Source organism: Ursus americanus, chromosome 28, assembly GCF_024610735.1.
Source record: "Ursus americanus isolate L20-20 chromosome 28, mUrsAme1.1.p, whole genome shotgun sequence".
NCBI lineage: Eukaryota > Metazoa > Chordata > Mammalia > Carnivora > Ursidae > Ursus > Ursus americanus.
Window position 1 is genome coordinate 33999254 of NC_142154.1, and position 72089 is coordinate 34071342.

Consider the following 72089-nt stretch of genomic DNA (forward strand, 5'->3'; position numbering starts at 1 on the left):
GATTAAAAAATGGCAAAGGATCTGAATAGACTTTTCTCCAAAGTAGATATACAAATAGCAAATAGGCACATGAAAAGGTGCGCAACAGCATTAGCCATCAGAGAAATACAGGTCGAAACCTCAATGAGATACCACTTCACTCCCACAAGGGTGGCTGTAATTAAAAAAAAAAGACATTAGTAAGTGTTGGGGAGGATGTGAAGAAATTGAAATCCTCATATATTGCTAGGGAGAATGTAAAAAATGGTTCGCCCCCTTTCGAAAACAGTTTGGCAGTCTCCCAAAGTTATAAAGTTACCATATGATCCAATAATTCTGCTCCTAGATATAACCCAAGAGAATTTAAAACTTGCACGCACACAAAAATGTGTACATCCATAGCAGAATTATACCTAATGCCAAAGAGTGGGAAAAACCCAAAGTCTATCAAGTGAGAAATGCATAAACAAAATGCAATATATCCGTATAATGGAGTACTATTCAGCCGTAAGTAATGAAGTACAGATACATGCTAGAATACGGATAAACTTTGAAAACACTGTTAAGTAAAAGAAGCCAAGCACAAAAGAAGACATATTGTATGATTATATCTTATGAAGTGTCCAAATAAGCAAATCCGTAGAGACAGAACACAGTCGTCAGAGGCTGGCGGAGAGAGGAATGGAGAGAAGAATGCTAAAGGGTATGGGGTTTTCTTTTGCAGGTGTTGAAATATTCTGGAATTAGATAGTTACGATGGTTGTAAAATTTTATAAATACATTAAGACTATTGAGTTGTACACTTTAAAATAAAATAAATAAATGTTAATGATGACCCCAAAGGCTGGTGAGGTTTCAGAGAAACTCATCCATCGCTAGTGGTTTTAGGCTAGGGTACAGCCACTCTGGAAAACGGTGGGCAGTTCCATACAATACTGAACATGTAACCAGCATACATCACAGCAATTTCACTCCTGGGCATTTACCCCGGGGAAATGAAAACTTAGGTTCGCACAGAAACTGTAAATGAGTGTTTATAGGAACTTGTAATAGCCCAAGCCTGGAAATAACCCAGAAGCTGTTAAGCAGGTGAATGGTTTTTTTTTTTTTTCTAAGATTTTATTTATTTAATTGACAGAGACAGCCAGCGAGAGAGGGAACACAAGCAGGGGGAGTGGGAGAGGAAGAAGCAGGCTCCCAGCGGAGGAGCCTGATGTGGGGCTCGATCCCAGAACGCCGGGATCACGCCCTGAGCCGAAGGCAGACGCTTAACCGCTGTGCCACCCAGGCGGCCCTAAGCAGGTTAAGCAAACTGCGCAGCACTACTCCAGTAAAAACGAAGGGATTGATACACGCAACAAGCTTGCTCAAGCTCTGGAGAATCGAGCTGCGGGAAAAGAAGCCAATCCCCAAAGATGACGTACTGTGTGAATCTACTTATAGAACATTCTTGAAATGACAAAATTATGGATATGGAGAATAAAATGGTGGTTAGCAGAGGTTAGAGAAGGTGTGAAAACAGGAGGGTAGTAGGGGTAGCTATAAAAGGGCAACATGAGGGATCCTTGCAGTATTGTTAATATTCTGTATCTTATACCAACATATTTATCTCACTTGTGATATTGTAGTATAGTTTTAAAGATATTACCATTAGATGAAATGAGTAAAGAATACATTAGATCTCTTTGTATTATTTCTTAAAAACTGCATGTTTACCTATAATTATCAAAAACTTAAAAATTTTAATTAAAAAGTAATAGGTCACAACAATGAGACCACTATACACCTATTAGAATGGTAAAAATCCAGAACACTGACAACACCAAGTGCTGGTGAGGCTGTGGAGGAACAGGAACTCTCATTCATTGCTGGTGGGAATGTAAAATGGTACAGTCACTTTGGAAGACTGTTTAATGGCTTTACAAAACTAAAAATACTCTTACCGTACAGCCCAGCAATTGTGCTCCTTGGTATTTCCCCAAAGGAATTGAAAACTTATGTCCATACAAATACCTGCACATGGATGTTTATAGCAGCTTTATTTATAATTGCCAAAACTTGGAAGCGACCAAAATGTCCTTTATTGGTGAATGGATAAACTGTGGTACATTCAGACAATGCAACATTATTCAGAGCTAAAATTAAATGAGCTATGAAGCCATGAAAAGACACAGAGGAACCTTAAATGTGCATTTATTTTAAGTGACAGAAGACAATCTAAAAAAGCTACCTACTATATGATTCCAACTATACAACATTCTAGAAAAGACAAAACTATGGAGACAGTAAAAAGATCAGTGGTTGCCAAGTTGAGGGGAGGGAGGAATGAGTAGGCAGAGCACAGAGGATTTTGAGGGCAATGAAACTGCTCTTTATGATACTATAATGGTGAAAATCTATCACTACACACTTGTCCAGACCTACAGAATGTATACCACCAAGTGAATCCTAGTGTAAACGATGGGCTTGGAGGTCGTAATAATGCATCAGTGTAAGTTTATCAATTGTAACAAATGTACCACTTTGCTGGGGGAAACTGATAGTGGGGGAGGCCATGCATGTGTGGGTAGATATGGAAACTCTGCACCGTCTCCTTAATTTTGCCTAAAACTTCTCTAAAAAACACAAAGTTTTTTTTTAAAAAAGGATACCATTAGAACACTCAAATAAAAAAGAGGAATTTTGTAAAATCTCAGAGCGGGAAAGGTCAGACACAAAACACAAAGGCACCCAAAGGAAAAAAAATGTATAAATTTGATCAATAAAGGTTTTCAATTTCTACATGGAAAAATAAAAATACAAATAATAAATAAGACAAAAATATTTGTAAAAATATGACACAAAATTCCAACTTCCTTGTTACATTAAAAGGTTGTATGTCGGGGTGCCTGTGTAGTTCAGTCATTAAGCGTCTGCCTTCAGCCCAGGGCCTGATCCCAGGGTCCTGGGATCGAGCCCCGCATCGGGCTCCCTGCTCCGGTGGGAGCCTGCCTCTCCATCTCCCACGCCCCCTGCTTGTGTTCCCTCTCTCGCTGGCTGTATCTCTCTCTGTCAAATAAATAAATAAAATCTTAAAAAAAAAAAAAAAAGGTTGTCTATCTCACTAAGGAAAAGCAACCAGTAGAGAAATAAGTTTCCAGAAATAAAAATATAAATATAAAAAGATGTCCGGCCTCACTCATAGTTAAAGAAATATACATGAAAACAACTAGATAATACTTCTCATCCATCAGATTGGCCAAAATACAAGACTGTGCTAACTTTTGCATGTTCAAAGGTGTGAAAAAAAACTGGCACAATTGAAACTTATGTCTACCCAAAAATCTGCACACAGATGATTGAAGTAGTTTTATTCATAATTGCCAAAACTTGGGAGTAACCAAGATGTCCTTCAACAGGTGAATGTATAAACTATGTTCATCCATACAATGGAATATTACTTAGCACTAAAAGCAATGAGCTGTCAAGGCACAAAAAGACATGGAGGGATCTTAAACGCATATTAAGTGAAGCCAATCTTTAAAGGCTATATTCTACATGATTCTAACTACATGCTAGAAAAGGCAAAAGGATAGAGACAGTAAAAAACTTCAGATTGCCCGGGATTGGAGGTATGGGGGAGGAAGAGGGAGGGATGACTATGTGAAGAACTGGGGATTTTTAGGGCAGTGAAACTATTGTGTAGGCTACTGTAATGGTGGATATGTGTTATTATATATTTGTCAAAACCCATAAAATGTACAACAGAAAGAGTGAAACTTAATGTAAACTATGGAGCTTCAGTTAATAATAATGTATCACTGTGGGTTCATCAGTTGTAAGAAACGTACCACATTAATAGAAGATATAAATAATAGTGGAAACCTTGGTAGGCTAGAGAGAGGTATGTGGGAACTCTGTATTTTCTGATCAATTTCTTTATAAGCTTCCAACTGTTCCAAAAGAATAAAGATCTAATTTTAAAAAATTGGTCACCATTGGAGGATTCTATGAACTAATTATTTTGAAAACTGTTTAAAAAGAGAAAGATTTGATGTCTTTCCAATACACAGTGGACCCCTAGGGAATCAAATCATAGGGCAGAGCAGGTTTCTCATTACAGACATATTCCAGCTAATAGGGAAGGAATGATAATGCCGTTTTGCGACACCTGATCAATAATCTATCAATAAACATGAAAGGCTGCTCTGTAAATACAAAAGGAAACACAACCAGATGATTTACACTATCCTGACCGAAAAAAGAGACAAACCTGAGTCTGATGAAGGCTCTCTAGATCCAACTATCTATTTACAGAAAATACGGAGGATGGGAAAACATATTAAAAGGCATAACGGGGATACAATCAGCAAAATCCATGGGTGAAACAAGGCAGGTCATTAGTAGGTCACTGTTGAGAATGGACATGACGTACACAGATCGATTACATTAATCTGTTTACTTTTTCACATGTTTGAAATCTTCCATGGTAAAATTAATTTTAAAAATAAGCAACATACACACAAAATTAAAAAAAACAAGCAACAGGAAACAGTAAAGAGTGTTATTGTGAAATGAAACCTATGTGGTCTTTTTTATGATACAGCTAATTGTGTAGGAATTATTTTTGATCCCTGTTACTCTCTCAGTCTCCACGTCCATGCAATCCCCAAATACTGTTGATTCTACTTCTTTTTTTTTTTTTAAAGATTTTATTTATTTATTCGACAGAGATAGAAACAGCCAGCGAGAGAGGGAACACAAGCAGGGGGAGTGGGAGAGGAAGAAGCAGGCTTCCAGTGGAGGAGCCTGATGTGGGGCTCGATCCCATAACACTGGGATCACGCCCTGAGCGGAAGGCAGACGCTTAACCGCTGTGCCACCCAGGCGCCCCTGTTGATTCTACTTCTAAACTGGCACTTCTTTCAAACTAGTCCAAGCTAAATTTGGCCTTTGCCTAGTGCATTTCTACTTTTGTCTGCCTCCAAAACTGCAGCCAGAGTGTTTTTTTTTAAAAAAAAAAACAAAAAACACAAATTTGATCTTACCCATCCTTTGCTTAAAATCCACGAATGCTTCTCACCGATCATAGGATAACAGCTGGCATCGTCAATATGTGTACACTTCAAGGCCTTGCAGGATCTATTCCAACCCCGTGTGCCTCACCAGCTCCATCTTGAGATCTTCTGCCTTACCTTTCTGCACTCCAGCTACTTTTTGAACTTGCCATACTCATTCCCAACTCAGAGCATCACACTTGCTGTTCCCTCTGCCCGGAATGCCGCCTTCCCCTACATGCACCCTTATCCTTCAGATTTGACTTTAAATGCTACTTTCTCAGGATAGCTTTCCCATTATTTTTGGTCTAGGTGAGATCACACTTCTCACAGATTCATAACAACTTGTCACAACTGAAATTTAAAAATTATTTGAAGTTATTTATTTAATGTCTACCTTTCCTCCTATAATACAACCTCAAAGAGAGAAGGAACAAGGTCTTACTATATCCCCAAAGCCTAGCCTTTCGTTCTGCACATAGTATAAAAGGCCAATAAAGCTCTACTAAACTATAAATAACTGGTTTGATGAATGAATAAGTAAATGAATTTAAATATAATACTGGTCAAATCATGAAAGAGAATTACATGCACCATAAGCACAATATTACACAGTTAACCTTAATCGTGTTAGTCATACTCCTGACAAAAGATTTGCAAAGCTTCAATGTATATGTATAGAAACAAAAACGGGAAATAAGGGAGAATGACTATATTACAAACCCAAGTTACAGTCACTCACCGATACTCCGAAAGTACTTAACAACAAAGAAACAGGGACAGATCTTCATACACCATCCACCTTTCAAATGAGGCAGACAGATATTCAAATAAAAGTGCTGATTCAAGTTCCAATTTTGCTATTCAGACAGAAAACTCAGATTCTCTAAAGAGTAATAAAGACCACATATACTAAAATTTTACATTTATATTCAATTATTAAAAACAGGCTACGTACAGACTGCACACAGTCTCTTAACTCTTATAAAAGGGGTGAATTTAACTAATCTATTCAAGTAAAATCAAAGTTTAAACATGTTAAAGGTTAGATCTTAATAACTTTTAAAGTTAATTAATGAGAAAAAAACTACAAACTCCTGAACCAAAATTTTATTTTAAATTATTAGGCTTTCGTGCATATGAAAATTTTTTTATAACATATGGCATGTAAAGATGTTAGCACATTAAACAACAATAGGAAATATTTTCATACAACTTGTGAATCACTAATATGTTTATTTCTCTAGTGAAATGAATGCACAGTTCGCTTCAATCAACTTTGTCATGGAACATCAAGTAGGTTTAAAATTTTTATATTATTGTTTAATAACTTCCTAATAAGGTTTTGAGTTTCTAGTCGACTTACACATAATATTTTTTTCAGTGTACTGAGTACTGTAGTAGCTTTTTGTCTCATCTCTGGTGGAACAGATCTAACATCTAAATATTCAGATAATTTAGATCTGGAATTGTACAGCATGTTAATAACAGTTTCACTGTCATCAATTCCGCTACTGCTTCGTCCTAGCGGTAATAGCTGGGATCTATACATCTTTTGTAGTTTATGTTCTGCTGCTTCTGCTAAAGCAAGGCTCCGTTTTAGGTGCTCTCTAGAGGCTCGAATGTCCTCTCTGTATTCTGGCTTGAGGCTCTCAGCAAGCGGTACCTGTTGTACCTGTGAATGAATATCTGAAATTTTTTTCAAAATGTCTTCATTATTCAGAATCTGCGGGTGTTTTTCAAATGTTAGTGCGTCCGGCTTTTCCATTTCATACTCGCCTGAGAGCTGAGGAACATCTTCTAGTTCAGTGACGGTATCCATGTCGGTGCTCCTGCTTGAAGAGGTGATTGGCGGTGGGCCTGAGGTGATATCTGGACTTGGGGGTGTCTCAGTAACGTTTGGCCATGGGTGTGGGGCCTCAGTTTGTGCTAATTCTGGCTCTGGCTCTGGCTCTGGTTCCGGCTCTGGCTCTGGTTCTGGTTCTGGCTCTGGCTCTTTTACAACATAAGGTTCGTCTGTGTGTAAAACAACAGAAACATTATTTGGTTTAATCGACCAGAATGCTGTGGTTTCAGTTGGTTTTTTCTTCTCGACTTCCAGTGTGAAGCCTCCAGTAGGGGAAGCTGTGGTTTCTTCACCGACAGGATTGATTAAAACATCATTTTCAGTCGAAGAGTCTCCATGGGTGATGATCTCCTTTAATCTTGATACCTTCGGTCCTATAGAATGAACATTATTCGGAGACTTTGATTTTTTCTCACGACCTGGCTCCCTAGTAGGAACACTTAGGATTAGGTTCTGTAAAACTTCTACATAATGATTTAAGTTTTGTTCTTCGTCAGGCGTCACGGTTATGCCTTAAAGGAAAAACAGAAATCAAACAATAAGTAAACTTAATATTATATATGACATATTGACAGAATCTACTGCTCTAAATTTACTTCATGTTATCACTTAAAAGTTGAGATCAAGAATCAAGAAATAGGGGCGCCTGGGTGGCGCAGATGTTAAGCGTCTGCCTTCGGCTCAGGGCGTGATCCTGGCGTTCTGGGATCGAGCCCCACATCAGGCTCCTCCACTGTGAGCCTGCTTCTTCCTCTCCCACTCCCCCTGCTGTGTTCCCTCTCTTGCTGGCTGTCTCTATCTCTGTCACATAAATAAATAAAATCTTTAAAAAAAAAAAGAATCAAGAAATAAAGCACCTTCGCCCCAGTCGATTTTCACTTAAATAAAATATATGTATATCTTCAGATTCTTAACAAAACGCATGAACGAGATTTGTGCAAAAGTTGCATATTAACACAATTCTCTGTATTTTTTCACTTTTACTCTCCCGTACGATTCAGTAGGTAGCTTATTAAAACAAAATTCTTGATTATATCCTCCACCACAATGGTGTGCTGGAATTGGCTTATACGGGCTCACCAGAACCAATCATTCAATTTTTAGGAATTTTGTGAACCAAATGTTAAACATAGACATTATTAAAAATTATTTTAATTTGCAATTAAATAAAATGTATTCAAAATAAAGGTAATAAATATTCAAAATCCATCACTTATTATTTTATGTCATTTTACTATTATCTATGGTCTTGAGGTTATTTACATCTAGTGTAGATGTATGGTAGAAATGTTATGTAATAGTGTACTACTCTATATCCCTCTCTATGTCCCTGCTCAGTAACACCAAATGCATAGTCTGAAATCAACTGTGGCGGGAGTATTAATGTCATGTAAAGGGCAAATGCTGTAAATCTGGGCTTACCAGTCTCTCCAAAAAGCCAGCTGTTGAACGTTTACCCATATACCACTGCCTTCAACCTCACAAAGATCTAACTACAGCCTGTGGGTCATATCTGATGTGGAAATGTTAGGGTTCAGAGCAAACGGTCAAGGAAGAATTCTTGAGACATCTTCAGTGCAAAAAGGTGGTATTAAAGCAAGGGGACAGCACCCATGGGCAGAAAGAGCTGCACTGAGATTGTGAGGGGTGGCCGATTATATATTTTCAAGTTGGGAGGGGTTAGGGATAGCATAAGTCTCTAAGGAATTTGGAAGCAAGGTTTCCAGGACCTTGAGGGGGCTAGCTATTGTTAGCAAAAAGTCATTTATTACTGTCTAGGAAAACCTTAGTCATGAGAACCTTCAGATGTAAAACAGTGGGCCATATGCTTGGGAGATGATTGCTAACATATTTATTGGGGGATAGAGAAAAACAAAGTTTCCAAAGGAATTTTTATATGCTAAAGGAGATTTACAGGATCCTGGTGGTTGGGATAATGTTAAGCTAAGATTGCTTTTTGCCCATAGCAAAGTATCAACATTGAGGTAATTGAGTTTCTAGAGGAAGGTCACTCTGCCTATCTCAAGGACTTGTCAATTGGCTGTAAGTTGTAAAGAAATTTAATTTTTTCTTTTGCCTTTGTTTCCCACATTAATATCCACCTAACTGTTCTGTAAATAAAGTTTTATTGGAAGTCAGCCGGTCTTGCCCATTTGTTTATGTATTATCTATGGTTGCTTTTGGTTGCAACAATAGAATTGAGTAGTTACAACAGAGACCACGTGGGGGGCAAAGTTGAATATACTATCTGGCCCTTTACAGAAAAAGCTAGCCAATTCCTGGTCCAAACCATCAACATCTCATTCTTACAACAAAATGGCACTTCTATTTATACTGGCATTTTGCAGCATCTGAGTGGTTGGTGAAGACTCTCATTTCCAACATGGAAAACAAAAAAGATTATTGAATAAGATATTCTGAAATTCTCCTCAACTCCCCTACTCCTAAGATGGTTTTTAATATTAAGTGCTGGAGTTTTGTATTACATGTCATTTTGAAATGATTTTGCCAGTATCAAGGACATAAATTAACTTAATTCAAAAAAGTAAGTCACTTTTTGCCGAACTCTAATGCATAACTCCTACCTAAATCCTCCCTCTGCAGGCAAAATGAAATAACAAACCTTCTGTTCAGCAGATACTTCTATTCAGCACTTTCACAAGCACAAAACGGTAAAAAAAAAAAAAAAGCTCTATATTTACATGTTTTTCCTCTTTTCCTTAACTCATTACAACTTAGAAAGACCAGATGGATATTTAATCAAAATTGAAAGTATATTTCTAAATTTTAAAAATTTCTTAATGAGAACAGTTTAGTGAGGCAAAGTGATAGTGGAAAGATACCAGACTTGTGGGCATATCTAGATTCTAAAAGCAGATTCTGCATTTTATGTTATGCTTACAAAAGCCTCGCATACTTCAAGATCTATATGACAACGATAGGTGAAAAAAGGGAGGTAGATTTTGATATTATCTCTGTAATAATTTTCTTAAAATCACTGATCCCATATCATGCATTTGTCTGTGAATTGTGGATTTTGAAAAACGGACTAGAAGGTGAACATACCTAACTCTTGTGGGTCGTTGCCTATTTTGTGCCAGTCTCAGCCTATCCGTAGTAAGGCTGCAGACTAGAAATGCCTGGTGATGCTCACCTGGGCCCTGGAGTGAGCTGCACACAGACATTTCCCCTTTCCAAATCAGTGTTATGACTGGACTGACCCTTGTGGTTCTTACTATGATTGCAAGACATCCTTCAGCAACAACCATCAGGAAACTTTGAAAAAATAAAGGCTTGTTTCTTATAGGACCTGGAAATTACATAGCACACTTGGGGCCACACGGCGGGAGGTGGAGCGGGATGGAGAGAGAAAAACAGAGAGAGGGAGAGAAGGAGAGCGCAGGAAAGTAAGGGAGCGGGAGATAGTGCCAGAGAGAGTAGTGGGGGAGGGGAATGCAAATGGGCCAGGGGTTCTCCTTTTATTGGGGTCAAATGTGGGGTCTCTAGGGTTCACTCTTTATTGATGAATTTAAAACATAAGAGCATGAATTTGAAGCTCAGGAAGAGGGAAAAACAACTGGCCCAATAGGGCAGTTACCAAAATCAATTAGGATCTCCAAAACAAATGAGCCCCAGTAGGGGGAGGTGGCCTGGCTCTTAATCTAAGCCTGTGGCTGGCAATATGTATATTTAAGATAGCAGTCTTTGAAATGGATGGCTCTACAATCAAAGCTTAAGTCTGGCACTTGTATTACAAAAGAGAAAAAACTACAACAGTCAGAGTTTATACCACCTTGCCTCCGAGGAGAGGAAATGCAACTGAAGTCAGGCCCTTAAAAAGGACTTTACACTTACCTATATATAATATTTTACTCTAAAAACATACAAGCACACATATCCAATCATTCAACATAGTAAACCATTAAAACTCACATTTTAAAAAGGAAAATAACTTATTTATGTATTCTCATAGGCATGTAATGCATTGTCCTGACTCTATAGTTTTCCTGGAGGAAAATATTAAGTAAAATGAATATGTAGCCTAATGCAGTAAAAAAAAATTTTTTTTTTCCTCTGTTCCTGCTTGTACCTCTTTCTAAGCATCACGACCTTAGGCAATTATTCAATCTCTCAACATTTACTTAACTATAAAATTAAGATAGTATATTTGCCCTTTTATCTCATAGAACCAAATAAATTAGATACTTGAAAAATGCTTTAAAAGCCCTATAAAGAAAAATAAATAAATAAAAGCTCTATAAAGATAATTGCTGACATTTCTCATCTTAAAATATAAAGTTAAATCCCTAAAAAAAATAAAAATAAAAATACGCCCTAGATCCTATCTGTAAAAACACTAAAAGATTTTCTGCTAAAGACAGAAATAATATCAGGATACTAATATCTCCATTACTATTTAAAATCATGTTGGAGGTATTAGTCAATGTAATTAGATAATGGGAAATAACAGGAAGCACGAGAATTGGGAAGAAAAAGGTTAAACTATGTTTATGTGTAGATGATATAATTAGACATCGAGACAACACAAAAGAATTCCTTTGAAAAGCTACCGCAAGGAGTGAGAGAATTTAGATAAGTAGCAAGTTATAAAATCAACATACACAAATCAGTATACCAATATAAACCAGTTAAAAGATGAGAAAGAAGATGCTATTTTGATAACAAAGAATGAAAGAAAATACCTAATCATAAATTTAAAAAGACATGTCCAAAATCTAATTATTTTGACAGTAATTATATTAGTCTGAATATAGGCATCCAGAGATCAGGTCCTAATCCCTGGAACCTGTAAATATTACCTTAAAAGAAAAAAAGGTCTTTGCAGGTGTGATTAAATTAAGGATCTTGACAGGAGATTATCCTAGATTATCTGGGTAGACTCTAAATCCAATCACAAATGTCTTTATGAGAGAGAAACAAACAGAGATTTGATACCCAGAAGAAGAGGGGGTAAAATGGAGGAGGAGGCAGAGATTAGAATGAAGTGGCCCTAAGACTTGGAATGCTGGCAGCTACCAGAAGCTAGAAGAGCCAATTAAAATACTGTCTCTTAGAGCTTGCAGGGGGAACACAGCTCTGCCTTACACCTTGATTTTGGCTCAGTGAAGCTGATTTTAGGCTTATGGCCTCTAAAACTGTGGGAGAATAAATTTGTTATTTTTAGATACGAAGTTTATGGTCATTTGTTACAGCAACCACAGAAAACTGATAGAGGAATGTAACAAAATCTTCCAAAAAACATAATGTAAGCTTCAGCAAACGGAAAGATATACCATGTTCTTAGATAAGAAGATTCAATATCATAAAGATGCTTAGATGTCATACTCTCTGTTAATGTATACATTTAATATGCTTCTAACAAAATATCATTACTTGTTTCCTGGAGTTAGAAAAATGGATTATAAGGTTCATCTGGAAGGAAAAATGAGTACAAATTCCAGAAAAATAGAGGCTAGCCACAATAGATATTGAAATATATTATAAAACCTCTATTATAAAAATTGTATAGCATTGCACATGAATGTACAGGTGAATGGAACAGAGCAGAAAATACAGAAACAGACCCAACTGCATATGGAAATTAGCTCTAAATGAGGGAAGTTTCAATTTATAAACTTATTTAGCTAATAAATGAAGAAGCCACCTATAATTATAACATATTTTGCAATGATTATTGATATCAATGATTATTCGTATCACAAAAAATACACAATCAGACATTATGTATTTCCTGATGAAAGAACATAATACCACCTATGAAGCAGTCTTGCAAAAATGGTCAAAACCTGAATCTAACAGGTCTCTCTAGATCTAACTAACAATATACTGAAAATACATGGGACAACAAAGGAAGATATAAACCATAGGGTTATAATCAGCAAAATCTAGACTATGGGAACTATAGGACATATGATCCAGTTTCAACAATTACATTGCAAGGACAAAAATAGAGGTGGAGGAGGAATACATTAAAATGGAATTAAAAGATATATCAGTGAATTACATGTATGAATCTTACTTGAATTCCAATTGAACCAAACAAACTAGAAGAGAGAGAATCAGGGAAGTTTGAACATTGGCCACATATTTGATAATACTAAGGAATTATTATCTTTTTAGGTGTGAAATTCACATTGTTATTGTGTGTATTTATATTTTAGTGCTTCATATTAAAATATTACTGATGAAATTATATGATGTATAGAATTTGCTTCTAAAAAATTCAAGCCTGAGAAATTGGGGAGAGGGACCGGAAAGTGAGGGGGAAAGAAATGTGGGAGGACGTATCAATGTGACAAAATTAATTATAGGTTAGTAGTTGAAGCTGGTTATAGATATATGGAGATTTATTATACCATTCTTTCTACTTGTGTATGTATTTAAGTTTGTCCATAATAAAAGTTTTTATATCTGTTTTGGAAAAATTCCAATTCTGGGTCACTATTCATATGCAAATCTAAAATCTGCAGCCAACAAAGGTTTAAATGCTTTTAAAAAGACACTGCCATTGGATTGTTGCTAAACATTCCATTTTTATTTTTATTTTTTTAAAAGATTTTATTTATTTGAGAGAGAGAGCAAGGGCAGGGGGAAGGGGCATAGGGAGAGGAAGAAGCAGACTCCCCGCTGAGCAGGGAGACCTATGTGGACTCTATCCCAGGACCCCGGGATCATGACCTGAGCCAAAGGCAAACACTTAACCAAATGAGCCACCCAGGTGCCGTAAACATTCCATTTTCAATCATTTAACTTCTCCCTTCTCAAAGTAGTAAAAAGGACATCCAGGTTGTCAAAGTACAGGAAAAGGAGATCCTTACTGCTAGCTGATTCCTAAAAAAAATTGAAGTACTCAATAGTCCTTTATACTGTTACTTAGGCAACATTAAAAAAACCTGTTCTTGGCTGCCGAACAGTACAGCACCCTATCTTCTACCTTGTTTTTCTTCTCTTCTTCATGAACCCTTGGTCTCCATATTGTTCTATTGTTGAATCTGTCCTCTCCCTACCCACTTCCCACCTCCTACTTTTGTACCCTTAAAACATCTACATACTTCATATTGACTTCTCAGTTCCACGAATCAGGACTGCTTTTGCAAAAACAATTTGATCTTTATACAAATGTTTGCAGGCAAGATAGTCAAAGATAGTCAAGCCTCAAACATCCTGACCAATGGCCCTGGCCACTAGGAAAACCTGCTTTCCCCATTCTTCAGAAATTACTAGAAAGATGAACAAAATTCAAATTCTTACAAAGACCAGACTATGCTGCTAGAAGTTGAGTTTTTACACATTGGCTATGTGTAGTTTACACTGGTGTGCTTTATAATCCCCTCTCTATCCTCTTTACCAGTTAGTGATCCAACCAAACATAGCAATGTCTCAGAATGTGGATAAGGTAAGAAGCTCTTCCACCTTTAAAAACCATGATGCTGCTTTCCGGAGTAAGCAGGATGGCTCCCTGCTAAGCAGGCTTAAGGTTTAACAGGAATCACAGATACAGATGTCACAGTTGTGCTTGAGACTGTCTGCACTTCTCTTCTCGAAATAGTACAGGGAGAATTAGTCACCTGACAGGAATAACAGAAAAGCAAACAAAATGGGAAAACAACTGTAGGAACAAAAGTGGCATGAAATCTGAAGGGGAAAATTGGAAGACAGTGATTGAAAAGACCGTAATACTTCCGACTGAGCAATTACTATGTGCCTGGCACTATACTAAGGGCTTTGAACGTGAGGAGTGTTTTTATAAAGAGGAAAATAAGGACACTTAGAAAGAATAAGTAATTTGCCTAAGATTGTATTTGATTTGTAGGTGGTAATAATGGCATTCAAACAGATGCTGCCGTATTTCAAAGCAGGTACACATAACAACTACACAATGTTGTCATAAAAAGATGACACAAGGATGCTGGCAAAATAGAAGCATGGTAATAAAATTGTCCTGGATGAATACAATTCTCTTTTAAAATACATGTAAATATTAAAATACAATCAATCAATATGTAAGTAAAATATACAAAATTTGCTCTACTGTCAACTGGATGAAAATATATCCCTTTCATATATTAAGATGTATTTAGAAATATTTTTTAAAACTGATCCAAAAACTTGCTTTACTCTTTTTATTTTTTTAAAATTTTTATTGAAATTCCAGGTAGTCAACATACAGTGTCACATTAGTTTAGGTGTACAATACAGTGATTCAACACTTCCATACAATACCCAGTGCTCATCATGACAAGTGCTCTCTTTAATCCCCATCACCTATTTCACCCATTCCCCCACCCACCTCCCCTCTCGTAAAGATCGGTTTCTTCTCTAGAGTTTGGAATCTGTTTCTTGTTTGCCTCTCTCTCTTTTGTTTTTCCCTTTGATTTGTTTTTTTGTTTTGTTTCTTAAATTCCACATATGAGTGAAATCATATGGTATTAGTCTTTCTCAGACTGATTTATTTCATTTAGCATAATACTCTCTAGCTCCATCCACATCATTGCAAATGTAAGATTTCATTCTTTTTTATAGATGAGTAATATTCCATTGTATACATATACCACTTCATCTTTATCCATTCATCAGTTGATGGACATATGCACTGTTTCCATAATTTGGCTATTGTAGATAATGCCACTATAAACATTAAGGTGCATGTACTCCTTTGAATTAGTATTTTTATAGTTTTGGGGTAAATACTTAGTAGTGCAGTTGCTGGATCATAGGGTAGTTCTATTTTTAACTTTTTGAGGAACCGCCTCCATACTGTTTTCCACAGTGGTTGCACCAGTTTGCAATCTCACCAACAGTGCGAGAGGATTCCCCTTTCTCCACATCCTTGCCAACAACTATTATTTCTTGTGTTGATTTCAGCCATTCTGACAGGTGTGAAGTGATATCCCATTGTAGTTTTGAATTGCATTTCCTTGATGATGACTGAAGATGAGCATCTTTTCATGTGTCTGTTGGCCATCTGCATGTCTTCTTTCGAAAAATGTCAAACACTGATCCAAATTTGATGTTTTTATTACTACAAAGTATGCATAGGAACTGACAGTCAATGACATATAAAAGAATACACCCACTTCACACAGAAGCAAAAAGTCAGTTAGTTTTGAGTTTATTTTGAGGAAAATAATAAAATCTGATTTAAAGTGAGCAATGCAATATAAAACTTCAATCAACAAACAATACTTTCAAAACACAACTTTCCTTCTCATAGAATGGCCAAATAAAGACAGAAGAAGAGAGTACAAGAAATAAAATAAAAGCCAGTTAACATGAAAAGTTGTTAAAGTTCACTGTTCATAAAAGAAATGCAAGTTAAAGCGATCTTTATTTCATCAGTCAAGCAGGTAAAAAAATATAAAAAACAGTAAAACCTAGGATTGGCATGTGTATAGTTAATTCCTTAGAAAAGAAGTAACTTCCTAGGGCACCTGGGTGACTCAGTCAATTAAGCATCTGACTCTTGATCTCAGCTCAGGTCTCGATCTCAGGGTCATGAGTTCAAGCCCCATGTTGGGCTGTTGCTGGGTAGGGAGCCTACTTAAAAAAAAAAAAAGGTAACTTTTCTTCCTTTATGATCCTCATGTCCTTCATTAGTTTCTCACTAGCACACTGGTCTTTTCTTTATAGAATTTAAGATAATCTTAACTACATATATTTGTTTAATTTTTTTTAACTACTACATATTGTAAGCTCTTTGAAAGCTGGGACCATGTCTGCTTTGTTCTCTATATCCCCTGTTCTACCCAGTGCCTAGAGCAATAGCAGACAGTCAAAAAACATTTGTTAAATGAATGATTGAATGAATGAACCAAATGCTGGCAAGTATGTAAATTAATTGTACCTCCACTATTTTATCTTAAGGAAATAGTCATAGGTAAGAAATTTTTCTATAAAATTCTATAAGCAGGAAGAGACATCCAATTGGAAAAAAGACAGTCTCTTCAATAAATGGTGCTGGGAAAATTGGACAGCTATATACAGAAGAATGAAACCCAACCATTCTCTTACACCATACACAAAGATAAACTCCAAATGGATGAAAGACCTCGATGTGAGACAGGAATCTATCAAAATCCTAGAGGAGAACATAGGCAGTAACCTCTTCGACATCGGCCACAGCAACTTCTTTCAAGACAGGTCCCCAAAGGCAAGGGAAACAAACGCAAAAATGAACTTTTGGGACTTCATCAAGATAAAAAGCTTCTGCACAGCAAAGGAAATGGTCAACAAAACAAAGAGGCAACCCACGGAATGGGAAAAGATACTTGCAAATGACATTACAGATAAAGGGCTGGTATCCACGATCTATAAAGAACTTCTCAAACTCAACACCCAAAAAACAAATAATCAAGTCAAAAAATGGTCAGAAGATATGAACAGACACTTCTCCAAAGAAGACACATGAATGGCTAACAGACACATGAAAAAATGTTCAGCATCATTAGCCATCAGAGAAATTCAAATCAAAACCACATTGAGAGACCACCTTACAACTGTTAGAATGCCAAAAATTAATAAGGTAGGAAATAACAAATGTTTATTTGGAGGTTCCTCAAAAAGTTGAAAATAGAGCTACTCTATGACCTAGCAATTGCGCTACTGGGTATTTACCCCAGATACAGATGTAGTGAAAAAAAGGGCCACATGCACCACAATGTTCATAGCAGCAATGTCCACAATAGCCAAACTGTGAGAAGAGCCAAGATGTCCTTCAACAGATGAATGGATAAAGAAGATGTGGTCCATATATACAATGGAATATTACTCAGCCATCAGAAAGGATTACCTAAGATTTGCATCAACATGGATGGAACTGGAGGAGATAATGCTAAGTGAAATAAGTCAAGCAGAGAAAGACAATTATCATATGGTTTCACTTACATGTGGAACGTAAGGAATAGCATGGAGGACATTAGGAGAAGGAAGGGAAAAATGAAGGGGGAGAATTGGAAGGGAAGATGAACCATGAGAGACTATGGACTCCAGGAAACAAACTGAGGGTTTCAGAGGGGAGGAGGGTGGAGGGATGGATTAGCGTGGTGATGGGTATTAAGGAGGGCACGTATTACAATGAACACTGGGTGTTATATGCAAACAATGAAGCATGGAACACTATATCAAAAACTAATGAAATACTGTATGGTAACTAACATAACATAATTTAAAAAAAGAATGCTGTAGAGGAAAACTAAATGTCATGTTATGTTTACAATAAATCTGCTGGTCTAAAGACTCCTTTGTTTTGGTTTGTTTTGGTTTTGGGTTTGTTTAGTTTTGGGGTATTTTGTTTGGTTTTGTTTCTTAGCTAATAGTATGATAATTATTAATAAGGGAGACAATCTGGGCATTAAAAAAATTTCTCTTATTTTAGGCAAAGGAGGCAGTTTTTATATTTTTCTAAATTTCTAAGTCTGAAATTTATCAACAACATCATAAATATTGTAGTTAAATAGCTCCAACCTTCAGAAAGCCCCTGTGCTTCTTCTAACTGGCCCTTACCTTACTAAAGAGCCTAATACAAATTTAGATCACATAAGTTTAACTAAATTTGTTTAAGATCTGTTAATTTTCTTTTATTAGATTTTATCAATCTCTAAGGTAACATTGTATTAACATAATTTTAAGTAAATTACAATATTAGGGATTAAAAATCCCTAAGGGTTACTACTTTATAACTTATCTTTTACATATTTTAAAGTATACAATTCAATGATACTTAGTATATTCACAGTTATGCAACCATCACCACAATCTAAGTTTGAAACAGTTTCATTATCCCCAAAATAAACCCATAAATACTAAACTACTTTCTGTCTCTATGGATTTGCCTATTCTTAATGTTTTATATAAATGAAATCACACAATATGTGTTCTTTTGTGATTGGCTTCTTTCACTCAGCAGAATGTTTTTAAGACTCATCCATATTGTAGCACATGTCAGTATTTCATTCTTTTTTATGACCAAATAATATTCCATTGTATGGATATACCACATTTTGTTTATGAATTCATCAGTTGCTACACATTTGGCTTGTTTCTATTTTTTAGTGATAATGGGTAATACTGTTATGTTCATGTACAAGTTTTTGTGTGGAAGTATGCTTTCATTTCTCTTGAACACGTCTAGGAGTGGAATTACTAGGTCATATGGTAATATTATGTTTAACCTTTGAGGAAATGCCAAAGCAGTTGCATTCCCATCAATATATGAAGGTTCCAATTTCTCCATATCATCCCAATACTTATTATCCGCCCTTTTGATTATAGCCATCCTTGTGGGTGTTAAGTCATGACACATTGTAGTTTTGACTTGTATTTCTCATAATAGCTAATGATACTGAACATCTTTTCACATGTCTGTTGGCCATCTGTGTATCTTCTTTGGAGAAATCTGTATTCTGATACTTTTCCCATTTTTAAATTGGTTTGTCTTTTTGAGTTGTAAGTATTCTTTATATATTTTGGAGACCAGTCCTTTGTCATATATATGATTGAAAATATTTTCTTCTACTCGTTAGTTATATTTTCATTTTCTTAAGGTTATCATTTGCAGCACAAAAGTTTTTAATTTTAATGTGGTTCAATTTATCTATTTTATTGAGGCTGCTGTGCTTTTGATGTCATATCTAAGAAACTGTTGCCAGATCCAAGGGCACAAAGACTTACACCTACATTTTCATCTAAGAGTTCTATAGTTTTAGGTTTTACCTTTAGATCTATGATCTAGCTTGAATTAACTTTTATATATGGTTTGAGGTAAAGGTCCAAATTCATTCCTTTGCCTGGTGTCCCAGCACCATTTGCTGAAAAGACTATTCTTTTCCCCACTGAATTATCTTGGTATCCTTGTTGAAAATCAATTGACCATTAATGTAAGAGGTCCTTTCTGGACTCTTGACTCAGTTTCATTCATCTATATGTCTATTCTTATGCCAGTACTACACTGTCTTGATTACTGAAGGTATATAGTAAGTTTTGAAATCATAAAGTGTGAGTCCTTGAACTTTGCTCTTTTTCAGGATTGTTATGACAATCTGGGGGCCTTGTAATTCCATACAAATTTTAATCAGCTTGTTAATTTCTGCAAAAAAAGGAAGCTAGGATTGTGATAGAGAGTGTGTTGAATCTGTAGATCAATTTGGGAGTATTGCCATCTGATACGTTTTTTAACAGTCAAGATTATCCATAATATATTTACATAAATAGGATCATAATATATATACTATTACATTTGATCAACATTTAAATTTTTTATTGAAATATGCCTCTTATGCATTTTAAAGTCATTAGGTGTTCTTGGTCTTAAAGCCACAAAACCAAGAATCTAAAAAATTGGATATTTTTCATCTGAAGAGTAAGCAACACAAATAAATTCTTTCTCATTTCATCTCCTATGACTACATGGTACAAATAAAATATTCAGGGCAAGATTATTTTGGACCAGGAAAGTGGAAGGCCTAGTGTGTAAGTTCTTGGCTTCTAACATTGTCTGTGGGGATGTTTTCATCCACTCCATTCTTTTTAAGAACCACAAAGGGCAAAGAAAGAAGTTAAAATAGCCACCAGCAACAATTACCAAACCCATCAACAAGCAAACAAATGTAAATAAAGAGCATAATTCTATATGTTTTAAGCACATTTAAAAGGTCACTTGGCTTTGGCATCAAATTCTCTTTATCCTGTTGTGGTATAGCTATCAGGATCACTTCAGAGAACACCTTAGTGTGAATGGACCATCTTGACACATTTCATTACCTTCTGAAATAATATGGTAGCATATCTGAATCCTGTTGGTGAGTAGCCTCCGGTGGGGCAGGGCTGGTGGGGGGTAGGTTGGCAAAAGAATCATGAGTCTGTCCATAAATATTTTATAGGGAGAAAGTAAGATCTTCTTGTAAGCACTGGTTTGTATTAGTTTTTGTGTAAGGAAACACTTTTGCCTATCTGGGTCTCATAAATAAAATTAAATGTAAACAATATTTTTAAGCATTTGAATAAAATTCACCCCAAGTATTAAGTATTTGAACAGTTGTTCTTACACTTTTGAGTTTCATTATGACTCATATGTTTTTTTAAAAGGATTTTTAAAAAGATTTTATTATTTGACAGAGAGAGAGAGAGAGCACAAGCAGGGGGAGTGGCAGTCAGAGGGAGAGGGAGAAGCAGGCTCCCTGCTGAGCCAGGTAGCCCCATGAGGGGTTCAATTCCAGGACCTGGGATCATGATCTGAGCTAAAGGCAGATGCTTAACCAACTGGGCCAACCAGGTGCCCCGACTCAGACATTTTTAAACAGTCTTATATTACCATTTTCTTTTTTTATGTTCATATGATCATAACTTAACCAGTTGGAGCCACTGTAAGCTATCTCCTGTCCTTTTGAGGGAACCTCTGAATTTTTAAAGGATCCTTGCTTGTTCTCTGGTAGTTACTACTGCCTGCCTCCCTGCCATCTCCTATCCCACTCTCATCCTTACCCCTCCAATCTGTACTTATTTGCCTAAAGATGAAAATCAGCTATCTGTTCAAGGAATCCTAGTTTCTTTTTGTGGAAAACAATATCAGAGACAAAAATCTGAGGGCCAGAAGTACTTATCAAAACTAGCATTACAGAGTGACATTGTTATTAGGCCATCTTAGTCAACAGAACTAAAAAATATATATGTACAGACATTAATTTTTACTGATCTTTTCCAATTGACTTTTAACATTAACTTAAAGCACACCTACCTGAATTTTAAACCCTCATCTCAATTATAATTGCATTCCCTTTTATAATATAATAAGCCATACAACTATTACTTTAGCTGGAAATCTTGATTAAAACTGACATATATACTGGTTCTGTCAATAACAATTTATTAATATTAAAACTTACCATAAAACTACAGACTAATAACAAGGTTGAACATTACAATTGCTTTTGGATAATCTGACTACATTCCATTCCAACTAATAAATGGTCAAATTATCTTGTTTGGGGTTATGTGTAATTTTTAAAACCGTTTTGTTGTTAAATACACCAGAGGCTGATATATTCTCTATTCTAATTGCTTAATTTTCATTTGAGATTGTTAATGTTTTAAGTGACAGTTCTTTCTTGGTAGCAGCATTACAGTACTAGAGTTTAAAAGAAGCCTGTTTTTTTTAGTACACTTTGAGATGGATGAAAAATATAAGCAGTTTGACCTGTCATATTCAAGAATCTTATTTGGTTAACCTACTGATTCATGTAGCTACATGAATAATCTTTCTCTCTATAGAAGTTATTTCAGGAGAAATCCAGTTTTGGAAGTGTAACAAATTTAGGAAATTCCAGTCACTTAAATTTCTATGCAATATTTTATTTTTATTTATTTACTTATTTGTTTTTTATTTTGTTTTTTATTTTTTTTAAAGATTTTATTTATTTATTCAACAGAGATAGAGACAGCCAGTGAGAGAGGGAACACAAGCAGGGGGAGTGGGAGAGGAAGAAGCAGGCTCATAGCGGAGGAGCCTGATGTGGGGCTCAATCCCAGAATGCCAGGATCACGCCCTGAGCCGAAGGCAGACGCCTAACCGCTGTGCCACCCAGGCGCCCCTTGTTTTTTATTTTTTTTAACATTTTATTTACTTATTTGAGAGAGAGAGAAAGTGCGTGAGTGCAAGTGAGTGGTGGGAGGGGCAGAGGAGAGGGAGAGAATCTCAAGCAGACTCTGGGCTCAGCCTGACATGGGACTCGATCTCAAAACCCTAGGATCATGAACTGAGCCAACATCAAGAGTCCATCACTTAACCAACCGAGCCACCCAGGCGCCCCTCTATCAAAGTTTTTAACTAGTTGCATGCATTAAAATATAATACTTGTAAACTAGTCCAGGCTGGTAATATTTTGTCACTTGGTTCAGGCATTGGTTACATAAGGGCATTAACCATAAAAATTCATTAAGCCTCCGATTTGTGAACTTTATTGTATGTATATATTTAAAATGTCATGCTTATCACTTTGTTTTGCATTATAGTTACTGGACATTATGTTATATGTTACTAGACATTAACATAAAGAGAACAAAAAATCATTTTTAAAGAGCTAGTTAATAAAAACTTGATTTTATCAATAGATGTTATTTTCATTTCAGTTAGTAGAATTAAAGACATTCTATAAACTGAGCTATATTTCCCAGTTTCATTATGCCATCAATTTTATTACTTTTGACTAAGACAAAATAATATAAAATTTCTTAAATTTAAGATTATGGATATGACGGTATAGCTCATAAGATTTTTTTCTTCTACCAGATTTAGGAGTGGTTTGGTTCCCCTGTCTCAGCTGAGAAGCTATGGTTTCTGTGGCCAGAGATATTACAAATTTTTAAAAATTAAAAAATGTGATTTTTAGCTCTAGTCAGTCATTTTAAACAACAAATAATGATTTTAACACATGTACATTACATGGCTTATTTTTTTTTTAAAGATTTTATTTATTTATTTATTTGACAGAGATAGAGACAAAGAGCGAGAGAGGGAACACAAGCAGGGGGAGTGGGAGAGGAAGAAGCAGGCTCATAGCGGAGGAGCCTGATGTGGGGCTCGATCCCATAACGCCGGGATCACGCCCTGAGCCGAAGGCAGACACTTAACCGCTATGCCACCCAGGCGCCCCATGGCTTATTTTTTTTAACAAACCACCCCAAGAAAACCTAGTGCTCTATTTTCTATGCAAATATACTGCATACTAATTGAGTTTTATTTTGCTTTATTTTTAAAGGTTTATTTATTTACTTGAGAGAAAGAGAGAGAGTACACAGAGGGAGAGGGAAAGGGAAAAGCAGACTCCCTGCTGAGCAGGGAGCCCCTGTGGGGCTCGATCCCAGGACCTCGGTCTGGATCATGACCTGAGCTGAAGGCAGATGCTTAACCAACTGAGCCACCCAGGTGCCCCATTAATTGAGTTTTAAAAACGATGTTTGGAAGTCTCAAGTTCTTAAAAATGTACTATCAAGCATCAATTAAAATATCTAATTGCCTACATAAAACTTCAATTGGTAACAGGTGTAAAAAGCCAAATAATTTCTTCTACAATGTCTATGTAAAAGAGTGGATATATATAGATGTGTTTTTTGTAAAAATCCAAAAGGCTACACCTTTATTTGTTTCTGGAGAGATTTCCTAATTGGTAAGCTAAAATGGTATTATGCATTAACTGTTTTAACTAAATTTTTTTTCCAGAAAAACCTTACACTCAAAAATGAAAAAAACAAAGAAAAAAGATTCTATGCTCCTAAGAAGTAACAGCATGCCAAAAATTACAACAAAATATAATGATAGTAATAACATGCTAATATTAAAAATCTTATACAGTAACATACCTAGTTTCTTTGAGACTAAAGTTTTAAGAAAAGAAAAACATGTCACCTTAAATCTTGGGCAAAGAATCAATAGTTTCTAAGCTGAATTAAAAAGGAAAACTAAACCGCTCCCATCCTTTCTTTGGTTAAAAAAAAAAAGGAGGGGGGACATAATTTTAAAAAAATATACATGTAATTCATATTTGAGAACTTCTATATGAAATATCTTTACTTTAAAGAATAATAAAATACAGGGGCGCCTGGGTGGCACAGCGGTTAAGCATCTGCCTTCGGCTCAGGGCGTGATCCCGGCGTTATGGGATCGAGCCCCACATCAGGCTCCTCCGCTAGGAGCCTGCTTCTTCCTCTCCCACTCCCCCTGCTTGTGTTCCCTCTCTCGCTGGCTGTCTCTATCTCTGTCAAATAAATAAATAAAATCTTTAAAAAAAAAAAAAGAATAATAAAATACAGGTCTATGTAAAACTAGGTAATTTTAATATTTCTTTGGGGAGTTTATTACTTAATGCTACAATTTAAAATTCCAGAATATTGGTAAAATTTAGGTCTTATAAAAAACTTTACTTTTTAAAAAAGCATTTTTTTATGTGTTTCATTTGTGTGGTGATCATGTTGTTATCACAGAATACAAAACTAGAAAGTAAACAGGGGCTATCCAAATCTAGGCAGAATTTGGATTTTTGCATTAAGCTAATATATCTAAACTTTTGAGACATGTATTGAAAAACATAATAATTATAATGTGAATATGCAGTTTCCCTTGCAATGTGCTATAAACCAAATATCTGGTGTCTTAAAAATTAGTTATTATGAAACCTATACAATAAGATCATAATGACCAATAGAATTTCTCCATTAAAATGTCTTATGTAGAGTTTTTGAGTGCTATAATTCTCTGATAATATTTAATATGAATTGTATTTTATTTTGACATTAACTTGGTTATATCTACTGCCATTTTTAATTATGGACCTATAAGCTAACATTTAAACTAAAAACATGTATTTAGCTAAAGACTTAAAAACATTAAGGTTTGTCATCAAACTGCTTGTAAATTAAAAGGAATGTTGCTAGTAAAGTAATGTATACTGGTTAATTGCCTATAAAATTGAAAATTTAGAGAACTTTAAACAAACTCTCAAAATGTTGAATTTATTTACATTCTCTGTAAGTTATTTAGGTGGAGTATTATGAATCGCTAGTCCGATAAAGAATTCTATCTAAATAATTTGGATGTCTGATGGTCAATTAAGACTTCTTTCTCCTTTCTAATATCTACTACTTTATATACAAACTGGAAAATAATACAAACAAAATCATTGCAAGCCTAATTCCAACATATTTTGACCAAAATTAAAAATAAAAACAGGTCATGTACTTTTCCCCTATTCTTCCTACTAAGCACAGTTAAAAATCCTGGACACCATATATAAAATGTGCATTCTGAAAGCCAGAGAGAAGACAGATCAACTAGGAACTTCAAGATCCGAGGACATGACTTAGCAACGAGTTCCCTGGGTTTTCTTTTTGCCACACATACCCCAGACTAGGGACTGGAGAAGTCAGCAACCCAGAAACACCAATGGACATAGACAAAAAAGTCTCCAAGAAAATACTGCTCCCTATAGCCAAAGACAAGTAAAAGGGTAGCCTAGCAAGACAGAAAACTTTAGGCAATAATCACTCTATTCCAGCCAAACACCACAGAAAACTGTAGCCCTACAGCCACTAGCAAACACTGAGTGGAGAGCCCAGACTTTTACCCTCATCAGGCTTCAGCAATGTGCTCCAACCCCTCTGCCCTTATCCCATAGAAATGTTGCTACCAAGCATGAATTAATACCTTCCCTTCCAGTAGAGAAGGCTGTGTGAGGAGCTGGGACCTGTGGTAACAAGGCAACGGTTGTCTTCCACCACTCAAGAGGCTCAGAGACCTATTTAAATCTGTAACAGAAGATTTAAATAAGATCCAGAGTCTTACAACATAATACCCCAAATGTTCAGGTTCTAATCAAAAGCCACTGGTCACAAGAACCAAGAAAATCTCCATTTGAATGAGAAAAAGCAGACAACAGATACCAACACAAAGATGACACAGATGATAGTATCATCTGACAGGGTTTAAATGCAGCATCACAAAAATGCTTCAACAAGCAATTACGAACATGCTTGACACAACTGAAAAATAGAAAGTCTTGGGGCGCCTGGGTGGCTCAGTAGGCTGAGCATCTGACTCTTGATTTCAGTTCAGGGTCATGATCTCAGGGTCATGGGATCAAGCCCTGCATCAGGCTCTATGCCCAGTGGGGAGGCTGCTTCTCTCCCTCTTTCTCTCCGTCCCTCCCCCTGCTTGCACTCTCTCTCTCTAAAATAAATATTTTAAAAGGAAAAGAAAAATAGAAACTCTCAGCAAAGAATTAGAAAATCTCAGCAAAGAAATAGAATATATACAGACGAACCAAACTGAAATTTTAGAACTGAAAAACACAAAGACTGAAATGAAAAAAACTTAATGGATAGTCTTAACAGCAGAATGGAGGAGAAAGTGGAAAGAATCCGTGAACTCGAAGACAGAACAGCAGCAAATACTCAATGTGAAAAACAGAAAATAGACTGAAAAAGAAATGAACAGAGCCTCAGAGATGTGTGAGACCATAACAAAAAGATCTAACATTCATGTCATCCACGTCTTGGAAGGGAAGAAGAAGGTAAGTCTGGAAAAGTACTCAAAGACATAATAATGGCTCAAAAAAAAATCCCAAGTTTGGCAAAAGACATGAACTTACAGATGCAAAAAGCTAAGTGAACCTCAAACAGAATAAACCAAAAGAAATCCATGCCAAGACATATGGTCAAACTTCTGAAAACTAAAGACAAATAAAAAAATCTTGAATGAAAACAGAAATAACACCTTATCTACAGTGGAAAAAATTTTGAGTGACAATTTGAATTCTCAGGAGAAACCATGGAGGTCAGAAGAAAATGGCATAACATTTGTCAAGTGCTTAAAGAAAAAGAAAAAAAACTGTCAAACTAGAATTCCCTATCAAGGGAAAATATCCCTCAGGAATGAAAGAACAATCAACAGCTCTCAGATGAAGGGAAATTAAGAGAAATTGTTGTCAAAAGACCTACCCTAGGGGAGCCTGGGTGGCTCAGTTGTTAACCGTCTGCCTTCGGCTCAGCGCCTGATCCCAGGGTCCTGGGATCAAGCCCCGTGTTGGGCTCCCTGCTCTGCTGGGAAGCCTGCTTCTTCCTCTCCCACTCCCTCTGCTTGTGTTCCCTCTCTCACTGGCTGTCTCTCTCTCTGTCAAATAAATAAATAAAATCTTTAAAAAAAAAAAAAAGGACCTACCCTATAAGAATGGCTAAATGGAGTTCATTAAACAGAAAGAAACTGATACTAGAAGGAATCCCAGAACACTGGGAAGGAAGAATGAATAAAAAGAAGAGCAAAAGTATGGGTAAATGCAATAAACTTTCCTTCTCTTGAGTTTTTCAAATTATGTTTGAGTTAAAGCAAAATTTATAATACTCTGATGTGGTTCTCAATGTGTGTAAAGGAAATATTTAAGGCAATTATATTGTGAATGGGAGAGGGTAAAGGACATAAAGAGAGGTAAGGTTTCTACATTTCATTCAAACTGGTAAAATATTGATAACAATGGATTGTGATAAGTTACGTGTACATAATGTAATGTGTAGGTTATTCAAAGACATACACTCAAAAACAGCATAAATCAGAGGAAATTCTAAAAAACCCTGCATCTCTCAATATAAGATGGGTGCTATCTGATCATGTGCTTAATATACAACTTATGTCTTAAAAAACAAAGGCTTTAAAGCCCAATATTGTTAATTTTTAAATGTATGGTAGGTTAAAGGTAGTTGTAAAATGTTCCATGTAGTTGCAGGAAACTTGGTAGCTCAGTAAAGAGGAAAAGATAAACTTCTTAACGTTCACATGAAGACAAAGAAGTTCAATGAAATACCTCTGGTCTTTCTGCTTTAAGAAATGCATTTTTACCTTGCCCTTGGCCTTTAACCTTGCTATGGCATCTGGTGATTACACTCAAAATTTAACCAAGAATCATGGATGCTCCTTTTTTTTTTTTTAAAGATTTTATTTATTTATTTGACAGAGAGAGGGATCACAAGCAGGCAGAGCATCAGGCAGAGGGAGAGGGAGAAGCAGGCCCCCTGCTGAGCAAGGAGCCCGATGTGGGACTTGATCCCAGACCCTGGATCATGACCTGAGCTGAAGGCAGACGCTTAACCGACTGAGCCACCCAGGCGCCCCTGGATGCTCCTTTTTTTAAAGATTCGAATATAACTAGGATTTTTATTACCACAAGAATGAAAAACTGAATGGCTTTATTGATAAAGAACTCATGTATATAAAGCTTAACATATACCCAAGCATGGAATCACGTATAGGTGGACCAGACTCTGGTTGAATGTCCTTAATTTGGAGAACAAAATCCTTGTATTTTCCACCCATGTCATTAAGGAGGAACATAAATAGACTTCCCTTATTCTACAGAAGTGATACAAAATAAGAATACCTGAAATCTGTCATCATGTAAGAACTGCCTGCTAACAAACCAACATTTTCAAATTAAAATGAACTTAAATAACTAAGATGAGGTACTTGCAACTCAAATCAAAGTTCTAGTAACTGTGCTTCATTAGTGGGGTACACTCAAAGAATGGTCACAAAGGGAAACATTATATTTGTTATTCATCCAGCAGTTTTCCTATAATTTGTTTTTTTTTAAGATTTTATTTATTTGAGAGAGAGAGAATAGAGCCAGTGAGAGAGACAGAGAGAGAGAGAGACAGCACGATGGGGGTAGGGGCAGAGGGAGAAGCAGACTCCCAACTTAGTAGGGAGCCCAATGTGGGACTTGATCTCAGGACCCCTGGATCATGATCTGAGTGGAAGGCAGATGCTTAACCAACTGAGCCACCCAGGTGCCCCTCCTATAATCTGTTAATTTAAATTTTTGCTGACAGACAAAACAAACAAGTAATTTTGTTCATATTAATTAAGTGTTCCAGGTAAAGAAATATAACTTTAGGGTTGGGGTGGAAGAAATACAGAGTCTGGTAAAAGGGTACACACTTTCAGTTATGAGTAAGGTCTGAGGATCTAATGTATAACATGGTGACTATGGTTGATGATACACACAAAAAGGTAAGTATGTGAGGTGACGTACTAATTAACTCAATGGTAGGAATCCTTTCATAATGTAGACATACATCAAATGATCACCTTCTATACTTTATTTTTTAAAGATTTTATTTATTTATTTGACAGAACGAGAAAGAACAGCAGAGGGAGCAGCAGAGGGAGAGGGAGAAGCAGGTTTCCCACCGAGCAAGGAATCCAACTGGGGGCTTGATCCCAGGGCCCTGGGATCATGACCTGAGCTGAAGGCAGACACTTAACTGACTGAGCCACCCAGGCGCCCCTAAATTATCACACTGTATACTTTAAATATATTACAGTTCTGTCGATTATACCTCAATAAAGCTAGGGGGAAAAAGAAATGTAAGTTTATGGCTTTGTACTTCTTGGTGTTTATGTTCTTGGTTAGTGTATTCCCATAGTAAGTACAGGATTGCCCAATATGATTGTCTCGGCCTATGGAGACATTAGAAAGTCTGACACGCCATAGGCTTGAGAAGAGCTTACATACTGGTGGCTTGTAGAGCTCCCTCCTAGAAGCAAGCTGCCATGGTGAAAAGCTATTTGGGCAAGACTACTAAAAGATGGTAAGTCATGTAGAGAAAGACCTTGGAAGATAAGAGGCCATGTTGGATGTTCTCATCCCACTTGAGCTTCCAGCTGAATACAGCTGAACGAGTGACCTCAAATCCACCATATGAGGCAGAACTGCCCTGCTGAGCCCAGTCAACACATAGACCATGAGAAATAATAAATCTGGGGGGTGGTCTGTATGCTGCAACACATAACCAAAACAGCTTCATTAAATTATATTTTTATTTATTTAAGATTTTATTTTTAAGTAATCTGTACACCCAACATGGGACTCAAACTCACAACCCCAAGATCAAGAGTCACATGTTCCACCAACTGAGCCAGCCATGCATCCCAAATTATATTTTTAAAAAGGGATACAAATTCAGTTCCAGTAAAGAGTTAAAAACCAGGTTATCACAGGAGTGATGTTAAAATTTATTTGGAACCAAAACAAACTCATGACTTTGAACTAGATCTCTTCTAGTTCTGTTTAATAAAATGACCTAAATAACAATGTTACCCCAGCACATAAGTCTGATATGTAATCCCAGATACTTTGATCTCTAATACTGTCTCCTCAGAAGAATGGCCAAACCCCTTCAGAGTAGGGAAGATACAAAGTGGTCTTGGGACAACCAGCTAATATCAGAAAACAAGAAGTCTTTAAAAACACATGAGAGCCTATCAAAAGAACACAAAACACAGCTCAAAAGAACAGAAAGATGACTTTTTTTTCTGATAAAACAATAAAGGACAGGCTAACCCATCTACTGCTATGCCCACAAAGGCAACTCTCCGGACATTCACATATTAGGTAACATGCCCCTCATTATCTAAAACACTTGATGAAGTGTGTCATGGCCTCCCATCTACAGGTCTGAGAGACCCTCCCACTGCTACAGCCTTGGGCCTTGAAAACAGTGTAAAGTGAACTTGCAGCACTGGAAGTGAATTTTCTCTTTTGAGTAAGATGTGATTTACTTGAGATAAAAGGAATCTGCTTTTCTTTTCAATGTATTTGCCAATACATTTCAACAATTATTGCTGTTTGCTGATTTACCACTTCCCTTGCCTTCTGTCGTCTATTAGGACAAAGGTCTTCCTAAGGACAAAGATAATGCCAAAAATGCACATACTGAGAATTTTTTAAACACCAACCTAGAGAAGCAAGAGGTTTTTTTAATCTGAGGTTAAAACAATCCTGTATCATTAACTCTACTTTAGCTGACCGATCCAAAGAGATAACCAGGAAAAAACAATTTATCTATGAGGTATAAAAAAGAGCCCGAAAGCTAATATTTCACATTCTTGTGTTTGTAGCTTCAGGCTCATGAATATTTGGTGACTTAAAATTATAAAAGGCAAATTGCACAATTTATTTTAATAGTATTTAAATATATAACTATTATGTAAACGATACTTTAGAAGTTATAATTTTTTTAAAGCAACAAGAATTCTCATTATGAAGTAAAGCAAGTCATATACCACAAATACATTAAAGAGGTATGATTTTTAAATTTGGAAAACATTTAAAACTAAAAGTATGGAAAAATCAGATATAAGAAAATTAATTGAATGTATATAAATTTAAGTATATAGTAAAAAGGTGTTTATCCAGCACCATCAGGATATGTATGCATGCATAGGAATGCAGACTGCTATACACCCAAGCCTTATTCATGTCAAACTGAACTTAGATTAAACCGGTACTAGCTAAACTTGGGTTGGGCATATTAGAAAGGTACGGACAGTCAGAGGAAGTACTGAGGTTTTCAATTAATGTAACTGCGTAATACAATACCCATGATGTCTGTATAAGATGACCTCAAAAGCGTCTCAGTATTCTAGAAAAAAAAAGTCAAAGCTGCACTTTTCATTATAAAAACCTATGTGCATTTTCTTTGGCATGACACAATTTTTTAAATGATTCTCTCACCAACAAATGTTGGAATAGTGGCCATGTAAAATAAAGAATACAAATCTGATTTAAATCAAACACAAGGATAAGCCTGGTTTCTTTTGGTGTACTTACTCCAAAAAGTAAATAAACAAAATTAAAATAAGCCATGTTAGCCATGTTAACATTGCCCTACATATCCTTTAATCCACTTCTGTAGAAAAGAAATAAATTACATTTTCAAGATATCTTCTATGATCTGTATATATTTCCCTTATGTCTTGTGTCATCTATACATTGAACACAAAACGGCTCTTTTTCCTGAAAAGTATCTTTTCATTTCCTACAAGCCTTAAGAAAGCTCAGGGAAGGGGGCACCTGGGTGGCTCAGCCAGTTAAGAATAGGCCTTCGGCTCAGGTCATGATCTCAGTATCCTGGGATCCCGCCCCGGCATTAGGCTCAGTGGGGAGTCTGCTTCTCTCTCTCTCTCTCTCCCTTTGTATGTGCCCTCTCCCTCCCTCCCTAGTTCTCACTCTCTCTCAAATAATAAATAAAAAAATAAAATCTTTATTAAAAAAAAAAAGAAGAAAGCTTAGGGAAGAGGGCACAAAGAAAAAGAATAGGCCATGAAATGAGGCAGTCAGGCAGGAGCTTGCACTGAATTAGTGAGGATCCAGCAATCCCAGAGTGTACTCTCTGACTATATTAATCTCACTTAAACTAAAGTCTCCATACATGTCAGTCAGTTGTGACTTACTATCTATAGCTACCAAAATGCAATAACTGATGTTAGTAGTAATGACCATCAGACATCAAGAAAAGATATCATCTTCAGGGTGTTTGTTTCTTTACCGCAAAGAAGAAACATTTTACAAAGATCTCTGTTTAAAACAGCTAACAATCATAAGCGCTAGTTATTTAAAGGACTAACTTTGTTATCTAGGACACTTTATCCAGAATTTTTCTATGATTTAGGTTGTGTTGTATTTTCATTTTTTAAACCTAATTTTAAACTAAGACCTTTTAACAATTCTGAAATACAGCTTTTCATCACTGGCATGCTCCTTGGTACTTTTTTCACACCTACCTGTTAACCTTTATTTGGTTAAACCAACCCCAACATTACTAGTGTTACGATGAACTAGTCAGACTAGATGGACAAGCCTCACCGTCAGTCTTGCGCGGAATATCAGATATCGGATACGCCACTTAAATACCTCAACATGACCACATAGTAACAGTCTTAGCAGGCTTGATTTTCAGCTATTGGGGAGGGACAGGAGTAACTCCTAAGTTTCAGCTCTGCTTAAAAAAGGTTGTGACTCCTGCGCACGGGAGGACGCACTGTGGGAGTCCCTAGGCGGTCAGTGAGTGTCCCAGACAGGCACCACAATCCACACGCTCAACATGTTTTACCAAAGGGGTCAAACTTTTTCTGTAAAGAGCCCGAGAGTAAATATTTTAGGCTTCGCAGGCCATTCTATCTCTGCGGCAACTACTTCGCCCTGCCGTTATAATGCGGTAAAGCAGCCATGGACAATTCATAAAGGAACGAACATGGCTGTGTACCAATAAAACTTTATTTATCAACAATGCAATTGGAATTTCATAGTTTTCCACATGTCAGGAGAGATTACATTTTATATTCACCTTTAAAAATGTAAAAAGCATTCTTGGCCAGCCAGCCACACAAAAACAGGCCGCCTTGGCCCGCGGGGCCGCAGTTTGTAGACCCCCCCCCCCCCCTTTATCCCACGTGCACAGACTGGCAAAAGGGGACGAGGTTAACGTCAAGGAATGTGTCCGCCAGAGGGGAGGAGGTCACACCGGCGAGCCCAATGTAGCCTGCGCGGTGCTTCCCGGGTCACGCCTGGACCCGCCACCTGCATCGCGGCCCGCGGCGTGCAGGTCGCGGCGGAGGAAGGCGCGAGTAAGAGAGGGACACACCTCCACAACGGAGGCCCAGGACCCGGGGCAGTGAGGTGCGGGAGGACTGCAGGACCGGGTCTCCGACGGGTCCCGGAACCTGGGACTTCCGCCAGGAGTGTCCCCTGGATCGCTGCCGCCGCAGGTCGGTCACTCACTCGGATCGGCCGGCACGGACGAAGGCCATAGCAACAGCGCAACTAGAAGGACTAAGAACTTCATGGACATCGTCCGCAGCACTCCGCCATGCGACGGGAACGTCCTGGGCCACAAGGCCGGGTACCTCAGCGCCGAAAAGAGAGGGTGTCTACGGCTACCGTCCCCCCTCAGGGCCGTGGGCGCCCTGCAACGGTTGTCCCCTCCGCGCAGGCGCAGCGAGGGGTGGGGGAGGGGAGCGCGAGCGGCCGAGGCCCGCCCCTCCTGGAGCGGCGTGCAGGAGGCGGGGCGACGGCGCTCCACCGCGCCCCGGTGCGCATGCTCACTCGGGGTTCGAAGCTCGGCGCCGCGCGCCTGGCTCCGAGTGTCTTGACGCCCCGGCGACTTCTGGAGCTGTGAAGGCTGGCATGTGGCGGGGCTCTGCGGCTCCGCGAAGGCTGGGCGTGTGACGGTGCCTGAAACACTGCCCCTGCGTGGAAGTTGTCTGATGGAAGACACAGAAGTGTATCCTGGCAGTTACAGCCGCGTGGAAGTGCTGAAGTGGGGGAAGCACTGGGCACTGTGGAGCACAGAGGAGGCCCCCCCCCAACCCAAAAGGGCGAGGACGAGGCTCCCCAGATGGAAGAAAGCTGGACGCTCCCCGAGAACCGAAAATAGTCGGGTCTAATTACAGCGATGGGGGCAAGTGTTGGAGGTGAGGGAGGAGAGCCAGGTAGTGATTAAAGCCACTTGAAGGGGCTTGGGTTTGTTTTGTTTTTTCAAAAGATCTCCCCCCCCCCCTTAAAGACAAACTATGGAGACAAGTTATGGTGAATAGATCTGTGGTTGTCTGGGGTTAGGGAGGGGGGAGAGCGTGGCTATAAAAGGATAGCATGAGGGAGGGATTTGGAGTGCCAGATAGTTGTGGTGGCCTCAGAACCTATACGTGTGTTAAAATTCACAGAACTGTACACCACCAAGAATAAGTTACTATAGGGTAATGTTTAAAAATCTATATGCACCCGTATCTCTGCCTCAGGAAACAAAGGGCGTGGGTTTTATTCTAAGGCAATGGGGGAGATACTGCAAGGTTTAGAGCTGGGAAAGGTGTAATTAGATTTGCATTTCAGAAAGCTCTCCTTGCTGTGTCAAGAACTGGTTGGAGGGGAGGAAGCAAGACTAAGAGGCAGGGAGCCAAGTTAGAAAACTGTTCCAGCGAGACCTGGACTCTTACTGGCAGAGCACATGGGGCCCATGGACGGATTTGAGAGACATTTAGAGTTAGAATCAACAAGACTGCGAAATTGTCTGAATGTGAGGACTGAGGGAGAAAGAGATCATGCTCACGTTTCTGGCTTGAGCACCTTGCATGTGGTGTGAGATGGGGAATACAGGAGTTGGAGGGGATGGAGGAAGAGATGTTTAGTTTCAACATTGTTGAGATGGGCTTGGATGTGAACAGATGGATGTGGGGCCCTAGAAAAAGCTGAGATGAAGAGGGAGGTGTAGGAGGCATCAGCATCTCAAAGTGGGTATGTGTGGGGTTACCTAAGGAGAGCTTTTAGAGGTGAAAGCCTTTGGGCCTGCATCAGATCCCTGGAAAACATGGCAGGCTAGAAAGAGGAGGATGGACCTGCAAAGGAGACAGAAAGTGGGGAGAGAATAAGCAGGAGAGAATGGAAGTTTTATGGAAGAAGAGTTTAAGGCTGTCACATGCTTTTGAGAAGTCAAAGAGGAGAAGAACTTCCATTCAGCAACAGGATCCTTGACAAAAGCAGTTTCAGTGGAGTGGTTTAGGCAGAAGCCAGACTACATGAATTGGGGAATGACTAAAAACCAAGGAAATGGTGACAGCTAGTACAGACAACTTTTTCAAGTTTGGTGCAGGAGTCTTGGGTGTGCTCTACCAGCACTCTAGCAGCCTTCTAGATTCAGATGCTTATAACTATTTGGAAAGCAATTTGGAATATGTGACAAAAGCCTTAACGTAATATAAATACTATGATGTAAGTTATATCATATAAATTCAGTGGGGAATGTGTCCTAAGATAGCTGTAATGGACCATCATCTATAACGTAATTTTAAAAAATAAGAGAATGGTAAAGTTTGTTTCTAAATAAACATTCTAAAATATTGTTAGAATACTGGGCAACTATTAAAATGGTGTTCATAAAGAATATCTAAGTTGGGGAAATCTTTCCATTGTAGTGGATTATATTTGAGGTATTAACTGAGGTCTCACCCTCTCTGGGCTTCCTTGTCCCACTACCTTTCATTCCACCATTGAGGTATCTGTGGTCACCTTAATGCATGTGCTTCAGGGAAGGATGGCTAAAATCTTGAACAGAGAAGTCAAAAGAGGGGCTGAATTTTTTTTTTTCAATTCATGATGCGGTTGAAAGTTAAATCACTTTTATAGGAGCTGCTGCTTAAGTGAGAAGTTTTGTTTTTGTTAATTTGTTTTGTTTGTGTTTGTAATGGACATGCTTGCTTGACTTTGAATATCAAAAGCCAAGGAAACTGGAGGACAGGAGAGTATAAACCATAGACTGGGGGTGGATTCAGGATGATGGATAGTCTGTTTCCCCAACACTGATTACAGTTTACAGACAGAACCCCTTCACAGGTTTTGGTGGTTGCAGAGATCATTTACATCTCCTGAATTGAGTGAGGGGCTGTAAATGAGAGGTTCAAAGATGTCTGTTTGGTAGGCCCAGAGTTGGGGTTGTTTTTTGCTAAGACATACACAAAAATGTATGTTTATATAAATCAGGTAAGACCTAGTAGCTTTCATTTTATGGATCATCTAAATGGACATGTTGAGGGTCACCTGGCTGGCTCAGTCAGAAGAAAGTGTGACTCTTGGTCTCTAAGTCGTAGGTTCAAGAGCCACATTGAGTGTAGAGATTACTTAAATAAACTTAAAAAACAAAACAAAACAAAAATAAATGGACATGGCGAAATAGCCAAGGTATATCCTTACTGTGGAATTGTAGTTACCAAGAGTGACTTTTACCTTTGTGTACTTAATGATCTACGTACTAACATAGAAGAATCTCCAAAAGAGGGTATTGAGTATTTTTTAAAGTGCAGAAAAGCACATATCCATTTATGTAAAATCATAGCACAGTTATATATTTACATGAATACTCCAGAGGTCATTCTGGAAGAAAATACAGCAAGCTGATAGCAGTGCTTGCTTCTAGGAAAATAAGTGAGATTGGGTGGAAAAGAGATTTTGAAGGGAGAATTTTTCTTTTTACTCTAATTTTTTTCTTATCTCTTGAATTTTTGAAACAAGATTTTATTATATACTATGCATTTCTCATGTAATTAAAATAAAAACTTTTTACAAAATCTAGGAGAAACAGTAGGAAAAGTAATATGCATCGTAGGCCTCTTGCTTTCTCCTACTGACTTCACTGAAATATATATATATTTTTAGAGGGGGGAGGGAGGGGGGGAAGGATAGAAGGAGAGGGAGAGGCAGAATCTTAAGTAGACTCTAGGCCCAACATGGAGCCCAGTGTGGGGCTCAGTCTCACTACTCTGAAATTATGACTGAGCCAAAATCCAAAAGTCAGATGCTTAAGTGACTGAGCCTCCCAGGAACCCTTCACTAAAATATTTTTAAAGTGACTAATTCACTACCAAAAAATGTATTTAGCATGTATCTGTGTTTCACTTCTGGACTCTGTAAACTGTTCTGATACTTAATGACACAGTATCATTTAATATTACATGATTTTTTTCTCAGGGATATATTGTATCTTCCCTTTATAGAGGTTCTTATGCTTCACCATTTCACATAGCACCTTGTTGGTGCTCAATAAAGACTTAGGAATATAACAGTTCATCCTCTTCCAACCTAAAGGAAGACATACCAACCTGTCCTTCCTCTGAACCTCCCAGACCTACCAAAATCCACTTGTGTTTCAAGGCCCAAATGTCACATCTGCTAGGAAGCCACCTCTTCCTCATCCCTCCAATTAGAATGTGTTGCATTTTCCCTATCCCATATTTCCACAATGCTATATTACAGCTGTTTTTTCCATTTAATTACTGTGTTTTATCTTTATAAGTTAGTCTTCTGTAGACCAAACTCTTTGAGGTCAGAGAAGCAGATCTAAGTTATCCCTGCATTGCACCCTCCCCAGCCCAGCCAAAGTCTCGCATTCATGGGTTGCTCAATAAATGCATGTTTGAGTTCAAAGGAAATGGAAAGGATGGGATTTTTTCCTGTAGGCTTTTACAGAATCCTAAGAGGAACTGAGTTACTCAGCTGCAGAGACAAATTCCAGCACAAATTTCAATCTCAAGAAACTCCTCAGCTCTTATGTGTCTGTGTTGCCATTATTTAAGCCCAGGTGAAAGGAATGGCACTGGTCTCATCTGCTCTTTTCTCTATATAGCTCTGCAAGTAATTCCAGACAATAAATTCCTAATTGTGGAATTACTGTCAAATGGAATGCATCAATTTCCATACCCATTAATAGTATAATGACTTAAGGGGCTCCTGGGTGGCTTAGTCAGTTAAGTATCCGATTCTTGATTTCAGCTCAGGTCATGATCTCAGGGTCTTGAGATCGAGCCCCACATCGGGTTCTGTGTTGGATGTGGAGCCTGCTTAAGATTCTCTCTCCCTCTGCCCCTCCCTCCTGCCTGCTCATGCATGCTTTCTCTCTCTCTCTCAAAAAAAAAAAAAAAAAAAGCATAATGACTTACTAATACTGGGTATCATCATCTTTGAGGACCAGCCATGTTAACTATAATATCTTGTTCTATTATCTGTTTCCCTTTTTATTTCAGTGAGGCAAAGAGTTCTCCTTGCTCTCCCTCTCTGCCCACACCTAGAACTTCCCCTATACTCCTAGTATGTATCTAAAGCCTATATTTACCTGCTCTGTATTCTTTCTCTTGTTAACCCAATGGATTTGAATTAATAGGCTAAGGATAGCTAGAGTTATATTTGTCTCCCTGAAGAATGAAGCACATTTGGGAAGTCCTGCCCCCATCCCCACTATTCTCCTGGAACCAATGCACAGGGCAGCTCTGACCATAGCCCTTGCTTTACTTAATGCCAACGCAATTTTCAGATCTCAGATCTCAAATGTAATTTCCTAACAGCACTTGGCACATGCCTGGCAAAATAGTTGAAATTTGTTATTTACTAAATGAGTGAATCCACCCATCTCCCTACCCATCCATCCACTCCCATTCTAAAACTCATCATAGCCCTTACTAGCACAAGAGCACCAGCGGCTTTGTCCAAGAAGGACCTCAGCCACCTGGGGGCAGCAGAGCCTCGCCAATGGCTGGGACAGACCTTGCAATTACTTCTGAGCAGCTCTCCAGCTGGGAGTCTGGGAACTAGGTTCTGATTTTGTTGTGCTGGAGCATGTTTTGCTATTGTGTGTTTTGTTTTAGTCTCATGCCTTGCACTCTAAACACACCAAATAGCATTTAATGATACTAAAAATGATTCCGTAATACTAGCCTTTATTCGCCAAGGGAGATTTTCTTCTGTGCAGGCTGTCTAGAGGAATGTTGCATATCCAGTCTTCCTCTAACTGTTAAAGCTACTCCATATGCATTTGCATTACAGACAGACCTGGGCTGGAATCAGTTTGTAAAATGAGACCTGGAAGCACACAGAAGAAGTAGGCTGACCCTTGGGATTGCCCTCTTTCTACAGGTTCTGCACCACTTGAGGTAGGCAAATGCATTTTTTATTCACAATATAGGACTCTGAATTGGCTCCATGGAATGTTTTTGTTTTGTTTTAATAAACGGATGGCAAAGAAATTTTGGAAGAGAATGAGAAGAGCTTGGAAGGGGTTGCAAACACGTGAGCCTAGGAATGTTTTTTTCTTCTTTCCAGGGAAACCCTCCCTCTTTCCTTTCGTTTCTACAAAGTCAGCATGCAAAATCCCGTGAAAGTCTGAGGATATAGCTGGTGACTTACAGAGATGTCAGAACAATGATTTTTGCCCTATGGCTCCATCTACCTAGAAGGGTTCTGAAATTCTAAAGGAGTTCTCAATACAAATTTAATTTTAATTCACTTAACTTTTGAAAAATGGTCTATGTCCCCACTAAATAGGAAGATTCTTAAGGACAGGGACTGTGTCCTTTTGTGTTTGTGTCCCAGGGACTTTTCACAGTGTCTGGCAGAATGTGCTCTGTAAGTATTTGTTGAATAACTTGAAATTTCCTACCTAATGCCACCAAATGAAATAGAAGGTGGCCTTGGGTAAGAAAGACCTTAATCTCTCTGGATGTCATTTTCCTTTTTTTTTTTTTTTTTTTTTTAAATAATAACCCTTTGTATTTGAATACTGGCTTTAGTCTAAACCTTAGAGACTCTGTATTTCCTTTTATATTCACAGGCATACCAGAAGGGTAGGCTAAATACGTATTAGCATCCCAGTTCCATAGATGAGAAAATTGAGACTCAGGCTAAAAGATTTGGCCAGATCACCTAACCACATCCTCGTTCACTAAGACTACAAAACACAGGTCTTTTGATTCTAAGTACAGCATGCTTTTCACTGTATTGCTCCAGATTATAAGAGATAATCATACTAGTCATTCTCTTCAAATCATTTTTCTGGCTCCAGCAGTTGTTCTCAGTCCGCACAGCACATTAGAATTTGTACAGAGCTTTTAAAAAATAACCAATAATCAAGACTGTGTGGTATTGGCAGCAGGGGGGTAGCCATGTGGATCAATGGAACAGAACATAAAATCCAGAAAAAGACCCAGACATATATACCCAACCAATTTTTTACAAAATGCAAAAGCAATTCAGTGGAAAAGGGTAACCTTTTCAAGAAATGGAGCTGGAGCAATTGGACATGCATAGGTTACAAAAATATAACTCAACCTAAACCTCACACCTTTCACAAAAATTAACTCAAAATGGGTCACTGTAAAACATTAGGGGAAAAAATAGAAAAAAATTCTTTAGGACCTAGGACTGGGCAAAAAATTCTTACACTTGACACCAAAATCATGACTATACAAGAAAAAAATTGATAAATTGGACATCATCAAAATTAATAACATTTTTCCCCAAAAAGACCCTGTTAAAAGGATGAAAAGGCAAACTATAGGCTTTGAGAAAATATCTGTGAACCACAAATCTGACAAAGGACTAGTATCTAGAATATATAAAGAATTCTCAAAACTCAGCAGAAAAGAAAAAATTCAATTAGAAATGGGCAAGATACACTTCACTGAAGAGAATCTGCAGGTGGCTAATATTGCACATGAAAAGATGTTTAATATCATTAGCCATTAGGGAATTGCAAATTAAAGTCACCATGGGATACCACTACACACATTTTAGAATGACTAAAATAAAAATAATGACAACACCAAATGAAAGGGAAAGGGGCACCTGGCTGGCTCAGTCAGGAGAGCCTGTGACTCTTGATCTGGGGGTCGTGAGTTTGAGCCCTTGTTGGATATAAAGATTACTTAATAAGCTTTTAAAAAAAAGAATGCAGGGAAACAGGATTACTCATAAATTGCTGGTGGGATATAAAATGGTCTAACCATTATGAATGACAGTTTGGCATTTTCTTATAAAACCCAATGAAACAACCATATGACTCAGTAGTCGCAGTCTTGAGCACTTACCCAAGAGAATTAAAAACTTGTGTTTATACAAAAACTTGGACATGAATCTTCATAACAGCTTTATTCATAATAACCAAAAAAGTTGGAAAAAACTTAGCTGTCATTCATTGGGTAAATGGTTAAACAAACTGGTAAGATTTTTCTATTGCCTAATGTATGGTTTCTCCTGGAGAATGTTCCATGTGCACTTCAGTAGAATGTGTATTCTGCTATTATTGGGTGGAATGTCCTATATATGTCTGTAAGATCTAGCTGGTTTACAATATTATTCTATTTCCTTATTCTGTTTCCTTATTGGTCTTCTGTTTAGATGTTCTATTCATTATTCAAATTGGGATATTGCAATCTCCAACTATCATTGTAGAACTATTTTCCACTTCTATTCTATCACTGTTTGCATCATATATTTGGGGGCTCTGTTGCTTGGTGTGTATAATTATTATAACTTCTTGATGAATTGACCCATCCAGCAATATATTATGTCCTTGTTTGTTTCACAATAGTTTTTGAATTAAGGTCTATTTTTGTCTGATTTTAGTATTGTCATAAAGTTCTGTTTGGCTTACCATTTGCATGGAAATATCTTTTTACAAACTTTCTCTTTCAACCTATGCATGTCCTTAGATCTAAAGTGACTCTCTTGTAGGTAAAGAGTTTCCCAGACAAACAAAAACTAAAGGAGTTTATGACCACTAAACCAGCCCTGCAAGAAATATTAAAGGGGATTCTTTGAGTGGAAGAAAAGACCAAAAGTGAGAAAGACTAGAAAGGAACAGAGAAAATCTTCAAAAACAATGACAAAACAAGTAATAAAATGGCACTAAATACATATCTACCAATAATTACTCTGAATGTAAATGGACTAAACACTCCAATGAAAAGACATAGGGGGTCAGAATGGATTAAAAAAAAAAAACAACGAAAAAACAAGACCCACCTATATGTCTATATTAGCCTACAAGAGACTGATTTTAGACCTAAAGGCACCTGCAGATTGAAAGTGAGGGGATGGAAAAACATTCACCATGCAAATGGACAGCAAAAGAAAACCAGGGTAGCAATACTTCTATCAGACAAATTAGATTTTAAACCAGAGACTGTAACAAGAGATATAGAAGGGCACTATATCATAATAAAGGGAACTGTCCAACAAGACAATCTAACAATTGTAAATATTTATGCCACTAACTTGGGAGCACCTACTTGTATGAGACAAGTAAAAGAAATATAAAGGAACTCTTTGATAATAATACAATATTAGTAGGGGACTTTAACACCCCACTTACATCAATGGGCAGATCATCTGAGGAAAAAATCAACAAGGAAACAATGGCTTTGAATGACACACTGGACCAGGTGGACTTAACAGATATATTCAGAACATTTCATCCTAAAGCTGCAGAGTACACATTCTTTTCAAGTGCACATGGGACATTCTTCAGAATAGATCACATACCGGGTCACAAATCAGGCTTCAATGAGTACAAAAAGATTGAGACTATACCATGCATAGTTTCTGACCACAACACTATGAAGCTTGAAGTCTACCACAAGAAAAAATTTGGAAAGACCACAAATACATGGAGGTTAAAGGACATGCTACTAAAGAGTGAATGGCCAACCAGGAAATTAAAGAAGAAATTAAAAAGTACATGGAAACAAGTGAAAATGAAAACACTATGGTCCAAAACTTTTGGGATGCCGCAAAAGCAGTCATAAGAAGGAAGTATATAGCAATACAGGACTACCTCAAGAAGCAAGAAGAATCTCAGACAACCTAACCTTACACCTAAAGGAGCTAGAAAAAAAAAAGCAAATGAAGCCTAAAGCCAGGAGAAGAAGGGAAATAATAAAGATTAGAGCAGAAGTAAGTGATAGAGAAACAAACAAAAAGAGAAGACATCAATGAAACCAAGAGCTGGGAGCCAGTTCTTTGAGAAAATAAATAAAACTGATAAACTCCTAGCCAGATTTATCAAAAAGAAAAGAGAGAATGGACCCAAATAAATAAAACCACAAATGAGAGAGGAGAAATCACAACCAACACCACAGAAATACAATTATAAAAGAATAATATTACGAAAAATTATATGCTAACAAATGGGACAATCTGGAAGAAATGGATAAATTCCTAGAAACATATAAACTACCAAAACTGAAACAGGAAGAAATAGAAAACTTGAACAGACTGATAACCAGCAAAGAAATTGAGTAAGTAATCAAAAATCTCCCAACAAACAAAAGTGCAGGGCCAGATGGCTTCACAGGGGGAGTTCTACCAAACATTTAAGGAAGAGTTAACATCTGTGCTTGCTTCTATAGCACGTACACTAAAGAAAAGTCAATACCTGTTCTTCTCAAACTATTCCCAAAAAATAGAAATGGAAGGAAAACTTCCAAACTCATTCTATGAGGCCAGCATTACCCTGATTCCAAAACCAAACAAAGACTGCACTAAAAAAGAGAACTATAGGCCCATGTCCCTGATAAACATGGATGCAGAAATTCTTAACAAAATACTAGCAAATCAAATCCAACAGTACATTAAGAGAATCATTCACCATGATCAAATGGGATTTATTCCTGGGCTGCAAGTGTGGTTCAATATTTGTAAATCAACATGATACACTACAGTAATAAAAGAAAGGATAAGTACCATATGATTCTCTCAATAAATGCAGAAAAAGCATTTGACAAAGGGCAACACCCATTCTTGATAAAAATCCTCAACAAAGTAGGATTAGAGGGAACATACCTCAACATAATAAAGACCATATATGAAAAATCCACAGCTAATATCATCCTCAATGGGGAAAAACTGAGAGCTTTTCCTCTATGCTCAGGAATAAGGCAGGAATGTCCACTCTCTCTACTGTTATTTAACATAGTACTGGAAGTCCTAGCCTCAGCAATCAGATGACAAGATGAAATAAAAGGCATCCAAATCAGCAAGGAAGAAGTCAGACTTTCACTATTTGCAGATGATATGATACTATATATAGAAAACCCAAAAAACTCCACCCAAAATTGCTAGAACTGATACACGAATTCAGTAAAGTCACAGGATACAAAATCAATGCATAGAAATCTGTTGCATTTTTATATCCCCAATAATGAAGCAGCAGAAAGAGAAATCAAGGAAATGATCTCATTTACAATTGCACCAAAACCTATAAGATATCTAGGAATAAACCTAAACAAAAAGGTAAAAGATTTATACTCCGATAACTATAAAACACTTATGAAAGAAATTGTTGACACAAAGAAATGGAAAGACATTCCATGTTCATGGATTGGAAGAACAAATATTGTTAAAATGTCTATACTACCCAAAGCAATCTATATATTTAATGCAATCCCTATCAAAATACCAATAGCATTTTTCACAGAGCTAGAATAAATAATCCTAAAATTTGTATGGAGCCACAAAAGACTCCGAATAGCCAAAGCAATCTTGGAAAAGAGAAGCAAAGCTGGAGGCATCACAATTCTGGACTTCAAGTTATATTACAAAGCTGTAGTGATCAAGACAGTATGGTACTGGCACAAAAACAGAGACATAGATCAGACACATAGATCATAGAACAGAATAGAAAACCCAGAAATGGACTCATAACTATATGGGTTTTTAACCTTCGACAAAGCAGGAAAGAATATCCAATGGAAAAAAGACAGCCTCTTCAACATATGGTGTTGGGAAAACTGGACAGCCACATGCAGAAGCATGAAACTGGACCACTTTCTTGCACCATACATGTAAATAAATTCAAAATGGATGAAATCCCTAAATGTGAGACAGGAAACCATCAAGATCCTAGAGGAGAACACAGACAGCAACCTCTTTGACCTCAACCATAGCAACTTCTTACTGGACATGTCACCAGAGGCAAGGAAAACAAAAGTACAATGAACTGTTGGGACTTCATCAAGATAAAAAGCTTCTGCACAGTGAAAGAAACAACCAACAAAACTAAAAGGCAGCCTAAGGAATGGGAGAAGATATTTGCAAATGACATAGCTGATAAAGGATTAGTATCCAAAATTTTCAAAGAACTTCTCCAACTCAACACCCAAAAAACAAATAATCCAGTTAAGAAATGGGCAGAAGACAGAAATAGACATTTTTCCAAAGAAGACGTCCAGATGGTCAACAGACACATGAAAAGATGCTCAACATCACTCATCATCAGAGAAATGCAAATCAAAACCCTAATGAGACACCACCTCACACCTGTCAGAATGGCTGAAATTGACAACACAGGAAACAATAGGTGTTGGTGAGGATGCAGAGAAAGGGGAATCCTCATGGGCTATTGGTTGGAATGCAAACTGATGCAGCCACTCTGGAAAACAGTATGGAGTTGCCTCAAAAAGTTACAAATAGAACTACCCTACAATCCAGCAATTGCAGTACTAGGTATTTACCCAAAGGATACAAAAATACAGATTTGAAGAGGGACATGCACCTTGATGTTTATAGCAGCATTATCAACAATAGCCAAATTATGGAAAGAGCTCAAGGGTCCATCAACTGATGAATAAAGAAGATACATATATGTATCTTCCATTATAGATATATATAGATATAGATATGAATCTATATTATTACTATATCTATTTTTTACTATATCTATAATGGAATATTACTTAGCTATAAAAAGGAATGAAATCTTGCTATTTGCAATGACGTGGACAGTAGAGAGTATATGCTAAAGGAAATAAGTCAGAGAAAGACATTTACCGTATGATTTCACTCATATGTGAAATTTAAGAAGCAAAACAGATGAACTTAGGGGAAAATAGAAAAAAAGAGGGGAAAACCAGAAAACAGACTCCTAACTATAGAGAACACACTGAGGATTATTGGAGGGGTGATGGGTGGGGGTATGGGTTAATGAGTGATGTGTATTAAGGAAGGCATATGCTGTGATGAGCACTGGGTGTTGTGGTGAATCACTAAATTCTACACCTGAAACTAAAAAAAAATAATAAAAATTTTTAAAAATAAAGTGAATCTCTTGTAATCGACACATATCTGGATCATAGTTTTTTAAATTAATCTTGCCAATCTCTGTCTTTTGTTGGAGAGTTTAATTCATTTACATTTAAAGTGACTATTGATAAAAGACTTACTTTTCCTTGCTATTTGTTTTCTGTATATCTTATACCTTTTTGTTCCTCATTTTCTTCATTACTGCCTTCTTTGGTGCTCATTAATTTTTTTGTAGTACACCATTGTGATTCCTGTCTCATTTCCTTTTGTGTATAATTTTTAGATATTTTCCTAGTGGTTACCATGAAGTTTACAATTAACATCCTAAATTGCAATCTAGTTTGAATTGATTCCAACTTAACTTTAAGCATACAAAATTCTGCTCCTATACAGCTCCATTTCCTTCTTAGGTTTTTTTCCCCTCGCAAATTACATCTTCATATGTTGTGCACCCATGACATAGACTCAGTGATTGTTTTCTGCATTTGTCTTTTAATCATGTAGTATATAAAAAGTAGAGTTAGAATCCAAAAATATAGCAATGCTGGCTTTTATATTTACCTATGTACTTACTTCTACTGGAGAGCTATATTTTTCATATGGCTTTGAGTTACTGCTTAGTGTCTGTTCATTTCAACCCAAAGAACACTTTAAGTGTTTCTTGTATGGCAGTTTTACTGGCAACAAATTCCTTTAGTTTTTGCCTATTCAAAATTGTCCTAATTTCTCCATTTTTGAAGGATAATTTTGCCATCTACACAATTCTCAGCTGCCAGGGTTTGGGGTTTTTTTTTTTCCTTTTAGAACATTAAAAAATGTCATCTCAGTCCATTCTGGCCTACATGTGTTTGATGAGAAATATGCTTTAATCTTATCGAAGATCCTTTTTATATACTTAGTCAACTTATCTATTACTACTTTCAAGGTTCTCTTTGTCTTTGGCTGTTGACAATTTGAGTATGTGTCTCAGTGTGGCTCTCTTTGTATTTATCCTTCTTGAAATTTATTGAGCTTCTTGAGTGTGTAGATTCATATCTTTTATCAAATTTGGGGAGTGTGACCATTATTTCTTCAAATATTCTTTGTGCACCTTCCTCTCTGTCCTTTCCCCATTGTACATATGTTAGTATGGTAGTGTCCTACACATCTCTCAGGCTCTATTGAGTTTTCTTCGTTCTTTTTTCTTTTTGTTCCTCAAACTGGATATTTTCACTTGGTCTATCTTCAAGTTTGCCATTTTTTTCTTCTTCCTGTTCAAATCTCCTATTGAAACCTTCTAGTGAGTTTTCATTCAGTTATGGTATTCTTGGCTTCAGAATTCCAACTTGGCTCTTTTTCTATCATTTCTATTTCTATGTTAATATTCTCTTTCTTCATATTGTTCTCGAGTTTTCCTTTACCTATTTGTTCATGGTTTCCTTTAGTTCTTTGAGTATATTAAAGAAAATTTACTTAAAGGCTTTTTCTAGTAAGTTCAATGTCTTCCCTTGAGACATTCATATCTTTTGTGAATGGGCCATACTTCCTTGTTTCTTTTTATACTTAATAATTTTTTTTTGAAAAAACGTTCTGAATATTATAAGTGGAAACTCCAAAAAATCAGATTCTTTACTCCTTTGGTGTTTGTTATTGTTGCTTGCTATAAGCTTCAGCTGTTTGTTTGCCTAATTACTTTTCTAAACTATTTTGCAAAGTCTTTGATCTTTGTTTTAAGTGATCTCTGAAGTCTCTCTTTCTTTAGCTCATATTCAGGTAGTGTTTTAACAGATTTCCTTGAATTCCAGGAACTGAATGGGAGAAAGAGAAAGAGAGACATCTCCCAGTCTTTACACATTGGCTCAGTTCTAAAACCCTCCTTCAATGTTCCTTCAACTCATTTCAACTCCTAATTGCTCTGACTGGAACTTCCAGTATGATGTTGAACAGCAGTGATAAAAGATGGCTTCTAGGGGCGCCTGGGTGGCACAGCGGTTAAGCGTCTGCCTTCGGCTCAGGGCGTGATCCCGGCATTATGGGATCGAGCCCCACATCAGGCTCCTCCGCTACGAGCCTGCTTCTTCCTCTCCCACTCCCCCTGCTTGTGTTCCCTCTCTCGCTGGCTGTTTCTATCTCTGTCTAATAAATAAATAAATAAATAAAATCTTTAAAAAAAAAAGATGGCTTCTAATTTTGATTCTAATCTTAAGGGGAAAGATTTTAGTCTTTTGCTATTGAAAATGGTGTTATTTGTGGGTTTTTCATGAATGCCCTTCTCCTTTTTTTTTTTTTCCCTGTTGTTTTGTTTTTGTTTTTGTCAAGTCTGTGCAGAACCACTGATCTGGTTACAAAAGAGAATCATGTTGGAAGTGAAAAGGACCTCAAAGTTTATAGTCCAGATTTCCCAGTGTACAGATAGAGAAGCTGAGGCTACATATCTTATCCAAGTTAGGCAGAGTTTGGACCAATAGTAATAATAATAATAATAATAATAATAACTATAATTTATTACCTACTTACTGAATGCCAGTTACTATAGCAAATAACACTATCTCATTTATTCTTCATATTAATACTATGAGGTAGGTACCACTATTTCCATCTTATAAATGAAGATGTTGAGGCTTAGAAAGTTTAAGAAGATTGTTTAGGGTTACACAGCTTGTAAATTGGTAAGCTTGTGAGCATGGATGATCTGGTTATGTCAGAAAGTAAGGAAACTTTCAAAGGCTTATAAAAGCTTGTCAAAAGAAGTAAACCACCTTGAAGGGGTTCTCCTGGCCAAATGTGTAACAATGTGAGCATCAAAAAATATTTAATGTAATTGGTTGAAGTACTTAGAATTCATAATGATATTACATTATAAGTTCAAAATGCTATTTGAATAAGAGTAAAACAACAAACTCATTTGTTACCAGTGGTGGTAGCTATAGCATTAACTTTGAAAATTGGTGATTACTTTCTTACTTTGAAAATAGGTTATTAAAGGAAAGTAATTAAGCATTTATCCCACTTCTTCATTAGGATCCGTTATGAGGATAATCAGATTAACCTCGTTGATGAGGGAGAGTCTGATTTATAGAGGCATGTTGGAAAATAAATGTTGAAGGAATAATAGAATTAGAAAATCAATTTACAACCCCTAATGAAATAGTTGACTTATGCAAGGATCAACAAAAGATGTTAAAAGCATTAGGTGAAAGACTGATAGGAACTGGTGTTTTACATATTCACGAAATTTCACCTCATAGGTTACTTGCTAAGTGCAAGCAAGAAAATATAATTTTGTAATTCTGGTAATCAATCTATCATTATCTTAACCCAAGGATCACTCTTAGCATTGCAAATATTGGGAGAACTAGATTCATGTGCCTTCTAGTATGATGAAATACGAAGTATACTGCACCACTGATACAGTATTTTGCCAAAAAAATATTTAACTTCTGGTTGAAAGAAAGGAGGGGGAATAGAAAAAACAACTCATACAGTTCTATGAGGAAGTAAGCAGACAAATCCAGAAGGTGTGGCTTCAACAAGTGAATGGTAAGATAGTTTGAGATTGAAGAGACACACAATAAGATAATAAATGAATAAACCAGCTATAAAGATATTTGGGGGACAGTTGAAAAATCTTGACTAACTTCTGGATATTAGACTACATGAAGGAATATTGTTAGAGATGATAAGGTTATTGCGATCATGTAGGGAAATGACCTTACTTTTTAGAGTTGCCTACTAAAATACTTAGGGTGAAATATAACAATGTGAATATTCACTTTACAACATCCCAACAATAAGATCAGTATGGCAAACATGGCAAATATTAATAGTTGTTAACTCTAGTTGATTGGTATGGGGATATAAACTATTTGATTTGTTCTAGTTTTTTTTTTATGTTGAAAACTTTATCATGGAAATTGGGAGGAAGCATTCCATGTTAAGAAGGTATCCCTGTTTTCCCTTAAAACACACCAGCATGAAGAACAAATTTCAAGGACAGTCCCAGGATGGGTGGTCAAGTCAACAAGGAACAGCTAGCAGCACCACTCCAAAGTGACCAGCAAGAAGAGAGGCTAGGCAAACAGCCCTGCACATAAGATGGAAGGCCACAAAAGTGCTGGATCATACTTAAATTCTTAGCAGAGGAACTGGAGAAAAAGTGGCACAAAATGATGGAGAACATCCTGTGGAAAGGGGAAGACACCAAGCATCTGCAGTGATTTGGATAAAGAAATGGAGTGGAGGCTCCAGGTGGCAACTTCACTTACTCCATGAAGCCAAGGAACACATTCACGTTCTTTCTGGATCATATGGAGAGGTGTGACATCTCCTTCCTCAAGGGACTCTCAGAAACCCCTCTCAGAAATTGATGAACTCAGCCAATCTCTTCCTGATATTCCTGTGTTTCCCAGGGCAGTTGTTGAATCATAAAGCTTCCCTTTGTAAGAGATAGACCATGTTCAAAGATTGGAGAATTCAGTATTGTGACAATGTCAGTCCCTCCCAAGAGAACCCCAAAACAGGCTCACACTGTCACTTGACATTAAAAAAACAACAATGGGAGGATCCTGGGCTACTAATAATGTACTCTTTCCCGATATAGATGCTGATTACATTAGTGTGTTGAGTTTGTGAAAATTTAATAAGCCATACTATTATATGAGCACTTTTGTGTTTGTATATTATACTTCAATTAAAAGTTTATTTTCAGTCCCTTTATGAGTTCAAATGATGTTTTTCCAAGATTAAACTGCTGCTGTTCAAAGCAATTCTCCTTAATTCCCTGAATTTCTAATACTCTCCATTAGTTCTTTGGTTGTTTTCACAGAGTACTAAGTTGATTGACAGGAATTGTTGATGGGTGGGGAGAGAGAGAGTTATCCTTGGTCTTTGAGTAATTGCTCTTCAGTCTCTTCCTAAGTGGGTCTCACAAGTATGTCCTGACCCACTCCATTCCCCTAGTCTGTTTGGAACCTTCCAGAAATAACCTTTCTTTTAGAGCCACTTCACAGACAACTTCTGCTTCCTGTTTTAAAATATCTTAAAATTTACTTTAATTGAGAGGGGTGCCAAGATGGCAGAGTAAGAGGGCCCTAAGTTCACCTTGTCCCATGGATACAACTAGATAACACATCAGTGTAAATAACCCAGAAAATGACCTGAGGACTGACAGAACAAACTCTACAATGAAAGGTAGAGAAGAGGCCAGAGGCCACATCAAAGAGGGCAGGAAGGGCAAAGACATGGTGGGGAGCTAACTGGACTGTGGCTGTCCTTGGGGGAGGAAGCTGCAGGCATAGAGAAGGGAGAGAAACAGATTATCACACCAGGGAGCCTGTACAGAGAAGATGAAGCTCCAAAACATTTGGTTTTGAAAACTAAAGGGACCAAATTTTGTGACTTCTTACAACCAGTGAGACCTAAAGCCTAGAATTTTAAAAATCAGAGGGCTCAGTTCCGGGAGAGCCTGGAGGGCAATAGAAAGCTGAGTCCCCACCCTTAAAGAGATAGCATGACAGATAGCCTGTGAGTTACAGCACAGAAACAGCAGTTTGAAAAACACCTGGAAGGCACAGGAATGAGAGAGTTATTTATGCATCTCAGAACATGTCCCAGAGGGACAGCATTGGAAGTACTTCTCCAGGAACAAAGGAGGTGGCAGGTGCCGTCTCCCTCCCCCACCCCCCAGCATGAACACATAGCCACCTGCAGGACTGCAGGAACCAGCTCAGTGCCCACATTCACTACCTAAGTTGCATGCATCAAGCCCCACCCTCCATACTTTGGTGGATCCACCCTTCCCAATCACTTTACCTCGGTTCAGGCACTGTGGGTTCCCTTCCCAGAAGACTAATGCAAATCTTCACAACACCGTATCCCCTCACCAGCACTTTTTATGGGGCCTTGGGCACAATGGTGGCAATGGTGGTGGCTGCAGGCCCTGTGCAAGCCCAAGGCACACCTTATTAAAGTTGAGCACCCTGCCCAGGCAGCCCCAGTCCCAGCAGTGGCAGCAGGCCTCATTTTGCAAGCCCACTGGTGTGTATCTTGTTAAAACTATATGCCTCATCATGACCAGGGACTAAACACTGCCCACAAGAGGCAAAGAGAGCCTCTGCAGACAACTGGACTGAAAGAAAAAATGGCCTGGACACAACAGCAACACATATAGGAGACACACCTGAAGCACCAGGTTCTGATAAACAGGGGACACTGCACTGTGGGGCATTATAGGACCTCTTCTTCAGAAGGCCATTACTTTCAAGAGCAGGAGATACAGCTGACTTTCCTAACACACAGAAAAAGATGCAGAGAGTTAGAGAAAATGAGGAGACAGAGGAATATGTCCCAAATAAAAGAACAGGACAAAACTACAATAAGAGACCTAAGCAAAACAGATACAAGTAGTATACCTGATAGAGAATTTAAAGTAGTGATCATAAAGATACTCATTGGACTTGAGGAAAGAGTGAAGGGCGTCAGTGAGACCCTTAAAAGCATAAAGAACCAATCAGAAATGAAGAACACAATAAACGAAATTAAAAATACACTAGATGGAATAATAGCAGGCTAGAAGAAGCAGAGGAACAAATTAGTGACCTGGAGGACAGGTAATGGAAAATTATCAAGCTGCGCAGGTGAGAAAAAAAAATATGCAAAATGAAAATAGACTAAGGGAACTCAGTGACTCCATCAAGCATAATAACATTTGCATTATAGGGATCCTAGATGAAGAAGACATAGAAAAGGTGCAGAAAATTTATTTGAAGAAATAATAGCTGAAAACTTCCCCCATCTGGGAAGGAAACAGAAATCCAGATCTAGGAGGCACAGAGATCACACAACAAAATCAATACAAGGAGGTCCACACCAGACACATGGTAACTAAAATGACCAAAAGTAATGATAAAGAGAGAATCTTTAAAGCAGCAAGAGAGAGAGAGAGAAAAGATAGTTACATAGAAAGGAAACTCCATAAGGCCATCAGTGGATTTTTCAAGAGAACCATTGTGGGCAAGAAGGGAGTAGCATGATATATTCAAAGTGCTGAAAGGAAAAAAATCTGTAGCCAAGAATACTCTACCCAGTAAGGCTATCATTCAAAATAGAAGGAGAGATAAAGAGCTTCCCAGACAAACAAAAGCTGAAAGAGTTCATGACCACTAAACCAGCCCTCCAAGTAACGTTAAAGGGGACTCTTTGAGTGGAAAGGAAAGACCATAAGTAAGTGTTTAAAAGTAGGAAGCACAAAAGCAGTAAAAACAAGCATATCTTTAAAATCAGTGAGGGGACTCACAAAATAAAACGATGTAAAGTATGGCACCATATACCAAAAATGTTGGAGGGGAGGAGTAAAGAATGGGCTCAAACTCAAGCAACCATGAACTTAATGTACAATATACAAACCTAGTGGTTTGTATATAACAAAACCAGTAACAGATATGCAAAACATAAATGAATCCAAGCATAGCACTAAAGAAAGGCAACAAACCATGAAAGAGAGCAAGAGAAGAAAGAATCAGAGAAGAACTACAAAACAACCACAAACAAGTATCCAAATGGCAATAAATACATACTTATCAACAATAACTTTGAATGTAAATGGGCTAATTCCAATCGAAAGACATAGGGTGACCGAATGGACAAAAAAAAAAAAAAAAAAAAAAAAACAACCAGCTATGTGCTGCCTATAAGAGATACATTTCAGACCTAAAGGCACATGCGGACTGAAAGTGAGGGGATGGAGAAACACTTATCATGCAAATGGATGTCAAAAGAAAGCAAGGTAGCAAAACTTATATTGGACAAAATAGACTTTAAAAATGAAGAATATAACAAGAGATAAAAAAGCACACCATATAATCATAAAGGGCACAATCCAACAAGAAGATATAATAATTGTAAATATTTATGCACCCAACATGGAAGCACCCAAATACATAAAACAGTTAATAACAAGCATAAAGGAACTAATTGACAGTAATATAATAATAGTAGGGGACTTTAACACCCCACTTACATCAATGGACAGATCAGCCAAACAGAAAATCAACAAGGAAACAATGGCTTTGAATGACACACTAGACCAGATGGATTTAACAAATATATTCAGAACGTTCCATCCTAAAACAGCAGAATACACATTCTTTGCAAGCGCACATGGAACACTCCACAATAGATCATGCATCTTTTCTGACCACAACACTATAAAACTAGAAATCAACCACAGGAAAAAATCCTGAAAGACTCACAAATACATGGAGTTTAAATAACATGCTACTAAATAATGAATAGGTCAACCAAGAGATCAAAAAAGAAATCAAAAATTACACAGAGAAAAATGAAAATGAAAACATAATGGTACAAAATCTCTGGGATGCCTCAAAAATGGTTCTAACAGGGAAGTTTATAGCAAAACAGGCCCACCTCAAGAAGTAAGAAAAATTTCAAATAAACAACCTCACCTTACACCTAAAAGAGATGGAGAGAGAACAAAACCCAAAACCAGTAGAAGGAAGGGAACAATAAAGATTAGAACAGAAATAACTGATACAGAAACTAAAAAAACAGTAGAACAGAACAATGAAACCAGGAGCTGGTTCTTTAAAAGATCAACAAAAATGATAAACCTCTAGCCAGATTCATTAAAAAAATAAAAGAGAGAGAAAGAGGACTCAAATAAACAAAATCACAAATGAAAGAGGAGAAATAACAACCGACACCACAGAAATACAAAGGATTGTAAGACAATATTATGAAAAATTATATGCCAACAAATTGGACAACCTATAAGAAATGGATGAATTCTTAGAAACATAACCTACCAAAACTGAAGCATGAAGAAATAGAAAATCTGAACAGGCCAATTGTCAGAAATGAAATTGAATCAAAAATAATTTTTAAAAAATCCCAACAACAAAAGTCCGGGACCAGGTGACTTCACAGGCGAATTTTAGCGAACATTTAAAGAAGAGTTAATGCCTATTTTTCTCAAACTATTTCAAAAATTAAAAGAGAAAAGAAAACTTCCAAATTCATTGTATGAGGCCAGCATTATTACCCTGATACCAAAACCAGATAAAGACACCACCAAAGAAAGAAAGAAAGAAAGAAAGAAAGAAAGAGAGAGAGAGAGAGAGAGAGAGAGAGAGAGAGAAAGAAAGAAAGAAAGAAAGAAAGAAAGAAAGAAAGAAAGAAAAGGAAAGAAAAGAAAAAAAGCAAGAAAAGAAAAGAAAAAGAAAAGAGAACTACAGGGATGCCTGGCTGGCTCAGTCAGTAGAGCATGTGACTCAGTCTTGGGGTTGTAAGTTCAAGCCCCACATTGGGTATAGAAATTAGTTAAAAATAAAATTAGAAAAAGAGAGAGAGAGAAGGAAAGAACTACAGGCCAACATCTCTGATGAACATACTGCAAAAATCCTCAACAAAATATTTTCAAGCCAAATCCAACAATATGTTAAAAAACATCATGCACCACAGTCAAGTGGGATTTATTCCCGGGATGCCAGGTGGTTCAGTATTTACAAATCAATCAACGTGATACATCACATCAGTAGGAGAAAGGATAAAAATCATATGATCATTTTAATAGACTCAGAAAAACCATTTGACAAAGTACAACATCCATTCATAATAAAAACCCTCAACAAAGTAGGTTTAGAGGGAACATAATTCAACATGAGCCTTTATATGAAAAACCCATGGCTAACATCATACTCAATGGGAAAGCTAAGGGCTTTTCCCCTAATCAGGAACAGGACAGGGATGTCCACTCTGACCACTTTTATTCAGCATAGTACTAGAAGTCCTAGCCGCAGCAACCAGACAACAAAAAGAAATAAAAGGCATCTAGATTGGCAAGGAAGAAGTAAAACTTTCACTATTTACAGACGACATGATACTATGTATTGAAAACCCTAAAAACTCTGCCAAAAAACTGCTAGAACTGATAAATGAATTCAGTGAAGTGGCAGATAGAAAATCAATGTACAGAAATCCATAGCATTTCTATACACTAATAATGAAGCAGCAGAAAGAGAAATCAAGAAAACAATCCCATTTACAATTGCACCAAAATGATAAAATTCCTAGGAATAAACCTAACCAAAAAGAGAGAAACCAAAAAACAGACTCTTAACTATAGAGAACAAACTAATGGTCACCAGAGGGGAGGTGGGTGGGGGGATGGGTGATTTAGGTGAAGGAGATTAGAATACGCTTACCATGGTGAGCGCTGGGTAATATATGGAAGTGTCGAATCACCATATCGTACATCTGACACTAATATAACACCCTATGTTAACTACAACGGAATTAAAATTTTTTTTGAAGTGCATAAAAAATTTTAGTTTAATGAATGGTTTCTAGAGAGAGACAGATGCAGGCTTGGGAAAACCCAGGGAAGTGAGAAATAAGGAAAAAGCAAAGGGATTCTTTATCCTTCAAATTTAAAATGGAGCAATATGAATAGGTATAAATATATAACTTTGATTCTTTAAATAATATATTATCTTCATTTGATAAATGGCTTGATATGTTACCTAATTGAAAACTTGCCAAAAATACAGGATAGAACAGCTCTTCTTTTTTTTTTTTTTTAAATCATTTCTTTTTTTTTTTTTTTTTTAAGATTTTTATTTATTTATTTATTTGACAGAGAGACAGCCAGCGAGAGAGGGAACACAAGCAGGGGGAGTGGGAGAGGAAGAAGCAGGCTCATATAGGAGGAGCCTGATGTGGGGCTCGATCCCATAACGCCGGGATCACGCCCTGAGCCGAAGGCAGACGCCCAACGACTGAGCCACCCAGGCGCCCCAGAACACCTTTTTTTTTTTTTTTTTTTTTTCCTTCCATCCCTGTACCTGGCATGGTGTGGAGAGGCCTGGTTTTACTTGCGGGATCCTTGATGTCTTTTTACATACGATCTCTGCTATCTTCTGTCTCTGATGTGGTTATTGCAAGGGAGAGGTACAATGATTTTCAGAGTCAGGACCTAATTGACAACATGTTCCCTGGTTTTTAAAAAAAAAAAAGAAAAAGGAAATTCTGCCTTAAAAAAACAAAAGTAAGTACATCGTAAAAAATTTAAATGAAACATTCCCACTCTCAAACACTAATCACTCTAAAGTTTACTCTGAATAGAGCGTTTCCTGAATTATTTATGAGCATACATATGAATGTGTATTCAGATTGTTTTTTTGAATTTATTTTACAAAATAAAATTATACTATGCATGATGTTCTGCAACTTGCTCTTTTCTGCAGTATATCCCCAGATTTATTTCCAAGTCAATTCCAATATCAGTAGGTATAGATCCATCTCCTTCTTTTGGATGGCTGCATAGTATTCTTCAGTATGGATCTACAATAAAGTATTTATATGTCTGTTTGTTTGTTTTTGTCTACTTGAGAGAGAGCATGTGTGCAAGTGGAAGGGGGCGGGGGGGGAGCAGAGGGGGAGGGAGAGGAAGGGGGAAAGAATCTCAAGCAGCCAGCAGAGCCCAACATGGGGCTGGATCTCATGATCCTGAGATCATGAGCTGGGCTGAGATCAAGAGTGGGATGCTTAACCGACTGAGTCACCCAGGCTCCCCTGGATCTACAATAAAGTTTTAACACTAGTGCTAAACATCTAGGTGGTCAACTTTCACCATCAAAAATATTATAACTGTTCAGCAATAAGCTTTCCTTGTTTATAAATTTTTGTAAATCTGTGCCAATTATTTCTGTGAACAAAATTTTTAGAAATGACCCTGCTCCAACAGACATGTTGTATTTAAAATTTTGTATTCAGGGGGGCACCTGGGTGGCGCAGTTAAGGTCTGACTCCTGGTTTTGGCTGGGGTCCTGATCTCAGGGTCATGAGATCGAGTCCCAAGTAAGGCTCTATTCTTTTTTTTTTTTTTTAGAATTTTTTATTAATTTTTTTATTTTATTAAATTATTTATTTATTTGACAGAGAGACAGCCAGCGAGAGAGGAAACACAAGCAGGGGGAGTGGGAGAGGAAGAAGCAGGCTCCCAGTGGAGCAGGGAGCCCAATGTGGGGCTTGATCCCAGGACTCTGGGATCAGGCCCTGAGCCGAAGGCAGGCACCTAGCGACTGAGCCACCCAGGCGCCCCAGTAGGACTCCATTCTTAGTGCGGAGTCTGCGTGGGATTCTCTCTCCCTCTCACTCTGCTCCTCCCCTGTCCCTGCTCACACTCTTCTCTTTCTCTCTTGCAAATAAATAAGTAAATCTGAAAAAAAAAAAAAAGAAATATAAAATTTTGTATTTAGGGCCAAATGGCCCCCTAAAAAGCATGTCCCACTTTACCTTTCCACAGTCACAGATGAGCGTGTTCAAACCATACCCTTGCTTGTGGTGGGAGTTTCTTATTTGGCTGCCCACTTGTCAAAGCTGATCTATGTCCAATCATTCATAAACTACAATTGGCTTTGTTTTGACTGACCTTGCAATTTAAATCTTAACTGGTGCTGTGAAAGGCCAAGTTTTAAGTGGTTGGTTAATGAAGTTTCTGTAACCCATTTATTCTTTTAACGTGGGTGATTATCTTTCAGGTCCAGAAGTCTTTTATTGTTTTTTAAATAACAACAGGCAAAGATGTTGATCAAACGTGATCACAAATGACTTTATTTCAAGGCTTGAGTCGTGCTATAAATCATTAGTTATGGATTCCCCAGATTGTGCCATGGGTTGGAGGGCAACACATGATGCATGAAAAACACCATCATTCTCTTTTACTACTATCCGTTTCAGTACAGAACCTCTACAATACAATAGCTTGGTTGTCAGTAACATTGTATATTCATTTTTTTAGTTGTTTAACTCACACAGGGCACAGTTTTAGCAGGACCATATACTTCTCAAACCTTTTATTTAATTATATATTCAAAAGTCTGTATCCTTCAACTGTCTTAGATATTTCAAATTTCAGGCTTGGACCCCCACATCTAGGGTTTTCTAAATTTATACCACACAGGTATGGCAACAGCCTCCAGGTGATTTTGAGAAAGCTCAATCTTGGCCAGGTCCTAAAAAAAATTGTAAAATTTCTACAATTCATCTTGTTTTTAGTTTGTGAAACACTCTACTATGATTTATATAAGGGCTTTTACATAATTGCATGTGTTGTTGTCATCAGATAAATGCTCAGTTTGAGTTCAAGAGAGGTTAGTCTGGGGAGGAGCGGGCAGTTGTGTATGGAGGTGTCAGGCTTTTAGGCTGAATGCCCCTAGTATGAGCGCCTCTTTCAGCACAAAGAGGGAATGGGTAGCTTCTGTTCCTCTTCAGAAGAGATTTGCGACTCAGCCAGTGAGAAACCGGCCATCCTGTAAGATCAGAGTGTGCTATACGCTGAAGGGCTTGGGTAGGGTGGCCAACAATTCTGGTTAGCCTGGAGGGGACTGTCCCCCTGTTAGCACTGAACGTCGTGCTCCTGGAACCCCCATAGGATTGGTTTCCTCTGGGAAACCCCAGCCGTGCAAACAGACTCAGCTCCATCTATCATTTTGTCATTTGTAGAAATGACAAAATGGTTGTAAAAATTGTGGCACATGTTAACATTTGCATATAAAAAAATAACGCATTTGAAACACCCCAAATATACAATTCATTATACTTGTGCTATTCACAAGATAACTTCAGAATTTTTAACAATATTAATTTACATAAAGAAGTCCAGTGAATGGCACAAGTTAAAAATTCTAAGGTGAACATCTTCTTCCTTTTTTTAAAAAAGAAAACATGATTTTAAATACTCATATTTTCTTTTTAAGATTTTATTTATTTATTTGACAGAGAGAGACAGCCAGCGAGAGAGGGAACACAAGCAGGGGGAGAGGGAGAGGAAGAAGCAGGCTCCCAGCGGAGGAGCCTGATGTGGGACTCGATCCCAGAACGCTGGGATCACGCCCTGAGCCGAAGGCAGACGCTTAACAACTGCGCCACCCAGGCGCCCCTAAATACTCATATTTTCTTATTTATTTCTAAATGTCAGACTTCTCAGACTTGAAAACACATTAAAACTAGTCCTTGGCAATCTCCAGTTATTCTTGGTGAACTTGCTATCCACCTAGCCATAATCTTGGGACCAGAACAGCATATAAAACATCATTTCTTCATCCTTGTTGGTCTATCTTTGTGGCTACAAGAATAGCCTCATTTAGATGATACATCTAAATGTTAAACATAAGGCCCTCTGAGTGCCAGGCCTGGGCCATGACAGGTTCTGTGGAGGGGAGGGTGAGGTAGTAAGTGCTTTTGCCACTATTAAAGTGGCAAAATGCAAGAGACCAGGGAGGGTGATTACCAAGGGCAAGGAAAGCCTGTCCCTGGTGCAAGCAATAGAGGAACATTAAAGAGGCTTTAAAAATAATAATAAAATTGCCTGGAAGTTGATCTGCTTTTTATTGTCACTACTCTCTGACAATTCTGATTTTAAAAAATGATATAAAAAAAAAAAACTCCTCCCTGAAAAAAAAATTTTTTTTTAGTCTACATTCTAGAGTAGCAGTGAATACTGGTGGAGTTTTAAGAATATACAGATAAGCTTTGAATGAGCACTTTTATTTAGCACTTACACTTTGGTAAGCATCGTGCTCTGTACGGAGGCTAATTTGGGGAACTCCCAATTATACCGTTGGCCCCTGACACACTCAGCTACGCACTTTCGTTTTGAGATTAAATTCAGATGATTCAGAATTGTTCGAGCTCTCTTTGGTGTAGTGTATGCCTCCAGCACTGGTGATACGACACATCCTTGCATTTAGATAGTCGATTTGACCTAAGCAATGATGGCACACAGGTATCGAGATGAGAAAGCAGAACCTGAGTTACTTCAGTTCTGTCATTCTTTGTGACCTCGTGGAGCTTTTACTTGTATTTAAAGTTGAAAACGGGTGAAAGAGTGCGCCAGTCCTGAGACACAATTTTTTGGTCAGTAAGTGCAAATTTGAGTTCATACCTGAAATATCATTAAAATTTGTATCAGTTCTTCTTAAATAGCTGTAAAATTAAAAACAAATGGAGGAAATTATTATTACCGATTATTAAGAAAATGACTTTGTCATATAGAGGATTGAATATGTTAGTATTTGCAGGTATCTGCTTTAACATTAACTTTTTTTTCTCTTCTGTTTATAAGTGACTTGCCCAAGATCACACGGTTAAAAACTGACTCACAAAAGCTGAAACTCTGTTATCAGTCCTTTCCACAACTGCACAATTATCTTTCACCATCTGTTCTTGCTCATTTTTCAAGTGTAATTCAAAGCCCCAAAGATTTGGGTCTAGACGTTCAGCTGCAAAAGAATCTATTGTTTAAAAAGGACATTTTTGTCCTTCATATTGTAAAAAAATTATTTTGCACAAAAGTAGCTGTGGTTCTCCTAAATGTTTTTTTTCCAAGTATCAATTAATGTGTAAGAGACCTTCCAGACAGCTCCTCCGTAAACTGTGGGCCCTCTCTGAAATGTTCTTCAATGAGTACGTAGGAGAGCTTGTGGGGGGCTAGGCCAGAAGCAGGAATATTCAGGGGTTAGTGCTCCGGGACTGTGGGTTCGTGTGCAAGGTGCGACCCACATAGGCAGTAACCCCAAGAGTTGACTGCAGTGGCTGGGGAGAGACCCATAGCATAGCAGACATTTGAGGGTTTTGTAGTGACATTGCACATCTGCAAGGCCAATCCCATCTTGGTCCAATATGTAGACAGACCCTAGGCATTGTCATGGAATGATCCATCATGCAGCTAACAGCAGTCATCTGTGGAGATGTTTTACGTGTCCGGTGAAAGCATAGGTTGCTCCAAATCTTTCTATTTTCTTCCCAGGCTAACTCTATCCTTTAGTGATGAATCATACCAATACCGTGAAGCACATGTTATACTCTCTACTTTCAAGGACACACATTTGGGGCATCTGGCTGGCTCAGTCAGTGGAGCATGCAACTCTTGATCTCTGGCCCTGAGTTCAAGTCCCACATTGGGTGTGGGGTCTACTAAATAAATAAATATATAACACGCATGTATGGGTCTTTTTCTTCCCCATGGGGAGAAAACATAGAATGTAATGTCAATACAAACACTTTATATTTATTACAAATCGTGGTAGACTAAAGGTCAGGTTTAAATTTAGCTTTAATTTAACACATTCTGGTCTAGCTAGCAGTGGGCCCCCCACAAACAGTTTCTGAATGTTTTCTGCTCTTTGAAAAGGTGGTTCAATTTAGCTTGAACAATTTGGCTTATTTGTTTACGAATTCGTAGAAGAATGAACTCAAAATGGCAGATGTGCGAAAAATGAAATAATAATGCAGTAATAATTAATTGATAACACAACTCTGCTATCTTCATAGATTAGTTTTCTCCTCGATCCTAGCACCTGTTGCCTCCGGGCTACTGGCTCAGCATTCAGTAAGGTTCATATAAACTTGGCAGGTACCCACACTGTTGGAAAGTCTGCATTATGACACTTTGCTTTCGTGAGAGACCGACGTTAGTACCTGTTTTCCTTAAATGAAACAAATCCGGGAGGATTTTTGCTTTTGTGAATAAGGGGACAGTGAAAATAGCACGCTCAACGTTTTGCCGTGAGCTGTAACAAGGCAGCAGGCACCGAGCAGGGAGAGTAGCGCCCCCAGGCTTCTTCCCTGGGAACTGCACTCAGTATCAGCATCAAGCCATCACAGCTTGGAACTGTATTTTTGAGTATTTGTGTTTTAGGTCAATTTATTTTGTGCATCTCTTAACTCGATGTGTCCCAAGGTATCAGAGAAGCCTAAGAGAGATGGGTGTGGGAACACTCAAAAATTTTTCGTTATAAATTAATGGCAATTGCTTCCTCGCTTTATGCCATTTCAGCTTAGAAAAGGTATCGTAGGAATGCTCTACTTTTGGATAATGGGGGCAAACTGTATTCCTTCTTTGGCATCACTTAATATATTTAAACCTACTGATGTATCTAGAATCAGGCAATGTTTTTGTTTCGGTTTTAAATATATTAAAAGACATATTCCAGCAGCACACCAGAATCCAGCCTTGCTGGGTTCTCATTCGATTTAATGGCTTCTCTGTGACTGGACAGCCCACTCTGATGCTGTCCTCCAGTGGTGGTCCTCTTCTCCCCGTCCTTCCATGACAAAATTGACCTCGTTTTTATTTCTCCGTGGTTCACTAGTTCAACAGACATGTGAGTGTTATTTATTTTCTCTGTTCATGAATTGATTTTTAAAATATTTTTGAATTTCCCTGTAGGAGTACACTTTAAAACTAGAATCAGTCAGGATTTCACTTTGTAGTAATTTAAGATATTGGCTTTCCTAGTGTTAGAATAGTGCATGTAAACAGAAATCAAAATGTATTGCTATTAGTGAAAATTAAATGATAATAGCTTGCAAAATATGAAATAGGCAAAATATTCACTAATGTAAAACGCAAATGAGTCGATCTGTTTATTAATCAAGAACATAAGGGGAAAAAGCTAGCATCCATTTTTTTTTTAAGATTTTATTTATTTATTCGACAGAGAGAGAGACAGCCAGCGAGAGAGGGAACACAAGCAGGGGGAGTGGGAGAGGAAAAAGCAGGTTCCTAGTGGAGGAGCCTGATGTGGGGATCGATCCCAGAACGCCGGGATCACACCCTGAGCCGAAGGCAGACGCTTAACCGCTGTGCCACCCAGGCGCCCCTAGCATCCATTTTTTATCTCAAAGACAACAACACAACTGGGCAAAAATATGTCAAGACCAAAGCAGTTCAGGTTTTGGCAAAATTACTTTTTCTAGATCGGCAATAAAGAAGGAACATTAAGTCTTGATAACATTATAACTTTACATACTAATAATTACATGAATATAAGAATTGTTCATTATATAGTGTTCAAGCCACAGGGTTGTTATTTGGGGAAAAATAATTTAGATCCTATTTTTATATTTTGTGCCAAAAAATGTCTAGGTATGTTGAAGAGTTAAATATATAAACATCAAGCCATAAATAGAAAAAAAGTAGAGTTGCATATCTGTCAGCTTCCATTTGTCAGGAGAATATCTCTCTAAATGGGGAATAATTTCCTAAGTTTAAGAGCAATGTTAGAAACTCAAAGGAAAGTGGCAGCAGTTTTAGCAACATTAAGATTACATGAGACTATAAACATAATTAAAAGACTAACTAGAGGGGTTCCTGAGTGGCTCAGTTGTTAAGCGTCTGCCTTGGCTCAGGTCCTGGGTTCGAGCCCCAAATTCAGGGCTCCCTGCTCAGCAGGAAGCCTGCTTCTCCCTCTCCCACTCCTCCCTGCTTGTGTTCCCTTTCTCACTGTGTCTTTCTCTGTCAAATAAATAAAATCTTTAATAATAATAATAATAAAGACTAATAGAAGCTGGAAAAAATTGCAACAAATTTGATAAAGGGTAAATATATTGTAGAAGCAAGAAAACTAGAAAGGATCAAACAGAACAATGGGCAAAAATGATGAATACACAATTTTAAAAAAAGAAAAAAAACAGCTAATCAACAAGCAAAAAATACACTTAACCTCAGTGGTATTCAAATTAATGCAATAACAAATACTATCTTGCCTAATTCAAATAACGTACATAATTTAAAAGGGATTATGATAAGCAATCTGGTCAAGGTGCAGTAAGATGAATTCTTGCTCGCTCTATGAGTGTGTAAATATTTAGCTTTCTGGAATGGTTCAGTCATGTCTAGCAGTAATCTGAAAAGGGATGATATTCTTTGGCATAGGGATAACTTTAGGTTAATTGTATTCTTGATGTTGTTTAACATGTTATTGGATCCTCTGGTGATTAGATTCGGGTTCAATTTTTTTTTTTATTAGACAAGGGTACTGCATATATGATGCTCTGTACTTCACTCTGCATCACCTCAGGGGACACATCCTGACTGCTCGACCCATCTTTAGTAATGATAAGTAACACAGAATAAACCACTCCGCCTTTATATCCAGGATGTAACTCTATTTCTTTTTTATATATGTGAAATTATCAAACTCAGATAAAAATTATCTTAGAAGGAAACTATAAGCATAACTCCATTTATAAAGTAAGGAGGGGAAGGGAATGTTTTCTCTAATGTATGTTGTAAGAAAAATGCTTTTACTGTCAGACATGTAGTTGGTTACATAGACTTTTTGAACACTGCAACATGCAAAGTAGTTCAAATTCAAATTTGATACTATTAGAATGCCACCCAGAGAAGCCGTCTTTCAACTTTCTGTGACACATGGAAGAAACATCATGAAAATGAGTGACCTCAGGATGCTTCTAAAATCAGAACTATAATACATGGGACTTTGATCTGATTATTGGTCCAGGAATTTTCCAACACCAAATTCTACCACTCAGTCTAAGGAGGAACTCTGTTCATGTGCTCAGTTTATCTTCATTTACTCTCAGTAACGGGAGTAAGTTTTTTGGCTCCTAGGTCACCCTCTCCAATCTTTGTATTACATGAAATAAGCTGTTTGCCTATGGTTAGGAGAGCTGAATGGGACACATCCATACATAAGCTGGTAGGGTTTTAATGGATCCTCTTCTGCGACCACATCACACTAGAAGCTGCATGGTCTTGGACGTAATTTTAAAGTGTACCGGAAGATGTGTATTTGCCATCAAAGAGAGTGCAAGTATGAGACGATAACTTAGCGCGACCATGCTCCACAGATTCCGCACACCATATTAAATCATGGCATTCGTGAGGATCTACAAATCTCACCCCGTGGCTAGGTGATATACGATGGATGGAATTTGGGGATAGTCAAACAATTTAAGGTATAAGATGGTTAGAACATAGGTAGGAATGCTTGGTTGTCTGATACAAATCTGTTTTGAACTGTTGTAGTTTCAACTTCAGTCTTTAAAGTCCAGCCCCTACCCTCGCCCTACTAACACTGTATATTGGAGGAGCAGGAAGTGCCGTGAGCCTGTTCATTAATATTTCACACAGGAGAGGAGCCTGGCTGGCTCAGTCGGTTGAGCATCTGACTTGATTTCGGCTCAGGTCCTGATCTCAGGGTCGTGAAATCAAGCCCTATGTCGAGCTCCACACTCAGTGGGGAGTTTGCTTCCTCTCTCTCTGCCTCTCTCCCTGCTCTCTCTCTCTCTCTCTTAAAAATAAATAAATGAAATCTTAAAAAAAATATTTCACACAAGGAGTCTTAGCCTTCTGTGTGGGAATAATGAAAACATCCTGAGTTTTCAAACAGTTAAAATTTTTTTTCTCACCTAAATAAAATTAACCTAAGTATGGTACTATTTATTGAAAATAAGAGAAATTCTCCATTTGAAGTCATTAAAGTCTCATGACTTTTTTATAATAGACATAACTTGTCTTAAATTATAGTTTTTGAAGTTTAAGTTGTCATACCTTAACGATTGTGATTCAGTGCAATATCAAAAATCCCATCTGAGTTTATTTATGAAGGTTGGTAAGCTGACTCAAAAACGCAACAGGAATATCAAGCATACAAAAGTGTCCAGGAAATCTTTTTAAAGAGCACTAGGAAACATTTGGCTTCCTAGAGAGCAAAGATACTATAAAAAATAACAAAATTAAAATCATGGGGTACTTTAGAGCAGTCAGATTCAGAGATACAGAAAATACAATGGTGGTTTTCAGGGGCTGGGTGGAGGAAGGAAGGCTGAATTATCCTCTAATGGGTATGGAGTTTCAATTTTGCAAGATGAAAAATGTTCTGGAGTGGTGGTGATGGTTGCACAACAGCATGAATGTACTTAATGGCACTGAACTGTATACTTAAAATGGTAAATTTTATGTTATCTATATTTTACACAATTTAAAAAATCTTTTTTTTTTTTTTTAAGTTATCTCTACCCCCAACAGGGAGATTGAACTCATGACCCCAAGATCAAGAGTCGCATGCTCCACCACTTGAGCCAGCCAGGTGCCCCTACACAATTAAAAATTTTTTAAAAATATTAGCAACAACAAAAATCATGTGGTACTATCAAAAGGAAATTGCAGTAATGGAAACATGTCTATTAGGCCATGTATATAGTAGCCGTCTTTTTTTTTTAATGTAGAATCATTTTTTAACTTTCTTTTTTAATAATTTTTTATTATGTTATGTTAGTCACCATACAGTACATCATTAGTTTTTGATGTAGTGTTCCATGATTGTTTGTGTATAACACCCAGTGCTCCATGCAATATGTGCCCTCCTTAATGCCCATCACCAGCCTATCCTAATCCCCCACCCCCCTCCCCTCTGAAGCCCTCAGTTTGTTTCCCAGAGTCCATAGTCTCTCGTGGTTCATTTCCCCTTCTGTTTACCCCCCCTTCATTCTTCCCTTTCTTCTCCTACCAATCTTCCTACTACTTCTCATGTGGAGGCTTGCTCTAGGTTCCACACAGCCTGGTGTGCCACTCACACTTGGAATGCCATTGAATGTTCTGGGTTAGGAAGGCTAGGGGGCAGGTGGCGCAGGGCTCAGTGGAGCAGCCCATGTCCTGCAGGGGTGAAGCCCTCACTCCCGGCCCCAGTGCCGGCCAAGGCAGGAGGAGGCCCGCTGGGCGCCCCAGCCCAGGAAAAATGTGATAAAGAAAGTACGGGGCTCCCAGGTGGCTCAGTCAGTTAAGCATCTGCCTTGGGCTCAGGTCATGATCCCAGGTCTGGCATCAGGCTCCCTGCTCAGTGGGAAACCTGCTTGTCCCTCTCCTCCCCACTCATGCGCTCTGTCGCTATTTCTGTCTCTCTCTCAAATAAATAAATAAAATCTTTAATAAAAAATACTGAGAGAAATATAACTCAAGCTGCCCATAGCTTCTTCACACCAGAAAGATGCAAGCCCAGTCCATTGGGGGAAATTGTTCAGATGATGAACTCTTCCGAACCCAACCCCAGTGCTTGCCTCGGTTTCCAGTGTGTTCGCAGGAACCAAGGGAGGAGGAAACCAGCAAGATGAAGAACACGGCCACACAAGTCTGAGCAATGGAAATGGAATTCACCACGGGGCCGCACATGAATCTGCAGATAACCGAAGACTTCAGCACCCTCTTCTCACAAGATGCATGGAAAATTCAGTCCAGCTTGTCTGTAAACAGTGATGTCAGTGAGAAGAGTAAAGTCAATGCTGTCTTTCCCCAAAAGACAGGCTCTTCACGTGAAGATTGCAGTGTGCACTGTATCCTGGCCTTGGGCTCAGGTCGAGCCTGTGACTTCCTCACCCTCAGCACTACTGTCCTGGGCCAAACTTCCCGTGGCGTCGCCACCTCAGAAACCTGCTGCTGTCGCTGTGGAGAGCAGATGGGGGAGGACTGTCCCTGCCCTTGCGAGGAGGATTGTGGCATCGTGGATGCCTGTCGTGAATCATTGCCCTTGATCTTAGCCAAAAGGCCGAGAAGCGATTGTTGTGAATCATTGGACTGTCTGGAAGTCTGTATGGAATGCTGTGGAATTTGTTTTCCTTCTCTTTGTGTTCAAACTGGAGTGTTTTAAAATTTTTCTTTTAAGGGGGCAGAAAAGCACATGGTAAGATTCTCATGAAGCAACCCAGTATTTGCACTGTTAACTCATTATTTTAAGTAATCTCTGAAAGCCTTTCTCTCTACCCAAATCTACGTGGTTTAATAGGTGAAATTTTAACTACTTTTAAACTTCATAGGTTACAATGACTGAGGGACATTTTGACCATTAAAAAAAAAAAAAGCTAAATGTAAAAAAAAAGAAAAGAAAAAAAGGCTAGGGGCAGATTACCTTCACTGCAGCCTAGTATAGCTTGAAAAGTGTTCTCTTTCTCTGGGCCTCACTCAAAGCTGGCAAGCTTTTGCTTCTCCAAAGATGTTCTGTAAAGTACCTTATGTGGTCGGATTGTAGGGGGCATGAGATAAAGAGACTTGTCTTTCATTTTGGAGCAAGCATCCAACATAATTCAAATGACTGGACCCCAGGAACTTTACTGATGTGGCAATTCCCTGATTTTTCTTGGGACGTAGCTCCCACCTTCAGCATGGAATTGTCTTACCAGGTCAGCCAGGGTGCCTGCCCTTTCCTGCTTATCAGGCTCTCTTAGCACAATGACATCAGTATAGAGGACCAGGACTGTGTCCTATGGGTTGGTGAGATGATCAAGATTTCTAAGTACAAGACTGGAGAATGGAATCATGGAGCGGATAGAAGCCTGAGGCAAGATGTTGAAAGTGTTCTACAGTCCCTGCCATGTGAAAGCAAACGGCTTTTGGCATCACTCTTTATTGGGATGGAGAAAAGCACTGGCCAAATTGCTGATGACATATCCAGGGGCTCCAAAAGAGACAACATCTGGAAAAGCAGATGCAATTAAAGTCATTGTCATTCCAGTTCTTCCAAACCATGCATCAGCCACATTGTCAGGCCGATTGCAGATGTGATCAAAGTCATCAGTCCTGAATCTTTCAGGGTTTTGATGCTGGCACTAATTGTTGCAGATCTTCCAGGAATGTAGTATTACTCTTTGATTTGGTTAAAAGGGGGAGGTCTGGGTTTTCCCACCATAATAGCTCTCACTCCAGGGATTAGGGATCCAGAGTGCAGATTCTGTCAATTTCTAAGTGTGTCAATTTCAACCTGGAAAGTAATTACCAGATAACTTCCAAACACCTTACCCCGGAGGTCAATTCCATGATTTAAGTAAAACAGAAGTTGAGCAGCTTCTCTCGCTCTTTGCTTTCTCTCTACATCCACGTGAGAGCAATTCTATGGGATAATTTCTAAAAATACGTTTGCTGGGCCAAAGGGCAAACACTGATTTCCATCCCATAAACAAAGTTTGAACTTACCACTCAGCTTGGTAAAATGGGTATCTTTTGATTTTCATTTCTTTCATTTCAGAAATGCAAAGAGCTCTGTCTAGTCTTCCCTTCCTCACCCCAAACATCTCTGAACATCCTTAAAGTTCATGTCCTAATGAGCCTCTGTGACATTGATATCTAAGCACCATTTATTCCCCTGCCCACTGGGCTCCCCACCCTCACTGATGGACCACCGAGGTTGTCAAGCTCTTGCTTGGTATTTCTCTTTCCTCAGCACATAGTTACTTAGTCAAAGACCACCAGTCTCTTTGGGGAAGGCTTGGAATAAGATTCTCAGTTCACCCTTGTAGTGCCATTGCTGGGTTCTTCTTCAAGGTGTCCCCAGCTTCCCTTCCATTCTGAACTGTGCATTGATTTGGATCTTGGAACCAGCAGTGGGGTTATGACTCTCTACAGTGATGGCTCAAGACAGGGCTCCATTTACTGAAGCCAGACTAAGGTTCATTGTTGCTGTTGTACAAATTAGGTAGAACCTTAATGGCTTGCCCATTTGATGATTGATCATATGGGAATAGTTAAGTAACTAAAATGCACCACACCATGGAACACTAGCTTAAAATGATGAGATGTATCTAAACAGACTGACATGCGAAGTTCCCTAAAGATATTGGAGTGAAAAATACGAGTTGAAGAAATGTTCAGAGTCATTTATACAAAACACACAGAGACCAACCCCCCCCCCCCAAACCCACAACTATATATTGTGTATGTACCTTTTTGTACATAAATGCATAGATAAAGTTCTGGGATAATCCACACCAAACTGGCAATAGTAGCTCCATCTGGGGAGAGATGGGATTGGAGGGGAGTTGGAAATGGTAAAGGGAGGCTTTGATTTTCTTTTACTTTTTTTACCTAATTTTTTTGCCAGTGTTTTCAGGTACAGTTCATATAGCATTAAGAAATAATAATACTTTTTAATCTAGAAGACTGAGAAAGGGGGTGGTAAGAATGTACCTGTTATCTCTCCCTTGGCCCACAGTAGGCTTCTTTCCACTGTGCTGCAAATATTTTGGGCAATGGTTCTGCCCCATCTCTGGATCCTACTGATAACATTGACACCTAATTACACAGTAATTTAACATCATACTTTCTTTCTTTCTTTCTTTTTTTAATTCTTGTGATGTGTTTTGTCTTGTTTTCATAGTGGAAAGTTCTCATACTTCTGTGTCCTACCCAGTGCCTAGCAACATGTTCAGTGTGTGCTCAGTAAAGACATCAAATAAATAAAGCCTTGTGCAGTTCTCTTCTGAGGGAGAAGGGCCTCCCTTCCCCACCCCTATGCCAAATCTAAGAAAATCTAATTAATTCTTTAAAATTTGTTCAAATGACATGTCTTCGGGGAAACTTCTTCACACATTTCTCCAATTGCAATTTATTGTGCTTTTCCTTTCTTTTCATAACACTTTTAAACACACATTCTTATACCTATAATGTGATATTTAGTTCATTATAATCACTATTTGAATTTGTAACATGTCAGCCTTCCCTTCCAGACCGCACTGCTGGGGACAGGGAGGCAGGTGTTACCCATTCTCATTATAATGCAGTTCTTCATCCCTCCCAAAGCCTTGGATCAGCAGGTACTTGGTAAGAATGTGGAATTCAGCTGAATTAAAAGGATGGGAGAGGTTGTGATATTGAAATTTTTCTACACATGAACCTGCTTTTACATAATCCCACCTGGGGTGATC

The 72089-nt window shown here is 37.9% G+C and overlaps 1 protein-coding gene and 1 pseudogene across 1 annotated transcript; one reads left to right on the top strand and one right to left on the bottom strand.

Moving 5' to 3' along the window:
• Nucleotides 1-2820: 2820 nt before the first annotated feature.
• SPESP1 (sperm equatorial segment protein 1) lies at nucleotides 2821-34260 on the bottom strand. The gene is made up of 2 exons (XM_045810728.2): nucleotides 33981-34260; nucleotides 2821-7373 (listed from the first exon to the last, which is right to left on the bottom strand). The coding sequence occupies exons 1-2, from the start codon at nucleotides 34048-34050 to the stop codon at nucleotides 6298-6300; spliced, it is 1146 nt and encodes a 381-aa protein (XP_045666684.1). The 5' UTR covers nucleotides 34051-34260; the 3' UTR covers nucleotides 2821-6297.
• A 33790-nt stretch (nucleotides 34261-68050) lies between these two features.
• Nucleotides 68051-69043, top strand: LOC123800817 (myoD family inhibitor domain-containing protein pseudogene; annotated as a pseudogene).
• Nucleotides 69044-72089: the final 3046 nt, after the last annotated feature.

Bases quoted from the DNA above. Each gene is read 5' to 3' on its own strand.
- SPESP1 (XM_045810728.2), bottom strand. From the start codon at position 34,050: ATGTCCATGAAGTTCTTAGTCCTTCTAGTTGCGCTGTTGCTATGGCCT. The intron at 7,374-33,980 runs GTGAGTGACCGA...TTTTCCTTTAAG, and splicing joins GTCCGTGCCGGCCGATCCGA to GCATAACCGTGACGCCTGAC.